At 34.8% G+C, this 63,488-nt stretch overlaps 3 protein-coding genes, 2 long non-coding RNA genes and 1 pseudogene across 12 annotated transcripts; 3 read left to right on the top strand and 3 right to left on the bottom strand.

The window, feature by feature from the left end:
* The first annotated feature begins 15 nt into the window (after positions 1-15).
* Positions 16-2,312, top strand: LOC145142549 (protein FAR1-RELATED SEQUENCE 5-like). The gene is made up of 5 exons (XM_079074773.1): positions 16-125; positions 823-968; positions 1,058-1,785; positions 1,877-2,146; positions 2,229-2,312. The coding sequence occupies exons 1-5, from the start codon at positions 16-18 to the stop codon at positions 2,310-2,312; spliced, it is 1,338 nt and encodes a 445-aa protein (XP_078930899.1).
* Positions 2,313-26,145: 23,833 nt separating this feature from the next.
* Positions 26,146-31,740, top strand: LOC145142574 (disease resistance protein RPV1-like). Of its 2 annotated transcripts, XM_079074787.1 has the most exons (6): positions 26,150-26,785; positions 26,990-28,097; positions 28,195-28,488; positions 28,599-30,287; positions 30,488-30,526; positions 31,299-31,740. In XM_079074787.1, exons 1-4 carry the CDS (start codon positions 26,307-26,309, stop codon positions 30,282-30,284), a joined length of 3,567 nt encoding a protein of 1,188 aa, XP_078930913.1. In that variant the 5' UTR covers positions 26,150-26,306; the 3' UTR covers positions 30,285-30,287; positions 30,488-30,526; positions 31,299-31,740. The 2 variants fall into 2 exon arrangements, with proteins under 2 accessions (XP_078930914.1, XP_078930913.1); XM_079074788.1 differs by lacking the exons at positions 30,488-30,526; positions 31,299-31,740 and having other exon boundaries at positions 26,146-26,785; positions 28,599-29,994; positions 30,076-30,287.
* A 2,801-nt stretch (positions 31,741-34,541) lies between these two features.
* On the bottom strand, positions 34,542-35,288 carry LOC145142550 (secreted RxLR effector protein 161 pseudogene; annotated as a pseudogene).
* A 5,487-nt stretch (positions 35,289-40,775) lies between these two features.
* Positions 40,776-44,716, bottom strand: LOC145142577 (uncharacterized). 7 transcript variants are annotated; one of them, XR_013723626.1, is made up of 7 exons: positions 44,340-44,716; positions 43,587-43,897; positions 43,059-43,116; positions 42,853-42,967; positions 42,552-42,621; positions 41,760-42,065; positions 40,776-41,052 (listed from the first exon to the last, which is right to left on the bottom strand). It is a non-coding gene; the product is annotated as an uncharacterized LOC145142577 (long non-coding RNA). The 7 variants fall into 7 exon arrangements; XR_013723623.1 differs by having other exon boundaries at positions 43,587-43,909; XR_013723625.1 differs by having other exon boundaries at positions 44,325-44,716.
* Positions 44,717-45,368: 652 nt separating this feature from the next.
* On the bottom strand, positions 45,369-46,515 carry LOC145142578 (uncharacterized). Its single transcript, XR_013723627.1, has 2 exons — positions 46,353-46,515; positions 45,369-45,645 (listed from the first exon to the last, which is right to left on the bottom strand). It is a non-coding gene; the product is annotated as an uncharacterized LOC145142578 (long non-coding RNA).
* Positions 46,516-53,199: 6,684 nt separating this feature from the next.
* LOC145142551 (protein FAR1-RELATED SEQUENCE 5-like) lies at positions 53,200-55,502 on the top strand. The gene is made up of 5 exons (XM_079074774.1): positions 53,200-53,309; positions 54,013-54,158; positions 54,248-54,975; positions 55,067-55,336; positions 55,419-55,502. Exons 1-5 carry the CDS (start codon positions 53,200-53,202, stop codon positions 55,500-55,502), a joined length of 1,338 nt encoding a protein of 445 aa, XP_078930900.1.
* Positions 55,503-63,488: the final 7,986 nt, after the last annotated feature.

Consider the following 63,488-nt stretch of genomic DNA (forward strand, 5'->3'; position numbering starts at 1 on the left):
GGTGTTTAAAGAGCGATGGTGAAGGTTCATTCGATTAAAGCGGTGGAGATGAGGATTAAAGATATTCAGTACGTAGTTGAGGTGGTGACCCCAGTTGAATTACATAACCTGATGAACAGTACGGGGTAAGGTACTGTTCATAAGGATTGTGAGTTAATTGTATATGTAATATAATATAATATAATAATTATATATATATATATATATATATATATATATATATATAGGGGAAGGTTATTGCAAAAATACAAAAAAGATGCAAAAATACAAGAACCAATCAGAAAATGACACATCATTAACCTTTATTATTATTATTAAATCATTAAATTAAATTATAAAGGGTATAAATGTCACTTACAAAATATTGTAATGCATGTTTTCTATGAATTCGTACTAATAACTACTTCATCATAAACTGCAAACATAATAACCGTTAATAAGGCTATTAACCAACATCTCCATGATTCGCGAATTCAATTTAACCAAATCTTAATGAATCGAAAAACTCTAAAAAAAATCTTAGTGAAAGAAAAAAGATGAATTTTCAAGAAGATATTCTTACATCGACAACAACTGATTATCAAAACTTAGCAATTGAAAACTCAGGAAGTGTATTCAATGATCAGAATGCAGGCAAGTTTTCAATCTGTTTTAACTTCAATTGATCTTCCGTGAATTAATATCAAACATTAATAAAGAGTTTTATTACAAAAAACTGCATACTTATTTTAATTCAATGTTCAATTAAAGAAGATATTGATGATTACATACAAACATTTACGATATTTATGTTCAATAACATTGCATAATTTTTTTTCACAGACTTTTTTATGGAGATGGAGTCGATATTTATGTTCCAACTGCTGGAAAAGAAATACAATCATCAATTGATTTCAGCATTGATGAATCAGAATCATACAATATTTGTTCAGGTGATCAATCAGAAACATTAATCACATATTATTCAGGCAAGCATTCAACCTTAATATTAAATTAATATATTTTTATTAGAATAACTGCAAATTTCATATATAAACAGAACCAATTTATCCTTAAGGAGACGATTTATATCATCCAAATGTTGAAAAAGAATTGATTCCTAAGGAAAAAGATTCTTTTCCATCATTGAATGAAGCAATTGAAATGTACCGTAAGTATGGGAAAGCTGCTGGCTTTGGAATTAGAATGGGAACTTCAACTTATTATGGAGATTATACTCTGCGAAAAAAACATATAAGGTGCAACAAGTATGGTCAACCAAGGAAAAAAAGTATTGACACATTGACATCAAGAGGTCTGAAAAAGAAAGAAAGAAAAAGTTATCATAAGGTAACAGGATGCATGGCAATGATAGGTTTTCACAGAGATCATAAAAGTGATACTTTTACAGTATACAAATTTCAAGCAGTACATAATCATCCACTTAATGATTTTGATCAACAAAGCATTTGTAGTAAAAGCCATAAGCTGACAATTTGTGATCAAGAACTTATTGTGAAAGCTTCTACTTTAAACATTGGAGCTACAAAAGCACACAAGTTACAAGCAAGTCTAAATGGAGGCTACGATAATGTAACTGCATCCAAGATTGATTACAAAAATTTCTGGAGAGATTATATGAATATAGTTGGACCTAATGATGCTCAATGTGTTGTGGACCAGTTGCAAATTCGAAGAGATAATTATCCAAATTTCCACTTTGAATATAAGCTAGATGATAAAGTACTAAATGCTATGTTTTGGGCAGATGAAACTGCTAAAGAAAATTACTCTAAGTTTTCTAATGTGATTTCAATGGATGCAACTTACAGAACCAACAGGTACATTTCAATATAATATTTATATTTATATTAAAAATTAAGTTATATGATATAAGATACTTTACAAGTATAATATGATTTTTGATCCTTTCACTGCCATTAACAACCATGACAAGACAATCAATGTTGGAGTTGGACTCTTATCGGATGAAACAATAGAGTCATATACATGGTTGTTAAGAGCTTTTCTTAAAGCACATGGAAAAATTCCTTCCATGATTTTGTCTGATATGGATCCGGCTTTATGTACGTCCATTTCAAAAGAGTTTCAGGGATGTAGACACATGTTATGTATGTGGCACATCATGAGCAAAATACCTGCCAAAGTAATTTACTTATTAACTATGTAGTTAATAGAATTTTCAAATTTAACATTATATACTAACAACTTAATAATTGGAATTGCAGATTTGTTCAGATATAGTTGAAAATACAGATTTCAAGAAACAATTACATAAAATTGTTTGGAATATACATCTTGAACCAACATAATTTGAGAGTAAGTGGAACTTAATGTTGGACAAATTCAAATTGAGAGAAAATAAATGGTTGGATGACATGTATAATAAGAGAGACAAATGGATTCCTTCTTACTTTAGAGATATTCCTATGTGTGGTCTTATGAAGACAACATCACGATCTGAAAGTTCAAATTCTTTCTTCAATGTTTTCTCTAGCCCATCCAATTTACTTGTGAATTTTATGTTTAACTTTGACACTGCTATTGCAAAGCAACGTCATGAACAAAAAAGATTGGATATAGCTTCAAGAGATGGTACTCCTCATATGATTTCTGCAAATTATCCATTGAAGATTGAAAACTGTCACACCCCCGAAACCAGACGGCGGAAACGTCTGAGGGCTTGCGTGACTTAAATTGATTATCATCACAATGAATATACATGAATCGTAACATAAACATCACCATGCATCAATACATTACAACTGATACTGTTCACATCCAGTACATTGTTTTAAATATTACACATCCATAACATAAATCGTTTAAGAGTTTTCAAAACATAACATCCTAACATACTTGATATTACCCTTCAGCCCCCTGAGAATACAAGTTATTTTGAAAAACGTCAACATATGAAATGTTGGTGAGTTCATAAGCAGGGTTGTGATAAAATGATTTGTGTAGTTTGTAAAAACCCAGAAAATCCGATATTTTCTGTAAAGACAATTGTTTACCAAAGTGTGAAGATCCATAAGTTGATGCATGAATGATTTCAAAACGTGTATAAAAGGGAGTTTTGTATTAAAGTTATAGAAAATACAAGCGAGTGGTGTTGATTTCCTCAAAAAACCCGATGTTTTCCGAATACATAAATATAATTGTTTTTCAAATTGCTATACTGCCACAGTGAATGATTTTGATTACTCTTCCTTGATTACTCGGATGGTATTGGATTAATTAATTTATGCGAGTCGTTATAACCATGCATAATAATGACTAGTTTGTCTGTCTTGGCATCCTAATGTACGCTGGGATTGATCTTAAGATTTTGTCACCCTAGACTGGCCGAGTCTAACTGTAGCGAACAGCTGAGGTGTGGGGGAGTCACCCCCGTATAGATCTATACACAAATTCTCGCTCTCCTTCCAAGAGACTTTGATTATAACTACAGACTACGAACGACCCTTAGAGGTGTTGCCCGTTATTACTCACCTAATCCAAACAACATTGATTACTATTGATTAACGACCTGAATTTGTTTACTTTGATTACACATAAGCCTAACAAACGAGGAGAGGAGGAATACAAGTCTTGCTACTTTCGTGATTTATTTTAGGTTGTTGGGTATACGAAGGACACGTTGGCCCATTTCGCATTTGATTCACTTGGACCTTACTAGCAATGCTAATGGGCCACTAAGGTCCAATAGCACTTAAAAGCCATTGAGGGTCCATTTAATATGAAATTGGGTCATAGAAGGCCCAATAACATTTATTATTATTAACCCTTGGGCCCAAAAATCATGTTAATGGATCACAAAGGCCCAACAAGCATGATTGGAACTTTCAAGCCCGAAGTTTTGAATGTTTACTTGTTTTAGGTATTGTATAATTGTTGGAAGGTTGGATTGAACGATTGTTGTTTTTGTATCGACTCGAGACCGATCGATTTGTTTGTAACGACATTTGGATTTCTACGTATATTCCTCTTTCAATTTTTGTAAGTCGTAGTTTAGTGTTTTTGACTCAATATTCTAAAAATAAAATAATTGACTTAAGAATATTGGTTTGACCTTTTCAGCCTTTCTTTAATAAAAATGACAATTTTAGTCCCTTATATAAAAAAAAGACATTTTTGCCCTTAAACCATTTTCTTGACACATTTGACCCATAGACTTGTTCAAGTGACATTTTTAGCTCAAAACTTATTCTTTGGCAGTTTCAGCCCTTCCAGAAAAGTGTTTGTCGGTTAAAGCCCAAACTTTTTGCAATTTTTACAATTTTGGCCCAAAATCCAAAAACTTTACATTTTTGATCCTTTTTGGAAAAGAAAAGCATTTTAACCCCTGAATTGGTTTTGTTCACACTTTTTACCTCCAGTCTTGTGAAATTTACCATTCAGTCCCTTGAAACTGTAGTTTTTCGCAAATTTTGACCCACTGGGCCGAAAAGCCCAAGATTTGGCCCATTAAGCCATAAATTTCATTTCTAACCTTTAAAAGAGTATGATATTCATAAAAACACTTATTTTTACTGTTTAAACTCTTTTAATCCTTGAGAAAACCGTGAGTGACAAGTTTTAACCCAACTTTTGTTTATTTGACAAAATAAGCCCAAAAATGGGTTTTATGTTGAAATGTGTTTATCAAAATCTTAGAGGGTAATGTTCTTGACTTGTTTTAGTGTAATATAACTTAGATCATGTTTGTTTTCCTTCTTAAGGCATAGATCTCGATATTTCTTCCCTTTTTGGTTACATATTTACCACAAAACACATAAAATCACACATACATGCATAAAATCATACATAGCATACACATACACATAGATCTACACATTTTACTTGTATTCTCCCCCATAAAACTTGTGAAAACCGAAAAGAGAGGGGTATGAACTCACCTTGAGTTTGTGGGTTCGGTTTTGAAGAAGAATGGAAGAAGTTTGATGCTATTCTCAGCCTAGGAAGCTTTCTTGGAGGATCTTTGGCTTAGATGTGTTCTTAGATGATGACTCTTAGGGAGAATCCTACTTGAAAGCTCTTAAATCTCGAAGTTTTTGGAAGAATAAGTGAGAGTGTTCTTTGAGAGTGTTTGAGTGAATTGTGTGTGTGTGTCTTTCCTTTTGTGTTCTCGACCGAAGAAGAAAAAAGAGAGGAGAAGAGAGATTGTGAAGTGATAGGTGCTTGGAAGTATGAGATAGTTGCATGGATATCCCATGTATAATTGTGAGGTGGCATGTAGAAAAGTCAACTCTTCTTTCCCATGTGTTGTGGTTAGGCCGAGAGATGGAGAAGAAAGAAAAGAAATTGGGCCTTTTTGTGCTTAAGCCCATATTATGGCCCAATTAGATGACTTTTGGTCCAATTGGTCTTTGGAGAGGGTTCTCGGCTCAAGATAAATCAAGGATGAGTTTTATGGCCCATTAGGGCTAATTAGATTTGTTATGGCCCAATAAGGCCCATTAAAGATAACCTAGTTCATTTTAGGCTTATAAGGCCCAAAATATTAAGTTTTCATTTATATGGGTCCAATTAGGGCCCATTTAAGAGTTCTAAGTCCAAAATAGTCAAATTGGAAGCTTATTGGTCCATTAGGCCCAATAAGAAAATCCTAGTCCAAAATGGACTTAAACCGGGATTTCTAGGGTTTCCAATTCTTTGACTATTTGCAGTGCTTGTATAAAGTGTTTGATGGAAGTTTTGTTGTTATTGGATAAGCATCATACATGCTTTCATATTTTTTTGTTCACAAATGTTATCATTGTTGTTGTTACAAGGTGTCAAAATTCCTAGTTGTGACATCATCCCCCCGTTAGAGGGAATTTCGTCCCGAAATTTTTTTGAAAGCTAGATTTGAGAATGCGAGAATAGCTGAGGGTACTTCTACTTCATTTGGTCTTCACGTTCCCATGTGAACTCTGGTCCGCGTCTTGCGTTCCATCGAACTTTCACAATCGGAATGCGACTTTGTTTAGTATGCTTCACCTCCCTATCCATGATTTCGACTGGTTCCTCGATGAACAGGAGATTATCGTTGATTTCAACTTCTTCAAGTGGAATGACGAGGGTTTCGTCGGATAAACACTTTTTCAAATTGGAAACATGGAACACGGGGTGTACACTGCTGAGCTCAGGGGGTAGCTGCAGTCTATAAGCCACTGGACCGATTCGGGCAAGAATCTCGAAGGGTCCAATGTATCGAGGGTTTAGTTTTCCCCGTTTCCCAAAACGAATCACCCCTTTCTAGGGAGAGACTTTTAATAACACCCTATCCCCGACTCTAAATTCCAAGGGCTTTCGCCGCTTATCGGCGTAGCTCTTTTGTCTGTCTCGTGATGATTGCAGTCGGGCCCTGATCTGAATTATCTTCTCGGTCATCTCGCGTATGATTTCTGGTCCCGTTAATGCATTATCTGGCCTTTGCCCTCTTTCTAGCTGGGTGTCTCCTACCTCAGCCCAACACAACGGTGATCTACATTTACGCCCGTACAATGCCTCGAAAGGAGCGACTTTGATGCTTGAATGATAACTATTATTGTACGAGAATTCGATCAAAGGCAAGTGGATATCCCACGACTTTCCAAAGTCTATCACACATGCGAGAAGCATATCTTCTAGCGTTTGAATGGTTCGCTCGCTTTGACCATCCGTTTGTGGGTGGTAGGCAGTGCTCATGTCAAGTTGTGTTCCCATAGCTTTTTGAAGCGATTGCCAAAAGCGTGAAGTAAACCTACTATCTCTATCTGAGATGATAGATATGGGCACTCCGTGGAGTCTCACGATTTCCTTGATATAAATCCTTGTCAGGCGCTCCATTTTGTATGATTCTTTTATTGGCAGGAAATGAGCGGATTTTGTTAATCTGTCAACTATTACCCATATGGTATCCAAACCATCAGTCGACTTGGGTAGTTTGGTCACAAAATCCAAGGTAATCCTTTCCCATTTCCACTCGGGAATTACTGGTTGCTGTAGTAATCCCGAGGGCTTTTGATATTCCACCTTTACTTAACATCCAAGTACATTTTATCTGAACCCGGATGGATGGAGTATCGCGTCTTGTGGGCTTCATTCACGACTACTTCTCTGAATCCCCCAAGTTTAGGGACCCAAATGTGGTTCATGAAATAATATGCTCCGTCTTCCTTCACTTCGAAATTCTTCTCCATTCCGCGTAACGCTTCGCTTGTTTTGTTTTCTGCCTTCATGGCATCCGACTGGGTTGCTCTGATTTGAGAGGTCAGGTGGGATTGGATGGTTATGGAGAGAGTCTTCAAACGACGATTCGAGTAATCCTTCCGACTCAAGGCATCAGCTACTACGTTAGCTTTACCTGGGTGGTACTTGATTTCGCACTCATAATCGTTCAGCAATTAACCCATCTTCGTTGCCTCATGTTCAACTCCTTTTGATTTAAAATGTGCTGGAGACTCTTGTGATCGGTGAAGATGGTGCACTTGGTACCATAAAGGTAGTGCCTCCAAATCTTCAGGGCGAAGACCACAGCTCCTAATTCCAGATCATGGGTGGTATAATTCACCTCATGTGTCTTTAGTTGTCGGGACGCATAAGCTATCACCTTTCCACGATGCATGAGCACACAGCCTAAACCCTGATTCGACGCATCACAGTAAACTACAAAGTCTTCTGTTCCTTCCGGTAGTGATAGTACCGGCGCACTGCAGAGTGCTTGCTTCAGAGTTCGGAATGCAGCTTCTTGCTTGTCTGTCCATTCGAATGGTACGCCCTTTTGTGTAATCAAGGTAAGTGGCTTGGCTATTTTAGAGAAGTTCTGAATGAATCTCCTGTAGTAGCCTGCGAGACCTAAGAGTTGACGAATTTCGGTGGGTGTTGTTGGGATCGCCCATCCTTCGATGGCTTTGACTTTGGAAGAATCCACATGTATCCCTTCCTGACTAACAACATGACCCAAAAAGTTCACACTACGGAGCCAAAACTCGCACTTAGAGAGTTTTGCGTATAACTTTTCGGTTCGCAGGGTTTCTAGGATTTGTCGGAGATGTCGGCCGTGTTCTTCTTCGCTTCGTGAATAGACGAGGATATCGTCGATGAAAACGATGACAAAGTTATCGAGGAATGGTCGGCAAATTCGATTCATTAGGTCCATGAATGCGGCAGGGGAATTCGTTAGACCGAAGGGCATTACGACAAATTCATAATGTCCATAACGAGTTCGGAAGGCGGTTTTGGGGATATCCTCCTCCCGGACTTTGAGTTGGTGGTATCCGGATCGCAGATCTATCTTAGAGAAGTAACTTGCTCCTTGGAGCTGGTCAAATAGATCATCGATTCGCGGAAGCGGATATCTGTTTTTGATAGTAAGCTTATTAAGTTCCCTATAGTCAATACACATCCTGAAGGTACCGTCTTTCTTCTTAACAAAGAGAATTGGAGCTCCCCAAGGTGAGAAACTGGGTCGGATGAATCCTTTGTCTAAAAGTTCGCTGAGTTGACTGGACAACTCTTGCATCTCCGCAGGAGCCAATCTGTAGGTTGATTTGGCGATGGGAGTAGCTCCTGGAACTAGATCAATTCGGAACTCGACTTGTCTTTCTAGGGGTATCCCCGGAAGATCCTCTGGAAAGACATCCGGTAAATCGCAAGCCACAGGGATGTTTCGAATATTGATCTCTTCTTTGGACTTATCTACTATATGAGCTAGAAACGTCAAGTCCTTCTTTCGTAGATACTTCTGTGCCTTAATGCACGAGATAAGACGAAGGTTCGTGCTGGGTTTGTCTCCGTATATAACTAGGGTTTCGTGATTTGGGAGATGAAGGCGAACGGCCTTCTCGTGACACATAATTTCAGCATGGTGGGGGCTTAACCAGTCCATGCCAATAATCACATCAAAACTCCTAATGGAAACAGGCATTAAGTTTATTTGAAAGACGTGATGATTTAAGGCCAGGGTACATTCGATGTAGATTTCCCCAGTGGATTCTGTTTTCCCATTAGCCATTTCCACCGTAAAGGTTTCATTAAGCTTCTGGGGTTGTTGTTTTAACAAACGCTTGAATTTATTACTCACAAAACTTCGTTCTGCTCCGGTATCAAATAGGATGCATGCATAAGTGTGGTTTAGGAGAAACGTACCGGTAACAACAGCGGGATCCTGAACCGCTTCTCCCTGACCCATAGCTAGCACCCTTCCTGTTCCTCCATTCCCAGGGTTGTTGATGTTGGGGCGGTTTCGATGGATATGCCCAGTCTTTCCACATTCATAGCAGGTGGGGCTTGATCCTGCATTATTGTCGTTGTTGTGGGTGTTGTTGTTGTTGTTGTTTCCTTGTTGTTGGTTATGGGGAGGATATGTCCTACAATACCTTGCCGTGTGACCCTTCCGATTGCAACTGGTGCAATGCATCTCCCTGCATTCACCATTATGATGGAGACTGCACTTGTTGCACTTTGGGAGATTCCCAGAATACTGCCTAGGGGCACTTGGGTTAGCTGAGACTGGAGCATGTGGTGTGGAGGGTACTTGGGTGGTTGCAGCGTTGACTGTCACTGTTTGTTGCTTCTTTGACGACTCTGAGCCTTGTCGCCCTTTTCTCTTGTTGTTCTTTCCCTTCTTGTTGTCACTCTCCTTCTTTCCTTCAGTTTCCGCTGGCTTCTCGCCCTTCTTGTTGTTGCGGTCGTATAGTTTCTTGGCCAAACTCTTGGCAGTGTCAAGGTTTCAGGATTTGCAGCAATTACATTTCCTTGAATTGGGGAGGTTAATCCCCAGATGAATCGTTCGATTTTCTTTCCCTCTAACGTAATCATGCCAGGGCACAACAATGATAGCTCGCTAAACCTTGATATGTATGCATATATATCAGCATTTCGGATGGTGAGATTCCACAGCTCTTGCTCCATTTTCTGAATTTCGCCTCGTGGGCAATACTCAGCCATCAGCATTTCTTTCAACTCCGTCCACGGCATAGCGTTGGCTACGGGGAGAGTCATGGCCTCTACATGTCCATTCCACCAGGTGAGAGCCTGGTCAACAAATGTGCATGCGGCAAACTTCACTTTCACCTCATCGGGGCATTCACATATCTCAAATACTGATTCCACCTTTTCCATCCATCTCTTTAGGGTTATCATTCCACCCGTGCCATTAAAGGTTCGTGGCTTGGCGTTGGTGAAGTCCTTGTAGGAGCATGTCTTGGTAGGTCCTTGATTTATTCCGTTGTTCGAGCTTCCAGCCCCTTGTCCATTGACTCCACCATTGTTCCCTTGGTGGATTTGCGCCATGGCCACAGTAACCGCAGCAGACATAGCTGCTTGGAATGCAGATGAGTTGACTTCGGGTGTGGTTGATCCAGGGTTTCCACGGGTTGGTCGTTGGGGCATCTTTCTGTCATTGAACGGAAAGATATTGAGTGCCTATGATTCTTGTGAGTTTGTGGTCCTATAAACTAGGTGTATTGCATGTACTTAAGTGGTTTCACTAATCAGCATACAATCATGGATACATAACACATAGCAGATCAGAACATCATAATAAAACACAATAAAATCTTTCATTAATAATATTCGTACTTTGATATATGAAAATTTGCTCGTAAGAGCATACATAAGTGGTGCAAGTTCGGCAGCGTAACGGCTCTATGAGTAGTGTAATCACTTAAACATAGAGTCGATGGTACATAGCATAGATCATGTAAGCATAATACTAAAGATAGGTATGACTAGTCCTAACATTCTAAGGAGCGCTCGCCAGCGGTAGTAAGGTCATATACCGAAGTGTTGTGCCAACAACTGGGCCATCTCAGTCATTTCTCCAATGACTTCATCTCTTTCCTGCCCAGCTTGCACCGCTCATGCTTCCATGTCGAATAGCTGTTGCCGCAGAGCAGCAATCTCAACTTTCGGAGTGCGATTTTCTCTCGCGGGATTCCTTGGTGGGGCGGGGTGGTCCTGCTGCATCTCGATGATGGGTGGTGTGGCAGAATCCTTGCCTGAGTCTTGTTCTTCATCCATGTCGTCGTCGGTACCATCAAACTCGTAATTTGTGTCCGTGTACTCGTCGGGTCCTACACCGTGTGCTCCTCCCTGATCTCCCTCAGGCTCATCCTCGATCATTCCGTGGGCTACTAGGACCTGATGAAACTGAATACCCTGGTGCTCTCCTTCCATGGTGACTGAGAGGAGGTATATGAATAAACTATTATTACTCCTAATATGTTTTAGTTATTAGGTAATTTGAGTTGATGTTCTTTTCTTGGTAACAAAGGGGTACGTTTTTAGGTTTACTGACCATCGAGGTTTTCCCGGAGCATGTGATAGTTGTACCTTGGAGAAAATGTAGTTGATCATGCTACATTCACCCCTTACTACAACCATGAACAGTCCCGACTTAACCGAGATGTCGGTGTTATCTTATTTGATTTGGTATTATGTTCTTTTTCCTATATCACACAAGTAAAGATATTTTATCGTTGTGTTTTATTTGTTTTGTTCAGAGTTGTTTTAGTCCCTTTTTGGTTTATAGTTGCATATCAATGTGTGGTTAGATATGCCAGTTCACTATAAACAGAGCTCTGATACCAACCTCTCACACCCCCGAAACCAAACGGCGGAAACGTCCGAGGGCTCGCGTGACTTAAATTGATTATCATCACAATGAATATACATGAATTGTAACATAAACATCACCATGCATCAATATATTACAACTGGTATTGTTCACATCCAGTACATTGTTTTAAATATTACACATCCATAACATAAATCGTTTAAGAGTTTTCAAAACATAACATCCTAACATACTTGATATTACCCTTCAGCTTACCTGTTACCTGAGAATACAAGTTATTTTGAAAAACGTCAACATATGAAATGTTGGTGAGTTCATAAGCAGGGTTGTGATAAAATGATTTGTGTAGTTTGTAAAACCCAGAAAATCCGATATTTTCTGTAAAGACAATTGTTTACCAAAGTGTGAAGATCCATAAGTTGATGCATGAATGATTTCAAAACGTGTATAAAAGGGAGTTTTGTATTATAGTTATAGAAAATACAAGCGAGTGGTGTTGATTTCCTCGAAAAACCCGATGTTTTCCGAATACATAAATATAATTGTTTTTCAAATTGCTATACCGCCACAGCGCATGATTTTGATTACTCTTCCTTGATTACTCGGATGGTATTGGATTAATTAATTTATGTGAGTCGTTATAACCATGCATAATAATGACTAGTTCGTCTGTCTTGGCATCCTAATGTACGCTGGGATTGATCTTAAGATTTTGTCACCCTAGACTGGCCGAGTCTAACTGTAGCGAACAGCTGAGGTGTGGGGGAGTCACCCCCGTATAGATCTATACACAAATTCCCGCTCTCCTTCCAGGAGACTTTGATTATAACTACAGACTACGAACGACCCTTAGAGGTGTTGCCTGTTATTACTCACCTAATCCAAACAACATTGATTACTATTGATTAACGACCTGAATTGTTTACTTTGATTACACATAAGCCTAACAAACGAGGAGAAGAGGAATACAAGTCCTGCTACTTTCGTGAGTTATTTTAGGCTGTTGGGTATACGAAGGACACGTTGGCCCATTTCGCATTTGATTCACTTGGACCTTACTAGCAATGCTAATGGGCCACTAAGGCCCAATAGCACTTAAAAGCCATTGAGAGTCCATTTAATATGAAATTGGGTCATAGAAGGCCCAATAACATTTATTATTATTAACCCTTGGGCCTAAAAATCATGTTAATGGATCACAAAGGCCCAACATGCATGATTGGAACTTTCAAGCCCGAAGTTTTGAATGTTTACTTGTTTTAGGTATTGTATAATTGTTGGAAGGTTCGAATTAACGATTGTTGTTTTTGTATCGACTCGAGACCGGTCGATTTGTTTGTAACGACATTTGGATTTATACGTATATTCCTCTTTCAATTTTTGTAAGTCGTAGTTTAGTGTTTTTGACTCAATATTCTAAAAATAAAATAATTGACTTAAGAATATTGGTTTGACCTTTTCAGCCTTTCTTTAATAAAAATGACAATTTTAGTCCCTTATATAAAAAAAAAGACATTTTTGCCCTTAAACCATTTTCTTGACACATTTGACCCATAGACTTGTTCAAGTGATATTTTTAGCCCAAAACTTATTCTTTGGCAGTTTCAGCCCTTCCAGAAAAGTGTTTGTCGGTTAAAGCCCAAACTTTTTGCAATTTTTACAATTTTGGCCCAAAATCCAAAAACTTTACATTTTTGATCCTTTTTGGAAAAGAAAAGCATTTTAACCCCTGAATTGGTTTTGTTTACACTTTTTACCTCCATTCTTGTGAAATTTACCATTCAGTCCCTTGAAAATGTGGTTTTTCGCAAATTTTGACCCATTGGGCCGAAAAGCCTAAGATTTGTCACATTAAGCCAAAAATTTCATTTCTAACCTTTAAAAGAGTATGATATTCATAAAAACACTTATTTTTACTGTTTAGACTCTTTTAATCCTTGAGAAAACCGTGAGTGACAAGTTTAACCCAACTTTTGTTTATTTGACAAAATAAGTCCAAAAATGGGTTTTATGTTGAAATGTGTTTATCAAAATCTTAGAGGGTAATGTTCTTGACTTTTTTTAGTGTAATATAACTTAGATCATGTTTATTTTCCTTCTTAAGGCATAGATCTCGAGATTTCTTCCCTTTTTGGTTACATATTTACCACAAAACACATAAAATCACACATACATGCATAAAATCATACATAACATACACATACACTTAGATCTACACATTTTACTTGTATTCTCCCCCATAAAACTTGTGAAAACCGAAAAGAGAGGGGTATGAACTCACCTTGAGTTTGTGGGTTCGGTTTTGAAGAAGAATGGAAGAAGTTTGATGCTATTCTCGGCCTAGGAAGCTTTCTTGGATGATCTTTGGCTTAGATGTGTTCTTAGATGATGACTCTTAGGGAGAATCCTACTTGAAAGCTCTTAAATCTCGAAATTTTTGGAAGAAGAATTGAGAGTGTTTGAGTGAATTGTGTGTGTGTGTGTCTTTCCCTTTGTGTTCTCGGTCGAAGAAGAAAAGAGAGAGAGGAGAAGAGAGAGTGTGAAGTAATAGGTGCTTGGAAGTATAGGATAGTTGCATGGATATCCCATGTATAATTGTGAGGTGGTATGTAGAAAAGTCAACTCTTTTTTCCCATGTGTTGTGGTTGGGCCGAGAGATGGAGAAGAAAGAAAAGAAATTGGGCTTTTTTGTGCTTAAGCCCATATTATGGCCCAATTAGATGACTTTTGGTCCAATTGGTCTTTGGAGAGGGTTCTCGGCTCAAGATAAATCAAGGATGAGTTTTATGGCCCATTAGGGCTAATTAGATTTGTTATGGCCCAATAAGGCCCATTAAAGATAACCTAGTTCATTTTAGGCTTATAAGGCCCAAAATATTAAGTTTTCATGTATATGGGTCCAATTAGGGCCCAATTTAAGAGTTCTAAGTCCAAAATAGTCAAATTGGAAGCTTATTGGTCCATTAGGCCCAATAAGAAAATCCTAGTCCAAAATGGACTTAAACCGGGATTTCTAGGGTTTCCAATTCTTTGTTGACTATTTGCAGTGCTTGTATAAAGTGTTTGATGGAAGTTTTGTTGTTATTGAATAAGCATCATACATGCTTTCATATTTTTTTGTTCACAAATGTTATCATTGTTGTTGTTACAAGGTGTCAAAATTCCTAGTTGTGACAAAAACCATGCATCCACTATTTATACTAGAGAGGCATTCATTAAAGTACAAAAGGAGATCAAAAAAGCATTCACTTTATGTTTCCAAAAGACATCCTTAATTGTGAATGAAACTCAAGAATGCACAATAGTTTACAAGAACCACAAAACTGGAGAAAGGCCCCATTTCAAGGTTTAAAATTATTTAACATTATATTTATTTTCTATTTCTATTTTTTAAAATTTTTATTATAAATGAAAATTGATAAAATAAGAATAATATTGCAGGTGTTTTTTAATGAAGGAGATATGACCATACAATGTTCATGTAAGCATTTTCAGTTTTATGGAATTCTTTGTTGTCATTGTTTTAGAGTTCTCTTAGACAATGACATTTTCAAAATACCGGAAAAATACATTCTTGATCGATGGAGAAAAAACATTGTGGATGTTTCTTATCAAAAGATATTGCATAGATGGGGAGTGGGCAACACTGAAACTTCAAATCTTTTGCATGAGGCGTCATATTTGTATGAGAAAGGTGTCGATTCGGTGGCTCATGATCTTGGGAAATTACAAGAACTGGTACAAAGTTTGAAGACATTAAGCATTGAGTGTGAAAAGAATGTTGTGACTAAACCAAATACAAATCCAATAAGAGAAATTGTTGAAAATGTTGTTGGACTCCACATTCCAAATGAAATTGACATTGAGGCACCTAACGGGATAAGAACTAGAGGTTCCGGAAAGAGAAAAAGAATGCAAAGCTCTGCAGAAAAAGCAATTGCAAAATCTCTTAAGGTTAAACGAAAATGCACAGGATGTAATGAATTTGTCAATCATGATAAAAGAAACTGCCCCATCAATCCATCCAAATTTCTTATGCCTTTGAAAAAACATCAGTATAAAACTTTATATTATGATTTTCTTATGTAAACTTATGGTAAATCTTTGCAGATATTTGTTTAATCATACAATTTTAGTTTCATATATTTGAATGTGTTACAATGTTTGATTATTATGCTATCAAAATGATGTTTCTGTTACAAAAGGACAATTATGCCCTTCAATGAAAATATATAATGTTTTCTTATCAAAAACAAAATCTGAAAAAAAAAGCTTTGTATAATAAAATAAAAGGTTTAACATGTGTGTTGTGATGTATAACCTATAGATAGATAAAATTTTGGAACTTCATTTTTAAGGATTTAATGTAGGAGCAATATGTCCAAACTTGAAATTTTTATACCTTTATGTTGTAAAAAAAGATCATTATCCAATATAAAAATACAATGCAGTTGCAAAATGGAACAAAATGCCCTTAATACAAGTATTGTACTCATTCACTATCAAACGGACAAAAAAAATATACAAAATAAACAAAAATGAATAAAAAAGTGATGCAGGGGCAAAATGGAGGAAATTACACTTTTTAAAGGTAATCTATTAATTTGATTTCAAAAGGACAAAAAAAAATACAAAATAAACAAAAATGAATAAAAATGGACCAAAATGACCTTAATACAAGTATTGTACTCATTCACTGTCAAACAGACAAAAAAAATATTACAAAATAAACAAAAATGAATAAAAAAGTGATGCAGGGGCAAAATGGAGGAAATTACACTTTTTAAAGGTAATCTATTAATTTGATATCAAAAGGACAAAAAAAATACAAAATAAAAAATGAATAAAAATAAATTGAAAAAAATTAAAAAACCTAAATATTCGAATATCATAAATTTCTGATTAAAAAAAAGGGCAAATTTTCTTAATTTCACTTATTTTATTAATTTTATATTAAATTGATGATTTGGTCCTTTTATAATACTACATTGCTTATTTCACTTTTAAAAGGATTTACGCAAAATATAAAAGATTAGTGCAGGAGAAAAATGGACAAAAAAGCCCTTCTTCCGAATAATAATATATTCATCAATACAAATAATTTTAAAATACTATATTTTAATAAATTAATTAATAAAATTATTAATAAGAAAAATATATATGGTTAGTTATAATATAAACATTGTCATTGTAATTAGAATATAATATAACAATTGAAGGATACCAAAATATATTTATTACTGATTATATTTCCAACATTATACATTGCATTGAATATATAGATAGTATGATGCAAATTGCAAAATATAACCGCCATTATTAGAGATAACATAAAAAGAGTCATTGAAAATAAGATAATATCTTCTATTTGAAAGATTCTAATGATTATCTAATATAAAGTAAAAGTATTATCTAAGCCTCCATAACCGCCAATATCAGAAACAATAAATGTGATTGACAACCCAAAACAATATTTAAAAACTACAATTATTTCTTTTGATTACAATTACTTCTTATATATCCAACAGCCCCACATCTTCTTCCGTTATAAAAAAAAACTAAAGAGTTATAAGATTTGCATTCGATGGATTTTAATGGTGAAAACTAGATTTCCGAGATTCATCAAAGTATATACTTCCAGAAGAGCTGTATGGTATGGTTCTTTTTCTTTATATCATATGATATTTATGTTTATCTAATTTTTATTCTTATTTAATCAGGAACTGAAAACAAATGTTACTTCTCAATGAAAATCTATCATGGAGGACATTTTTCCAACAATCCAAACATGTCTTACGAAGGAGGTATTATTGACTATGTTGACTTTTGCAACATAAACAATTTCTCTATTCAGATCTTCCAGAAAATAATCTCCTCTTTAGGTTACGAATTCCACAACACATTCTGCTACTCGTTGGTTACTTATGCTCCTTTAGATGTTGGGTTAAACAAACTTCAATATGTTCTTGATATTTCTGATTTTGTGGAAAAGGTGAAAAATGATGGGTTGTTTTGTGTTCAAGAAATTTATATTGAACATTTTGTTAAAACTGTTTCGATCTACTTCCCAAATACTTTGAACATGGCAACCAACAGTTATCTGTGTACTCTTCTGTACAAGTTGGTTGTTTAAAATCCAAATCTGAATGTATGGGAAGCTAGAATCAACATGTTTGACAACTTCAAGATATGGATCGATGTGCACAAACTTCATGAAGCTTTAGAGTACACAAAGCACCAAGTGAAGCTTTTCAAGAATTAGAAGGAAACAAGGAAGTCGATGACACAAACAGGGGAAAATGTGGGTTTTGGGTTTTTGAATCTAGATGGTAGTTGTATGCAGAAAAATGATGTGTTATGATTTTAGAATGTAAGAACTTTATGTAATTTGATTATGTTTGCTACTTTCTAAGATGTTTATAAACAAGGCATGTGTCATATGTTTATTTAATATATCTTTTTAGAAAATTAAGTATTACTTTGTTTATATATTAAATGTTTGAATAATCGAAATTTAACCAAATGTAATGCACCTTTTTAATAAAGAATGAAAACAAATTACCTGCATTAGGGTCAACATGGACAAAATTTTCCTTTATGTCAAAATGGACAAAATTGACTTTTATGCAAAATAGACAATGTACTTTTGAACCAGGAAAAAATCATCAATCTTAATTGATATATTAAGTGTTTGATTACTTGTATTTTAACCAAGAATAATACACCATTTCACTCGGTGGAATAAAATTTAAATAAAAACAATTTATATGTATTAGGGTCAAAATGGACCAAATTGCCCTTTATGTTAAAATCGACCAAATTGTCCTTTATGTCAAAATGCAAAAAAAAGAATTGTTATCCAAAGATGTTTTATTTTTAATTCTTTCTAACTTCAAAGTTGTGTAACTTGCATCTAATCATACTTTTTATGTTGATCCATTTTAAATGACCTAAAGGGCAATTTGGTCCATTTTTTCACATAGTTAATTTTCTTTTCCATTTTTTTCTAATACCAAGTGAAATGCACCTTTTTGGTCAAGAATGAAAAAAATTCACCAACATCAGGGTCAAAAGTGGACAAAAATGTCCTTTATGTCAAAATGTACAAAATTGACTCTAATGTGAAAATGCAAAATAGACAATGTACTTTTGAACCAGGAAGAAATCATCAATTTTGATTGATATATTAAGTGTTTGATTAATTGTATTTTAACCAAGGGTAATACACCATTCCAATCGTTGGAATAAGTTCTGAATGAAAACAATTTGGGATAATGTCATAAAAAGCCTTAAGTTTGGCAGAAAATGTCGGTTTTACCCTTCGGCAGATTTTTGGTTCGTTTATACCGCAAACTTGTCATTTTTTTGTCGGTTTTGCCTTTGTCACCTGCAATATCAGGTTTCCAGGTTACCATGAATTATTTTTTGCGAAAAAACCCTTAAGTTTACAAATATTTTGCAAAAAAACCCTTAAGATTATAAGCATATAAAATATAAATATATATTCAAAATTTGATAAAACTACATAGTTTTCTACTGAAACATATTTTTAGCTTTATGTACGGTAAATTTTATATTGGTTCGATATAAAGTTTTTATATTTAAGTTTTAAGAAGGTTACCTAGTTTTATCAAAATTTGAATATATTTCTTAATTAATACATCAACTTTTCAAAACAAAATTAAAAAACATCTGTTAGTTAATAATTAATTATGCTAAAATAGTTAAACATATGAATAATATGGCATCAAGTACATTCAATTAATTTTTTTAAAAGGTAAATAAAAATATTTTATATGTTTAAAAGGTTTGTATTTCATAAATAATAACGTATCATATTTTTTTTATATGTTTAAATACATAATAATATTATCATATTTTTATATTAAAATATCATAAACATTTTAAACATCAAAAATAAATATAAACCTTTTAAACATATAAAATATAAATATATTTGTCTAATTTATTATATAAATATATTTATCTTTATAAAAAAAATATGATAGTTTATTATTTCTGAAATACAAACCTTTTAAACATATAAGATATTTTTATTTTTCGTTTAAAAAAATTAATTGAATGGTACTAATGTCATATTATTCATATGTTTAATTATTTTAGCATAGTTCATTATTAGCTAACAGACGTTTTTTAATGTTGCTTTGAAAAGTTTAAGTATTAATTAATAAATATATTCAAATTTTGATAAAATTAGGTAACTTTTTAAAATTTAAATATAAAGACTTTATATCGAACCAATATAAAATTTACCATAAATAAAGCTAAAAATATGTTTCAGTAGGAAACTATGTAGTTTTATCAAATTTTGAATATATATTTATATTTTATATGTTTATAATCTTAAGGGTTTTTTTGCAAAATATTTGTAAACTTAAGGGTTTTTTCGCAAAAAATAATTCATGGTAACCTGGAAACCTGCTATTGCAGGTGACAAGGGCAAAACTGACAAAAAAAATGACAAGTTTGCGGTATAAACGAACCAAAAATCTGCCGAAGGGTAAAACCGGCATTTTCTACCAAACTTAAGGCTTTTTATGACATTATCCCAAACAATTTCTATGCATCATTGTCAAAATGGACCAAATTGCCCTTCATGTTACAATGGACCACAAAGTCCTTTATGTCAAAATGCCAAAAAAGAAATGTTATTCAAAAACACTTCACTAATTACAAAAACACTTCACTAATTAAAACATAGACTTCTATTCATGTCTTACATTTGATGACTAAAACAACTTACAAATTTAAAGGAAAACTAAATAAAAGTAAACAACAAAACATATTAATACTCTTGAAAACATAATATTGTTTCATGGACCAAAAGCTGCTAGACGAGATCCTATTTTAAATATACCATCTAGATATAATTTACGCCTATCATCATGAGACATCCTTTGATATTGACCAATTAGATTTTCTACTTCAGGCTTCATTATGTTCACCTCACTCAACAAAATTTTCAAACAATACCTCCTCCTCAGCTTCCTAATTTGATGTAATTGATCAGCACCTTCCTTTTTAAATCCACATTCCCATTGTGCTAACGGACCACCTTTATAAGTTTTCATGTGCCTCATAAAAAATATGCCACAATCATTCAAGTTACCCATTGTTTTCCATGTCATGTACCGATGGAAAAAATCAATTTCATATTGAACCGAAAACGCCATATTATGATTAATTTCAAGAAGATACCTCTCAAACATATACTTCTGCAACAATAAAAAAATAATATCAGAAATAAAATATTACTAAGATTATATCAAAGTCAAAATAACATACCAAATTATAAATAAGATGTGGATATGCTTCATCACAACTACTGTACAACAGGTTGTCCAAAATCACAGCTTTTCGGTTCTTAAAATCATAAACAAACACAAAATAGTGATTGTTTGAACATGCAGGAAAAAACACCTATATATAAAAAAAAATTCATTAAGATAATTTAAACTTTTATATAAAATAAACATATCGTATTAAAACCTTACCATATCAAATCCTTTTAAACATCTTCTATCTTCCGATACACCCAAACACTGAAGGACATTCTCTTTGAAATTTTTATACTCTTTCTTCACTTTTAGTTCCTTTGATGTGCATATATCCAGGATTCTACTTATACAAAAAAAATCAAACCCATATTGAAACAAATAATAAAATTAAAAAAACTAAAAATTTACCAAAACACATGTCTTGAAGAAGAAACATGACGGAGTATCTTTATTTCTAGCTCTCTCATCATAGTTTAGAACATCAACAAAACAATCAATTGTTCCATAAAATAGATGTTCATGCGGATATAAGCTCTCAAACATATGACGTTCTCCACGTTGACCAGATATGCTAAGAAATAAGTTATCCCTACAAAATTAAAATGATAATATTAATATATGTTAAATTAATAATTACCTATCTTCACAAAAAAACCCATTACATTGGATCTTCAACTAAACTGAATACCAGTTAGATATTATGTTCTCTTCCTTTGTCAAAGTAGTATCAATAGGAACCGCCCAAATCACATAAGGAGACCTCCTTACTGGAGGTAACATTTGATCTCTTTTTGGCCTTGATTTAGATTGCAATTGATTTTGATTTCTTTTACTCAAACAACTTGTAACATGCAAATTTTTACCCCTTACATTAACCGGAGAATCAACAAACCCTTTAAATATTGATCTCTCTTGCATTTTATGACCTGAACTTAAACAAGGCTTTTTTGGAGTATATAACTCAGACTCTATTCCTAAAACAAAGGATAGTATATCTTCATTCAACAATCTTTTTCCAATTTCATTACCTACAATACAAAAAATAAAAATAGATTTAGAATTTGATGTTCTTTTGCATTATCATAAAATGAAGACAAAACTGCATTTATGGTCCCTGTGGTTATCCAAAAAGTGTGGATAAGGTCCAAAATATTTTCAACTTGCACCATTAGTCCAAAAGCTGAAACTTTTTATGGTTTTAATCCCTGAATATTTTAAAATTAGTTAGAAAGACTATTTTGCCCTTCCATTTTTTATGTATTTCAGTAATTCAGTACTTGAAAAAAAAAGCAAAAAGAAATATTATCAGCACCCCTACCACCCCCACCTCTTACGTCGATAACCCTACCCCTCTCTTACTAATTTAATTCACAATCATACACTGATACACATACATAAACTATGAACACAATGGAGTTCTGGGAAAATATTATGCATATTCAACACATATAAGCACATATAATGAAGTTTTGGAAAAACTGATGCAGATTAAACACATATATGTGCACACACACCTCTCTCTCTCTCTTGCGTCTCTCGTTCTCTCTTCCTGATTCAACAAACACACACACGCACACATACTGATAAACCAGATTGAGAACATTGATAGGCCAACACCTCCCTCTATTACTCTCTTTCTTGAGTTTCTCATTCCAGCAAAGGATTTTCACAGTCGGAGCTACGTTTTCATTTGGTGAACCTCCAAGAGCGAAGTGACCATCAATGTATGTGTGTAGTTGTTCAGATCCGAGATTTTAGGGTTTTTAGATGTTCGGGTGGTGTCAATTTCCGTGTTAATCAGAGTATGTATGTGCCGAAGGTCTGATTTTCAAACACTTGTTCAACACCATTATTTCCATATCTCAATTTCTTGAAGGCCCAATCGTCAGATTCTGATTCAATTTCTTGAAGGTGCAACATGCTGATTCTGATTCTTTATAGTGACTCAAGTTCACCACCGGAAGGTGTTGTAGATATGGGTTTTAACTCATGGTTGTTCTTGTGTGTGATGAACCCAATAGAGAAAGGGAGGGGTGGGGTTTACGAATTGGGAGGGTGGGTTAGGATGATTTAGAAGATTGACCCCATTTTTCATGAGAATCGCTCTTTAGGGGAATTTCATTTGAGATGAAAAACCGCTCCAGTTCTAGGGAATCATTTCAATGATGGTGGTGGGTTAAGGTTTTTTAAGGTGGATCTAAAATTATGTTACCTGGTGTTTTTGTCATTGAAGGGATGAAGAAGACGATGAGAGAAAGAGGTTTTTGCAAGTGAAGAGAGAGAGAGAGAGAGATAGAGAGAGAGAGAGAGAGAGAGGTTACCGGTGGAGAGGGATGGATGGGGTAGGATTTATTTAATTATTTTTTTTAAACATTTAAATACTAAAATTAATAAAGAAAATAGAAAAAACAAATCAAAAGGGTAAAAGAGTCATTTCAAATTGTTCAGGGACCAAATCCACGAAAAGTTTGTGATTTTGGACCAGTGGTGCAAGTTGGAAACTTTTTGGACTCCATCTACAATTTTTTGCTAACCACAGGGACCAAATTTGCAGTTTAGTCTAAAATGAATAATTCATAAATATAGAAAACAATTACCCTGATGATTGAAAGAGTCATCCTCAAAACTAATTTTCCTTCTTATTGAGCCTGAACTTGAAACATTATCAACATCACTATGATGGAATTTAGAAAAAACTGAAACAATCTCTTGTAATTTCAATTTATACAATTGAAAATTTTTATGACTTCCATGCTTTTGCAATGCCATTTCAACTTTCTTATTCAAATCATAAACAACCCACTGAATATCCGACTCACAATCCTGAAAATTTTAAAAAAATAAATAAAATAAAAATTAATCCGAAATTTAAGAAAATATACAAATAAAAAATGAATCTTACATATATCGATCCACTTTCAAAATCTTCATTACAATTTGCAACAACACCATAACCGAAACCACCATTTTCCAATTCCTTGCTTTCTCTAAACTTAAGTTGATCTGATGTCCAGAAATTAATTACAGGAAATCTTCTGAAAAATGGCATTTGCTGACATTGAATCCTGTCAACATATAGCAACTACAAAAAACATCTTTAGTTAGAAAATATAATGATATGAATATTATTTATTATATAAAGAAATCAAAAAATTTAAAAGAATATACCGTTAGAAATTCACATGGTCCATTAAAAAATGTTTTAATTTCATTTCTGCTCCATACCACTTTCTCTTCCTTCAAACAATTCAAAACATATGCACACCAATCTATTTTATCCAACTTAGATGATTGAGACAAGTAAGGAAGAACTTTGAAATTACAAGCTCCTTGTTTGTTACATGATCCGAAACATGTACACACCAGAATTATGAAATTCACAATGAAAACCATATCTGCTTCACTTCGCTCTATTATCTTCATCAACAAATCAGAAGGAGCTACTAATGACAATGGCTTCTTAAATTGGTCTTTCCAAATTTCAAACTAATCATCATTGCCTCGAACACCTAAACAACTTATTTGCTCATAACCCAATGGCAAACCTAGAACCCTATTCACATCTTCTCTTGTTACCGGAATATTTCCACCTTCACTCTTAATAACCATCTCCTCATGATCAAAAGAATCCACAACAAAATAACATAATTTCGTTGGAATACTTTGAGTCTTCATATCAAGCAATGACCCAAAACCAATTCTTCTTACACAATCTTTGTGAATATCATTCATAGATTTCACAGCCCCATAAATAGAATTAACAGAAACACGAGCATACAAAGCTTTCACATTACCAGCTTTACCATCTTTTTTTTTCTTTTTTATCAGATTTTCCTACAAACTTCTTAAAACTTCTTATACTCGAATCTTCATAATCTGAATCACTAGAAAAAGAATTACAGCCTACAAAACATATCCAAATATTACATTAACAATTAGATTAACAATTAGATTAAAACTGCAAGAAGGTATTCAATCAGTTTGTATTTAATTTGAAATACCTTAGTTTCTTTAAATTTACTTCATAATAAAAATCAAACTTTAATAGGGTGTTTTAATGCAATAAAACAACATCCTTATATTAATTGAATGTGGAATTAAAGAATATATTGATGCATACATACCTTCATTAATTTTTTTGCCCTTGCCTACTTCATCATCAATTCTGCGTTCCTTAAGCTTCAAAGAATTGCTAGAATGAATCTCAATTGCCTTATTCTCATCTGATACAATAAAAACGATTGTATTATCTACTGAATTAACGACAACTCACAAAACAACTACCTTCATTGACTTTTTCCATGTTTCTAAGAACATCAACACTTGAAACACCGCCATTTTCGGGATCTTTCTTAATCTTCAATGATTTACCGGAATGTATCTCAATTGGATTCTTCAAATCTGGAACAAAATAACATGAACTACATGAATCGATAAAACTAATAATTAAAGTTCTGAATGCTTGATGAATATGGATAAACATATGAACCTCCATCAAATTTTTGTTTCTGTATGAAATCTTCAACCGCATAATCTTCATCATCTTCAATTTCAATCGGATTATCAGCACAGTTCAAATTCAAATTCATGTTTCGTTCTAATTCCTTTTGCAATCGGTTCTTTTTTTTTCCTTTTCGAATTAAACCTTTTTTTATTTGAACGAGCATCCAATATGGCTTTAAACGCAAACATCGAATAAAAACCGAAACTGCAATCGGTCAATTCTAATTTGAGTCAACCGAATGTCTATACATTAAAAACTAAATTGGTCCACTACGTACAGTAAGAAGTTACCAACTGAATTAAAATTTCAAATTTGATTATCCACAATAACTAATAAATACATTCAAAAAATATATATTTACAAGTATACCCTTTAAATATTAGAAAATAATATAAATTACAAAATACATGTGTCAAAAATTGAATGGTTCTCGCATTTTCGCATAATATATATATTTTCGCATATATATATATATATATATATATATATATATATATATATATAATTAAATTGTCTTTTTTAATAAGAACCCTAAAAATCAACCTGCGTCTTATTTTTTTAGTCGATATCCCCACTAAAAAAAAAGTAAGACGCCAAGGGGAAATACAGAGACGTGGAAACGGAAATAAGATTCTTGAAACTCATCTTCTTCTGCACTTCCTTTTCTCTTCCTGACAAAAATGGTAAACATGGTAAATATTTTTCACAACCGTCATGCCTTAACTAGAAATGCAGTAAATTTACAGTTCCTTGACTAAACAAGTGGTCTGGCTTTCTCCACAGAAGTCCAAAAGTCTTCCAGCAACACCCATCACCATCGATCACATTATCTTCTATCTTCTTAATCTGCTTATGATGATCATCCAGATTCATCTCATCAAAATTTCTTCGCAATCATTTTAACTTTTCTTAACAAAGATTTGATTTTTATCAGGATCCTTCAATCATACCTTTAATGGCGTCTTCTTCAACTTCATCCATTCACAAGATCTTTAAGTATGATGTATTTTTGAGTTTCAGGGGCGAAGACACTCGTACGAACTTCGTTGACCATCTTTATCATGCTCTTAAGCAAAAAAGCATTCATACTTACAAGGACGACGAAGAAATCAAAAAAGGGGAAAACATTAGTGATGAGCTCATCGGATCCATTGAAAACTCCAAATTCTACATCATTGTTTTCTCCAAAAGATATGCCTCTTCATCTTGGTGCTTGAATGAACTTGTTAAGATAATGGAGTGTCAGAAGTCGAACGAGCATACCGCTTACCCCGTTTTCTATGATGTGGAACCACGGGAAGTCCGCAAACAAGAGGGGGCAGTGGCAGACGCCTTTTACGACCTTCAAAATAAAGAGGCTGCTGGAATATGGAGAGAGGCTCTCAAAGAAGCAGCGGATCTGGCTGGGTGGGAGTTGAAGAACACTGCTGACGGGTAATTCCTTCATTAGATCTCTGCAATATTTTGAATATTTTAGATCTACTGCATAATCTGGAGTCCTGGATATAAATGGCTCGTATATGGCATCTTAGATTGTCAAATTTTAATACGTAATTTTTCATATGTTAATTATAGATCTGAAAGTGACTGGTGATATGGGATTTTGAGTAAGCTAACTGAATCTTCTTTAAAATGCAGGCATGAAGCTAAATTCATCCGAAAAATAGTTGAGGTGCTTTCACTAGAGTTACGTTCCATTAGTTTCAACATTGATGAAAAGCTAGTAGGAATGGAGACCCGGATCGAAAATCTTATACCATCTTTAGGAATTGGCTGTGACGATGTCCGTATGATCGGGATCAAGGGCATGGGAGGTGGTGGAAAGACAACTTTAGCAAGAGCTGCTTTTGATCACATATCCTTTCAGTTTGAAGGTACAAGCTTCGTTGAAAATGTGAGGGAAAAGGCTTCTTTCTCCGGTTTAAATTCTTTGCAAAAGCAAGTCCTTTCAGATGTCTTCAATGAAGACATGAGAGTAAGTAGTGTTTTTGATGGGAAACGCATGATGAAGAGGAGGATTCCTAATAGGAAGGTTCTTGTTGTTCTAGATGATGTTGATGATATAAATCAACTTGAGGCGTTAGCAGGCGAGCCTAACTGGTTTAAGGCGGGAAGTGTAATTATCATCACAACAAGAGATGAGCAAGTGCTGGTAGCGCATCGAGTGAAGTTCATTCATGATGTCAATCTGCTATCATATGAGGAGGCAATTTGCCTGTTCAGTAGGTTTGCATTTGGGATAGATATTCCAATTCAAGGGTATGAAGAGCTATCAAGACAAGTTGTACATTATGCGGCTGATCTTCCCTTGACGATTAAGGTTTTGGGTTCGTTTCTTTGTGGAAAAACTGATCTCGAATGGATAGATGCCCTAGAAAGACTAAAAACGATTCCGGAAACACAAACTTTGAAAAAATTGGAATTAAGCTATATATCTCTAGAGGAGGATTACAAGGAAATGTTTCTAGATGTTGCATGCATCATGAAAGATTGGCTGAAAGATGAGGCTATCAAAGCGCTTGAATATTGTGGGTTTCATGCTAGAAATGGTTTAAAAGTTCTTGAACAAAAATCTCTCATAACTATTTATAAGAACTTTTATTATGATGGTGATTGCCTAGGCATGCATGACCGTATTGTAGAAATGGGCAGGAATATTGTTCGTCGTGGGCACCTGGATGAGCCTCACAATCATAGCCGATTGTGGATTAAAGATGAAATTGAAGAGATATTAGCTAATGATTTGGTAAGGATAATGTTTACTTATATTTGGTAAAAGAAAAAACCAACACATCTATAGTTATTATGACACAAGTTTCATGGTGACTTATTTTGGATTGCAGGGTACTAAAGCAACAAGATGTATACGATTCCACTCAGTGAAATTCAATCCTCATATTTTTATAAAAGGTCTGAGAAAGATGAAGGAACTTAGATTTCTTTCTGTTTTTGGAGTTTCTTCCAGTGATTTGGAGTTTAGTATGGCTGGCTCAGACTTCCCAAATGCTCTACGATATGTGGATTGGACCTATTACCCTTTTAGTTCTTTACCCACAATGTTTCAAGCAAATAATCTTGTTGCACTTAAAATGGTTCGCAGCAGAATTGTACAACTTTGGGAAGGTGGAGAAAGTAAGGTAAAATTATGGTTGATCGATTGATCTGTATAATTCATTATATAATGTTATACATACATTGTTCTGTTATTACACCAATATTCATTTTGTTTCTTTTTTGCTTATTTTAGGTCTTTAACAAGCTCAGATTTCTTGACCTCAGTTTTTCAAGGTTGAGTACCATTGACCTTGGGCTTACTCCAAATCTCGAGACGTTGACTCTTCATTATTGCGATGATTTGCTAGAACTTCATATGACCGCTGGATGTTTAAAGCTCACCTCTGTCGACATTGAAGGTTCAAGGTTGAGGACCCTTGACCTTGGGATGACTCCAAATCTAGGGAAGTTAAATCTTCAAGAATCTTGTTGTTTGGAAGAACTTCACATGGCCAATAAATGTCAAAAGCTCACCAAACTCAAAATTAGTCATTCAAAATTGAGGACCCTTGACCTTGGGATGACTCCAAATCTAGAGAAGTTAAATCTTCAAGAATCTTGTTGTTTGGAAGAACTTCACATGGCCAATGAATGTCAAAAGCTCACCAAACTCAAAATTAGTCATTCAAAATTGAGGACCCTTGACCTTCGGATGACCCCAAATCTCAAGAAGTTATATCTCAAAGAGTGTCATAAATTGGTAGAACTTCACACCCCCATTGGATGTCTAAACAAGCTTGTCCATGTAGACTTAAGTGGTTGTTTGAGGTTTAGCTCTTTTTTGTTTGACAAAGATGATTATACTTCTTGTAGTGTGGATGAATCACTTGAGGTTGGTCCTTCAGCTGAATTACAGCTGATTGCGGAGGCCTTAGAAAGATGCCCGCTTCACCCCGACAATAACTTGCCTAAGTTTCGGTTTAAGTGCTTTTATGAAGAAGATCGAACCTCATTTACTAGAAATCTTGAGATGCTTCTTTCTGTAGGTATGTGTGCTTGCACAAACCTTGAGACGTTTTCACAAAGCATTTGTGGGTTAAGACATTTAAGAAATCTTGAACTCAAAGGCAGTTTTCTAGAGACGTTCAAGGATCTTGACCAGTTAGATTGTCCGGAGGAGCTAATTTTGTCATCTACAACAATTGAACATCTTCCACATAGCATTTGTATGTTGAAACATTTGAAATCTCTTGAACTTATAGATTGTCTGCTACTTGAGAGGTTACCTGAGGATCTTGACCAATTAGAATGTTTAGAGGAGCTAACTTTGTCATCTACAACAATTAAACATCTTCCGGATAGCATTTGTATGTTGAAACATCTGCAATCTCTCAGACTTATATTCTGTTGGCTTCTTGAAAAGTTACCCGAGGGTATTGGCGAATTAGAAAGTCTAAGGATGCTCGCTTTGTCATCCGCGAAGATTAAGCATCTACCAGGTAGCATTTGTATGTTGAAACGTTTAACTTTTCTCCAACTTGATCATTGTTTGTTGCTTGAAAAGTTACCTGAGGGTATTGGGGAATTGGAAAGTTTAAGGAAGCTCACTTTGTCATCTATGAAGATTAAGCATCTACCCGATAGCATTTGTATGTTGAAATTTTTAACTTCTCTCAAACTTGATCATTGTTTATTGCTTGAAAAGTTACCTGAGGAACTTGGATGTTTAGAACATTTAGGAGAGTTGTATGTACAAGGTACAAGCATAATTCATCTTCCACAGAGCATTCTTTTGGTAAAAGGTCTGTTTATCTTCGGGTCGTGGGAACTTCTTGAGTCGTGTGGGTTTACATCGGAGATACAAGGCCCACTATATGACTGCTTCGTACAGCTGCCAACAGCAGAAGTCTCCAGGGATGAACTTTTTGAAGCTTTGTAACAGGTACTTTCTGTGTTCTTCATTGATCTTGTCACACTGATTTAAATAATAAAATTGATACGACGGTAACTAAATTTCAGCCACAAATCAAAATTAATAATTAAAAGAAAATAAAGTACTATACATGCAGACAATGTTCATCTTAATTTGTTCTCTTCTCTTGATTTTTTCTCTTAAAAAGCTAAATTCAATGATTTTTGCAGAAAAGAGATGCTGAAAAAATGGATTAAGCCTACACTCGGGTAAATTGCTATCTGTCTCTCTTATCATAGCATCCTAATTCTAGTTCTTCCTATTACAAAATTATACTACAAAATATCTACCCAGTTTATCAATGACATTAAATTACAAAGCAATTTTACTGCCCTAACTGGGTAGATTTATTGAAGTATATGTTTAAATAAGAAAAAAAAAATGAAACTTGAAAGTACAATGCTATAACTGGCTAGACCATTCAAAGTATAATGTTCTAATAAGTAATAGTTGAAAGTATAATGCTCTTGTTATGTAGAATTTCAAAGTAAAAATTAAAAGTACAATCCCATGGCTGGGTAGATTATCTAAGTATAATGTTGTAATAAGAAAAAAAAAATTGAAAGTACAATGCTATAATTAGGTAGATTTTTCAAAGCATAATGTTTTAATAAGAAAAAAAATGTAAGTACATTGCTATATTTGGGTAGATCATTCAAAGTATAGTGTTCTAATAAGAAAAGGTTTTGAACGTACAATGCTACCTTGAGTAGATTTTTCAAAGTACATTGCTTTAATAAGAAAAACAAAGGAACATGTTGTAATCAAATGAAATGAATGTAGGATGCCATACTACATAAATAAATGAGAGTACGTTGCTATATCTAAGATTATTCTGATATTTATGTATGAATATACATGTGTATAAACGTATGTATGTATGTATCAACATTATTTTCCACATTATATTACAATTTAGAAACGGTTGATCTTTTATCATCCACAATATAATCATGTGTTCACCTTGAAATTTGAGTGCAGATACCGGTAGAAGAAGGGTTGATTCCACATTCAGTATCGTTGACTTTGTGTTGGGGATTCCTGTTGATTGAAGCATTGTTACTAGTTGAAATCAATGTGAGACTTCTTCAAAAGAAGAAACACATAGTGCACAATGAGAATGAGTTGGAAGTGATCTCCATTAGAACCATGGCTCAAGAGATGTTAGGTTGGGACTTTCCAAATGTCATTTGAACTGCAAGATTTTGATAATAAATTCGTTCCATTCTTCATTTAATGGAACAATCAAAAATTGATCGTAGTTCTTGTTTGTAAGTTTGTTTTTAGACTTAAAGCTTAATGCTTTATATTTTGAAATATAAATTTAGCTTACCACTCTGAATTTTCATGGATCAACCCAAACCGTATCCTGATTAACAATAAGATTGTAATTTTGAAAGTTACGAATCGTCTCATATGTGTATTGATTGCGACCTTAATTGTTTGTGAATAGAGTTTTGATAGGTTTCAGGTTAAAAGTTGCCATACAATCTGTAGAAAGTTGTTACAATAGGAAAAACGTTCTGCTATATATGTAGGGTGCACATAATGCACGCACCCACAACAGGATGATTTTGAGAAGCTCTAGAGGCCCATAAAAGTCATTTCTCAAAGAACTATTGTACTTTCTCTGTTTTCTAGTTGATCATCGTTCTCTGAATTGACATGGTGGTCTTTTTGGTCTTGTTGTAGATGATAATGATTATTTTTCAGCTAAAAACCCAAAAATTAAGTTAAGTGGTCAGTCTCTCGACTTTGGAAAAGGTTGATGTGATGGGTCTCTACTAATCCAGTAACTTATAATAGAAAAAAGAAATTTTCCACATGTAACTTTCTTCATGTTATTTTATAGAGGGACAAGTTTATTGTTGTGTGTATGCTGCTAATAGAACTGGACATGAAACATAACACACATTTCTTTATGAACTAATTTTTTTTTGGAACTAATCATGGGTAGTGATGGTATGTTAACTTTGTTTTTTTCCTTGATTTCATAGGGTTTATGTATATATTCCAAAAAGTTATTTCATCATATAATTGATTTCTACCAGGCAGCTGCCAAAGTAGTTTTATTGCACTGATCATGGAGGATGGAACATTAGATAGATTTCGCTCTTCAACAATCTTGGCAACTGAAGTGAATATTGTTAATTGACCTTCATTTGAACCCTAAATAGGCAATCTATTTTTTTTTCTGATCAAAAAATTGCACTGGAGATGGAAGTGTTATGGATTTTAATTGATACTTGTATATCTTAATTGTTTTGTTGGGTCATTACTGAAGTTGCAGTATTTTTCTACATTTTAGTGAGCAATAAATTGAAAAGACTCAGGTAACCTGGTTCATCTTAATTTCATATCTTCTCTTGATCTTTTCCCATGAAAAAGTTAAATTCAATGGTTTTGCAGAAATAAGATGATAAGAAATATGAGATATGTATGTTTGGGGTTAAATGTATGAATTAGAAACATACTTTCACTTGTTTTTTTATCGTACATCCTACTTTCATTTATTCTTGTTAAAACATTGTACTACAAAAATCTAGCCAACTATTGCAATGCAATTAAAAGACAAAGCAATTTCACTTCTCTGACTGGGTATATATCAATCAAAGCATAATGTTCTAATAAGAAAAAAATTGAATCTTGAAAGTACATTGCTACATTTGGTAGATTTTCAAAGTATTATGCTGTAATAAGAAAAAGTTAAAAGTACACTGCTATAACTGGTAGGAGTTTTACTTATTAGAACACTATAGTTTGAAAAGACACTTAAACATGTATTATTTCAATCCTTTTAATATCAAGAGTGGATTAAATTCTAAAATCTAGGCGTAAAAAAGAGCTTTTAAACATGTTTAATAAGAGGTCTAAACAACCATTGATGCTTGTTCCTTTTGATTTTGGTCCTGCATATACAATGTAAATGAAATCACAAAGAGCTGCAACAAGAAGTATAGAAAGTTTCAACTAAGAGCACCACTAAGTAAGTGATCATGAGATGAATCACTACCATTACAGCCGTAACGACTCCTTTTTGAAAATGAACAAGTGGAAATTGTATGTTAATTGACTATATTCTTGCCATGTCACCACCTAACATAATCATACAACTTGATGGTTTCTCATCCTAAAGAGGATAGAAAAAAATAAGCAAAAAAAAAAAAAAAAAAAAAAAAAAAAAATCTGACAATGAAGTATAACTCAAAGAGTACAAATTCAAGGGTATTTGATTAAAAGTATTGTTCAAGTAAGTGATTAAAAAATCAGGACCCGACTTTCATGAAGTTGAAGTGCAAGCCCAACCTCTCTTCTGTATCTTTTCCGCAATAACTTCATCTAAAAGCAACAAAAAGCAAATTATTAGATGTGAATTTTTATATAATTGAATGGAAAACATATTGCATAGTAACAAAAAAAAATAACTCGACAAATTTGTGGTGTGCTTGATATCATTTTCAAATCATTTCTTATTTTATTTTTTTTGTAATTTATGTAAAGAAAACCTTTGCATCTTTTCTGGAAATATTCCTCATAAAATTATTTCCAGAATTACAACTATTGCTCAAAAGTAATACTCCTATATATCACCATCACTTAATTGCACCTCTCACAAGTCTTCCTTGCAACAAAAAAAACTATGTGTTATGATTATGATTTTTCAATTTTTACCTATGATGTCATAAAAACTGCAGAATGTTCCCAAAATTCATCCCCATGTTTAACAAAAACAGATGGCAATTAGCGAAAAATATTTTTGTAATAAAATATCAAATCTCAAATTTAGAAAAACTCTTTACTTTTTTTCACCTTTTACTGAAAACCCATTATAAAATTTGTTTTTAAATAAAAATTATTGATTTTTTTTTTTTGTTTATTTACGCCATTAATTATATGTTAAAATAAGTTAATATTGTTAACACTATGTAAAGTGTTTGCAGGGAAATTAGACAACACAGGAACTTTACACAAAAGTTGTGTTACTTCATTATAGAAAAGTGACAAAGCTTGATGCCTAAGAAGGCTTACACGTGAAAGGAAAATGACAGAAACATAAAAAACTGCTCCACTAAGAGCCTAAAGATAATGGACAACCCACTACCTAAAAAGACAAAGTCAAGAATAACTTTTATGGGGAAAATAAATAAAGCAAACTAAACATATATTAAAAGATAGCTAGACATATGCACAACAAGTCATGCACGTGGTCTTAGGTGTTGGATTTTAATACTCCCTCTCAACGCCAACATTCACCATTCCCATTGTCTCACAGAAGTTGGTCAATTTCTTGCTTGAGAGGCCTTTAGTGAATGAGTCTGCAACTTGGTCTGAAGTTTTTATGTATTGAAGGTCTATGTCTCCATTTAAAACTTTCTCACGGATGAAGTGATAATGAACCTCCACGTGTTTGGTTCTTGCATGAAACGTTGGGTTCTTAGCCAACTGTATTGAAGAGAGATTGTCACAATAAAGCTTGATCTTGTGACCTTCCCATTCATGTAGATCTTTTAGAAGTTGAACCAACCAAACACTCTCTTGGGCTGCCATTGCAGCAGCTCTACACTCTGCTTCGGTTGTGGATAGAGACACTGTGGGCTGCCGTTTACTGCACCATGAGATTGCACTAGACCCCAACATGAACACATATCCTGTTGTAGAGCGTCGTGTGTTTAAGTCACCTGCATAGTCAGCATCGCAGAAACCAACTAGCTTGCACATTGACTCCCTCTTAAACATAATTCCTTGATCAAGTGTTGCTTTCACATACCTTAGAACTCGACGTATGGCAGCAAGATGAGATCTCCTAGGGTTTTGCATGAACCGACTCAAAACCCCTACAACAAAAGCTATGTCAGGCCGTGTCAAAGTGAGATAAATGAGGCTTCCCACAATCTTCATGTATATAGTCGTGTCTTCTAACTCTCTGCTGGTATCAACACAAAGTTTTGAGTTTGTGTCAATTGGTGTCATTGCTGGCTTACTGTCAATCAAAAAAAAAAAAAAAAAAATTCTTAGGCATCAAGCTTTGTCACTTTTCTATAATGAAGTAACACAACTTTTGTGTAAAGTTCCTGTGTTGTCTAATTTCCCTGCAAACACTTTACATAGTGTTAACAAATCTGGTATCAGAGCTAGACCCATGGCTGATCTTCAAGTAGTAGGTGGTGTCAAGAAACTCAACAACCAAAACTACAACACATGGTCCACTTGTATCACTTCGTACATGCAGGGGCAGGATTTGTGGGAGGTTGTAGATGGTACTGAGAAAGCGCAACCAGAAGCTGAAGATAACAATGGGGTTCTGCGAAAATGGAAGATCAAGGCGGGAAAGGCGATGTTTATTATGAAGACAACAGTTGAAGAAGACATTCTTTAACACATCCGGGATGTTGTGACTCCAGTCGAAGACTGGAAAACTCTTCAATCACTGTTCTCGAAAAAGAATGACACAAAGTTGCAACTTCTGGAAAATGAGTTGCTCTCTGTGTCTCAACGTGAGATGTCTATTCCTCAGTATTTCCATAAAGTGAAGTCAACTTGCAGGGAGATTTCAGAACTTGATCCACAGTCTTATATTCCTGAGACTCATATGAAGCGGATCATTATTCACGGCTTAAAGCCTGAGTTTAGAAGCTTTGTGGCTGCAATACAAGGTTGGTATGTCCAACCTTCTTTGGTAGAGTTTGAAAACCTCTTGGCAGGAGGCTCTCGCAAAACAGATGGTAAGCATCTCTGTTAAAGCCGAAGATGAAGCCCTTTATGTGGAGAGAAGTAAAGGGAAGTACAAGGCTAACTCAAACCAGGGACAGAAAAAGAATTATGATAAGCACAAACGGAACGAGAGGAGAAATCATGACAATGAGAAGGGAGAACAATCAGTGGAGAAGCAGAAAAGTTCTCGGTCTAACAAAAAGTTTCCTTTTAAATGTTATAATTGTGGTAAAAAAGGACGCATGGCAATAAATTGTCCACAACAACGTATGGAAGAAGGCAATGCAGCAACTGCTCAAGAAGAAGACGCATGGGATGCTGAAGCACATTTTGCACAAGATGAACATGTCATGGCCCTTGCAGCTACAACTGAAAAATCGAAGAACAAGTTAGATGAATGGGTAGTTGATTCCGGCTGCTCAAATCATATGACGGGAGATAAAAAGATTATTCAAAATGCAGTTGAATATGGTGGAATTAGAGTTGTTGTGATTGCTGATAACTCAAAACTTAAAATTGCCCACGTTGGTGATGTCCAGTTTCACCCGGAAGAAAACAAGAAGGAGATGATGTTAAAAAGTGTGTATCATGTTCCTGGAATGAAAAAGAACTTGCTCTCTGTTTCCCAATTAACCTCAGCTGGTCATTATGTGCTTTTTGGTCCCAATGATGTCAAAGTGTATAAGGAGTTTGAAACTCCATCTTACCCAATTGCCAAAGGAAGAAGATCGGAGTCTATCTATGTGATGTCTGCTGAAACTGCATATGTAGATAAATCAAAGAAAAATCAAAATGTGGATCTTTGGCATATGCGCTTGGGTCATGTAGCTTATGACAAACTCGACACTATGATGAAAAAGAAGCTTGTCAGCGGTCTTCCAGAACTAGAAGTGAGTAAAGGCCTAGTGTGTGCAGGTTGTCAATATGGAAAAGCTCACCAATTGCCCTTCAAAAAGTCCGCATATCAAGCAAAGGCACCTTTGGAGTTGATACACTCAGATGTGTTCGGACCTGTGAAACAACCATCAGTGAGAGGAATGAAGTATATGGTGACCTTTATCGATGACTTCTCAAGGTTTGTATGGGTATACTTCATGAAAGAAAAATCAGAAACCTTCAGTAAGTTTAAAGAGTTTAAAGCTGAAGCAAAAAGAGATGGAAAGCATCGTGTATTACGACTCAGATCAGACAATGGTGGAGAGTACTTGGCAAAAGAATTTGCTGATTACTTAAGGGAACACAAAATCGGAAGACAATTAACTTGTCCAAACACGCCACAACAGAACGGAGTTTCAGAGCGTAAAAACAGGCACCTAGCTGAAATATGTGGCAGCATGATCCATGACAAAAATGTCCCAGGTCGTTTCTGGGCAGAAGGTATGAACACTGCAGCTTATGTTATAAATCGAATCCCACAACAGAATTTGGGTTTTGTGTCGCCCTTTGAGAAGCTCTTTGGTATTAAACCAAATGTTAGCCATCTTCGAGTATTTGGCTGTATATGTTATGTGTTTATACCCAGTCACTTACGTCATAAGATGGAGAAGAAAGCTATCCGTTCCATATTTGTTGGGTATGATTCAGAGAGAAAAGGCTGGAGGTGCTGTGATCCTAACAGTGGCAAGTGTTACGTCTCAAGAAACATAGTTTTTGACGAGACATCCTCATGGTGGTCAACAAATCATGAAACACTTCCTGATTCCGACGTACTCAAGGAAGGTGTGGAGTCCTCTACCATCAATCTAAACATTGATGATGTAGATACTATTATAGAAGAAGATATTGTTCCAAGACAAGAACAACATCCATGGCAGACAGGGGTCTTCAATTCCTCTAACTCTGATGATGAGAGAGATGAGTCTTCAAGTCTTAGGCGATCATCAAGATTAAGGAAACCTAATCCAAGATACGCACATGCTGCTGTTATTGAAAACCAGATATGTGAGCCTGAATCTTTTAAACAGGCTTGTACAAAAAGAGAATGGATGGTTGCTATGGAGGAAGAGATGGAAGCCCTAGTTCAAAACCAAACGTGGGAGCTGGTACCTAAGCCAAAAGAAGTAAAGCCCATATCATGTAAATGGGTATACAAGATAAAACGGAAGGCAGATGGCTCTGTAGAGAGGTATAAAGCCCGGCTAGTGGCTCGCGGATTCTCTCAGCAATATGGGCTTGATTATGAGGATACTTTCAGCCCAGTGGAAAAGCTTACAACTATACGTGTCCTCCTAGCCCTAGCTGCCAGCAAAGGGTGGAAACTCAGACAGATGGATGTGTGCAACGCGTTCCTATACGGTGATCTGGATCATGTCATTCACATGGAGCAACCAACAGGGTTTGAGAGCAAAGATCATCCAAACTATGTATGTAAACTCAAGAAGGCATTGTATGGATTAAAACAATCCCCAAGAGCATGGTTTGGTAAAATTGCTGAGTTTTTAGATCACAATGGTTTTATGATGACAGCTGCTGATGCAAGTTTGTTTGTAAGAGCTGAAGAAGGTAAGGTTGCAATCGTGCTGGTTTATGTAGATGATCTGATAATCACAGGTGATTTGTATGAAGTGGTTGATCAAGTGAGAAAGAATCTATGTACTCGGTTTCACATGAAAGACCTTGGTGATTTGAAACACTTTCTAGGCCTAGAATTGAAGTATGAAGAGAATGGAGACATTGTTCTACACCAACATAAGTATTCTGTGGATCTCTTGAGTAGATTTGGAATGATTGACAGTAAGCCAGCAATGACACCAATTGACACAAACTCAAAACTTTGTGTTGATACCAGCAGAGAGTTAGAAGACACGACTATATACATGAAGATTGTGGGAAGCCTCATTTATCTCACTTTGACACGGCCTGACATAGCTTTTGTTGTAGGGGTTTTGAGTCGGTTCATGCAAAACCCTAGGAGATCTCATCTTGCTGCCATACGTCGAGTTCTAAGGTATGTGAAAGCAACACTTGATCAAGGAATTGTGTTTAAGAGGGAGTCAATGTGCAAGCTAGTTGGTTTCTGCGATGCTGACTATGCAGGTGACTTAAACACACGACGCTCTACAACAGGATATGTGTTCATGTTGGGGTCTAGTGCAATCTCATGGTGCAGTAAACGGCAGCCCACAGTGTCTCTATCCACAACCGAAGCAGAGTGTAGAGCTGCTGCAATGGCAGCCCAAGAGAGTGTTTGGTTGGTTCAACTTCTAAAAGATCTACATGAATGGGAAGGTCACAAGATCAAGCTTTATTGTGACAATCTCTCTTCAATACAGTTGGCTAAGAACCCAACGTTTCATGCAAGAACCAAACACGTGGAGGTTCATTATCACTTCATCCGTGAGAAAGTTTTAAATGGAGACATAGACCTTCAATACATAAAAACTTCAGACCAAGTTGCAGACTCATTCACTAAAGGCCTCTCAAGCAAGAAATTGACCAACTTCTGTGAGACAATGGGAATGGTGAATGTTGGTGTTGAGAGGGAGTATTAAAATCCAACACCTAAGACCACGTGCATGACTTGTTGTGCATATGTCTAGCTATCTTTTAATATATGTTTAGTTTGCTTTATTTATTTTCCCCATAAAAGTTATTCTTGACTTTGTCTTTTTAGGTAGTGGGTTGTCCATTATCTTTAGGCTCTTATGTTAGTGGAGCAGTTTTTTATGTTTCTGTCATTTTCCTTTCACGTGTAAGCCTTCTTAGGCATCAAGCTTTGTCACTTGATTTGTTAACACTATGTAAAGTGTGTGCAGGGAAATTAGACAACACAGGAACGTTACACAAAAGTTGTGTTACTTCATTATAGAAAAGTGACAAAGCTTGATGCCTAAGAAGGCTTACACGTAAAAGGAAAATGACAGAAACATAAAAAACTGCTCCACTAACATAAGAGCCTAAAGATAATGGACAACCTACTACCTAAAAAGACAAAGTCAAGAATAACTTTTCTGGAGAACATAAATAAAACAAACTAAACATATATTAAAAGATAGCTAGACACATGCACAACAAGTCATGCACGTGGTCTTAGGTGTTGGATTTTAATAAATATGTTACATATGTTTATTAGTAAACAAATTAGATGTGTTGAAAATAGTCTCTCAACAAAACATTCCAACCCAAAACATCCTAACACAGGCCAAAACAATTCGGTAGTAGTCATGATATATTACAACCATTCACCAAATATGATTATTTCAGCTACTATACTTAACATGAAAGTTCAAAATATTGACGTCCCTCACTCAAAATTTATAAACCACTAAAAATTTCAATGTAATAATTATGAGTACCTATATTTCAACAATAATGTCACAAAGATAAAGTAGAAAATGTTGAAAATATATAATGTCAAAGATGTTTGTTCTATTCCAACTCAGACAAATAAGTTTGATGGTAAAGACTTCATATGCCTACAAAAGTTATACCTTATTTTTTTTATCAATTATAAGTGAAAATGAACAGGTAAATGATACAACCCTACTGAAATTGAATTGCCATAATGTAGAGCAATGTTCCAATTTCTTTCAGAGTAATGATTTAACTTGTTTACAAATTAGCACTGCATAAATATGCAAAACCAACAAAAATCAATTCTATATATTGTTATATAGCAATATTAGATGATGGAAACTTAATTTTGACATGATATCATAACTATAATTTTTTGTTAAAAAATGCATAACTAAAATAATAGGTGTACAGTATGCTCTCAGAAACTCATAATCAACAAATTTAAGGCCATTAGAAAGGTAAACCTCAATGTTTATTGTGCCCACACGCATCCTTGATCCTTTGGTGTATGTATAGTTTTTACATGACCTTTATTTACACAAAATTATTTATACACAAAAAAATTATGTAATTAAATATGGATCATTATCGCCGTGATTTTTATAATAAGATACTAACTTTCAGAACTTGGTACTCCTTACCCCTAAGATCGAGCCAAATTATGCCTATATACCTGAATAGAACAAAACTGCTTTCACTTCCCCTCTCAGACGTCACGGTTTGATCTCTGTAGAAAATTAATTAAAACATATGTTAATGGTTATAGATAAGAAATTCCCAACATTTGACTTCTACACCAAAAGTTTCCATTTAACAAAATTTGCCATTTATTTTTAAATAGTTAGAAAGAAGAAAAAACCAACCAACTTTGACTAAATAAGTCCTCCACAGTCCACCCTAGCCTTTAAATCTATTCATGAATCAAGAAAATCACCGGTGGTCGAGTAATGATAAATCAAATGAAAGGAAGAAAATGTAATACTAACCATATCAAAGTTATGAATAAAACAAACATCTTTTTTCCAATAGAATGAACCATTCAACTCTTTCCCAAATTCATCATACAAAGCACTACATTAAAGTTCAATCATACATTTTATCTTAGTTTGAACAAAAGAATATCGTTGTGATGATCAATAAAAGTATCAAATCCTTATGATTACACATCAATTTACTCACAAAAGTAAACTGTACAGAAACTGTAACAGTAATTAATTCTAGGCTTATACTGAACAGACAGTGATGTATTACTTTCTACCTCTCCGATCTCTGATTTTTAAAAACTAAAATATTCATCACCAATCTCTATGTTTCTTTATCATCTAACCCTGCTCACTACCAAAAGTTTCACCTTGTTCACATAATGAAATAGTCGTGCTCAACAGCTAAATGCCAAAGAAATAGGCTAATTTTCCATATGAGAACTGAAATTACCTTTCTTTGATGTCATTGATCAGTGATGAGGTGGAGAATCTGATACCCTCTTGTTGTAGAAATTAAAGAAGCCTCAGAACAGTAAAACCCCTCGACAAAAACATGTTAAACCCTTATATTTGAATACCACACATATACCAGTAGTCAACAACATAAACTACAAACTTTCACATATCCAAAAGTATAGCTTCTTCTATGAGTCTTTATGCTTTTTAATTGTTCCACTTTTCCTGTCATCTTGTTTGCAACTGCATTTCTTTCATATCAGACCTCTTCAACTTCATGATATCTGCGAGCAACAATTAGCTGCAAGACAATAAACCAATCTTTTTGAGAAGTGAAAAATAAATATATGTAATAAGCATAACTTGACAATTTGTGATGTTTTCAAAGAAAATAATATTCAAATTTTAACTTTCATTGCTGAACTGATAGGCCCCCAACATTTTAAAGTTGCATTAACTTCTCGTAAAACTCAAAATTCCAACAAAGATTACTTAAATAAAGTAGTAATCCCACTTTTTTTTCTTTCATTCAAGATAACAATTTGAAAAATAATGAAATAATAATCCCATTTTTTCTTTTAATTTCAAAGGACGTGGTATAAGCTTAAACAACACTGTATAAAAGAATAATTAGGATATTGAAGTAATTTTTAAGGTTTTTAAGGATATGAACGAAATTTTCCCGAAATATTAACCTTTTTTTTTTGTGCATTTACCACTAAAACTTAATTAAATTAGGACTATTGCTTTCTCTTGAAGGAGTCAAAAATAAAATGAAGTGACATACCTCATAATCCACAAAGGCAACATGCATTCCACCTCTATTACATAGCTTGAGTGTGTTAAATCCAGGGTACCTATAATTAAAATGCATAATACAGGTCTTCACTATAAACTGCAAATGTACAAAAGTAAAAATCCCAATATTTGGGAAAGAATAGAACAGGTTTTAGATCACCCTCCATGAACTGTATTTATTACCTCTGTAACTCGCAATCAATCAATACATCAATCTAGTTGAAAATTTAAACAACACTAAAAGCTTAAATTTTATGCACCTACATTATTCATTGAAATTAACCACTAACCATTGGTTCACATGAAAGTCCTTTGCCTTTGACCATCGTATGAAGCCAATAATGCATGTACACTCTATGACTTTGCTGACATGGTTGGCCAATAATTCAAACCCAAATCAATCACCTATACAAATGTAAACCATGTATGCGACTAAATGGTTTTTCAAAATCATGAATAGGAAACTAATAAAAATAGGTACAGTGCTATATTTCACCATAAATTTCAAAGTATAATGAAGACAATGGTGTAACTACTCCACGAATGTTGATTTGCTGCATATTTTAAAGGGAAATTGTCAGAAAAGTCCTAATATTTTGGGAAAAGTTACGATTAAGTCCTTTTTTTTTAACAGAAAACTCCGGATTTTTTAATTTTACACGATAATAATTTTTAATTAAATTAGATTAGAAGTTTAAGAGAATTATGAAAATATTAAAAATTTTACATTATATATTCAAATTCTTATGAGAATGAAGAATTGAAGCTCGAATTTGGAAAGGCTTCATCAAAATTTGTATTCACTATTAAAAAAGCATTTAAATTCAATGGGATTATGTCTAATTAATAAACCAAAAAAATAATAATAATAAAAGTGAAAAAGGATGCAAGGATCAACAAATACCCAAAAGAAAAATTAATCGAGCAAACTTCAAACCTCACGATGAAGTTCCCAAAAGAAAAATTAACTAAAAAAATACCCAAAAATGAATGATTAAATGGTTAATGAAATGGATATACTCACCAAACCACCTACCATCCACCGCTTTCAACATATTTACTTGATTCAGACATTTTCAACATACACATATCGCAATCATCTGCTGCTCTTATTTACTAAATCAAAAATGAGATGACAAAGAAAATTTATATTCTTAAAACGAAAATGGTAAAGAATTGCTATCTGATACACTAATAACCTTATTCAAAGAGATTATCAGAAAAGAGAGCACATCAGGTAAATGGTTTCCACTATACTTGACTCAGCCTTACAGTCTTCGATCTCACCATACTTGCCAAACTCATTGGTTAGAATCTCAGCATGCGTATCTGAACCTAGACCAAAAACTTATATAAAAGTGTGTTAAGAAGCTTGTATAGTCAATGATGGAGTAGCTCTAATACCAGTTCTTTGAAGCATTTCATCAAGCAGTTGATGTGCCAATTATGAGCAAAAAACCAATCTAATAAGCCCCAAATTATTTCTTTTTTGACAGAGAAGTTTTGTCCAATATTATATATGAATTCATTATGTCAAAACAGAATGACTAACTTTAAGATGGAGTAGCTGAAGATGGACTTCCAAATCAGACCCAAACAGAAATTAATACAGTTAGAGTAGGAGAAGATGGAAATCAAAATGAAAAAAATACTATCCAAATCATACCCAAAACAAAGTTTAGCTACTTCCTTCAACACAGAGGACGAAATCAAACAACGCCATCAACAGAGAAGAAGTAGAAGAGGGTAAAAAGAGACAAACCTTAAATTGACATACCTGAACTCTGTTACTAAGGATAGGAAGCGTAACCAGGCATGAGATAAGCAGATAAGGGAAGCAGATAAGCAAAAAGAGAAGGTGGCGACCTCCAATCGTGGAAGGCTAGATCGATTTATAAAACGGAAAAGGTTCAAGATTTTCTCTGCTTTAATCTCAGCCTAACCATTTTTTTTACCATTTATCTTCTATAAACTAAAATCGTTCAACCCTAAAAGCACAATCCACTGGCGACTGAAGCGAAGTTTGATAGAAGGTAGAGACATGCGTAGCTGGGAAGTAAGCGGTGGAGGGAAACGGAGAAGGTGAGCAGTGGGGAAGGCGGTAACTGAGGCGGTGGAAGTGAACGATTAAAAAGAATAGATAAGTATTTGTGGCGGTGGGTCGGTGTAAGATTAATTAAGGTGCAGTTAAATAACCCTATGAACGGTTAGGTAATGTCATAAGGGAACAATTTTTTAATATATATATATATATATATATATATATATATATATAACATGAAAGTTCAAAATATTTACGTCCCTCACTCAAAATTTATAAACCACTAAAAATTTCAATGTAATAATTATGAGTACCTATATTTCAACAATAATGTCACAAAAATAAAGTAGAAAATGTTGAAAATATATCATGTCAAAGATGTTTGTTCTATTCCAACTCAGACAAATAAGTTTGATGGTAAAGACTTCATATGCCTACAAAAGTTATACCTTATTTTTTTTATCAATTATAAGTGAAAATGAACAGGTAAATGATACAACCCTACTGAAATTGAATTGCCATAATGTAGAGCAATGTTCCAATTTCTTTCAGAGTAATGATTTAACTTGTTTACAAATTAGCACTGCATAAATATGCAAAACCAACAAAAATCAATTCTATATATTGTTATATAGCAATATTAGATGATGGAAACTTAATTTTGACATGATATCATAACTATAATTTTTTGTTAAAAAATGCATAACTAAAATAATAGGTGTACAGTATGCTCTCAGAAACTCATAATCAACAAATTTAAGGCCATTAGAAAGGTAAACCTCAATGTTTATTGTGCCCACACGCATCCTTGATCCTTTGGTGTATGTATAGTTTTTACATGACCTTTATTTACACAAAATTATTTATACACAAAAAAATTATGTAATTAAATATAGATCATTATCGCCGTGATTTTTATAATAAGATACTAACTTTCAGAACTTGGTACTCCTTACCCCTAAGATCGAGCCAAATTATGCCTATATACCTGAATAGAACAAAACTGCTTTCACTTCCCCTCTCAGACGTCACGGTTTGATCTCTGTAGAAAATTAATTAAAACATATGTTAATGGTTATAGATAAGAAATTCCCAACATTTGACTTCTACACCAAAAGTTTCCATTTAACAAAATTTGCCATTTATTTTTAAATAGTTAGAAAGAAGAAAAAACCAACCAACTTTGACTAAATAAGTCCTCCACAGTCCACCCTAGCCTTTAAATCTATTCATGAATCAAGAAAATCACCGGTGGTCGAGTAATGATAAATCAAATGAAAGGAAGAAAATGTAATACTAACCATATCAAAGTTATGAATAAAACAAACATCTTTTTTCCAATAGAATGAACCATTCAACTCTTTCCCAAATTCATCATACAAAGCACTACATTAAAGTTCAATCATACATTTTATCTTAGTTTGAACAAAAGAATATCGTTGTGATGATCAATAAAAGTATCAAATCCTTATGATTACACATCAATTTACTCACAAAAGTAAACTGTACAGAAACTGTAACAGTAATTAATTCTAGGCTTATACTGAACAGACAGTGATGTATTACTTTCTACCTCTCCGATCTCTGATTTTTAAAAACTAAAATATTCATCACCAATCTCTATGTTTCTTTATCATCTAACCCTGCTCACTACCAAAAGTTTCACCTTGTTCACATAATGAAATAGTCGTGCTCAACAGCTAAATGCCAAAGAAATAGGCTAATTTTCCATATGAGAACTGAAATTACCTTTCTTTGATGTCATTGATCAGTGATGAGGTGGAGAATCTGATACCCTCTTGTTGTAGAAATTAAAGAAGCCTCAGAACAGTAAAACCCCTCGACAAAAACATGTTAAACCCTTATATTTGAATACCACACATATACCAGTAGTCAACAACATAAACTACAAACTTTCAATGTAATAATTATGAGTACCAAAGAGATCATTTGCTTAACAAAATAATAATAATAATAATTACAAAATGCTTTCGATAGAAGAATGCAGACCTTCGACCAGAGCAGAACCAGGTGGGATGCAATTTTGAGAAGAAGAGAGGAGCGACGTTTTAGAGTGAGCGAATGAGTGGACTTGTTCAATATATGAAACGGGTTTTAAATTTTATTATAAAACCGGTGAATAAAACAAAGGTAAAAAGAAGTCGACGTCAAAAAGTCAAAAAAAAAAAAAAAAAAAAAAAAGTCGAAGGCATACGCTTCTGAAAAACGCACCGCCTCAACCGATTCCTCTACGCTTCACTAGTACGAGGCATACGTATCAAATCCTACCACAGAGGCGACGCCTCTAGTTTGATCATCATCCGCTTCACCTCAAGGCGTGCATTTCTCATGATTTTTAAAATGATGGTCATATTTGCCAACTTTTACCTTGCCAAAATGTCTTCTTATTTATAAAATGGCTTTTTTACCTTGCTATAAGTAGCATTCCTTTTTTACCTTGCTATAAGTGGCCTGGAACAAAATGTTTTGTGATCATCAATTAAAACTATACTTTTAAGTTACAAAGGAATGTAATTTTAATAAATAAACATGAAAGAGTTAGAATAGAAGTTGCTTCTCACCTAGTTGATACAAAAATCCATGTTGGTCCTAAATGACCCTTTGCATTATTGATTATCTTTGGTGTCCTTGTTTGTCTGAATTTATATACAAAGTTAGAAAAAGGATATATATATATATATATATATATATATATATATATATATATATATATATATATATATACATAAAATATTGTAATCAGGTGAGCTTGAGCTTTTGACTCAAGAATTAAATGACAAATTTAAGCCAAAACTCAAGAGACACTTACCGAAACCCAGAAAAATCCTTATACAGCTTCACAAATAACTTCATATAGCCATTATTATCCTTTCTACAAATAACAGAAACAAAATAAAATAAGTCGATAAGGCAATACATGTAACACATGAAGAGATACCATCAACCAATGACCTTATTATGCAAAAATAAAACAAAAAATAATAAGGTCTACTTAATGGAATAACCAAAGCATATAGTGTGATTTGTTCTTCAAAATTTCATCAGCAAAAAAAATTCCAAGAGTACGGAGATTACTTTCCATACATATAAACACTTGTTTCTTATGATACAATCAACACAATTGGCACATAAGAAGGGCACATAAAAATGACAGAAATTAAGATTGGAGGATTAACCATTGATATGTTGATTCTTCATTTCTGGAAGGGTTTTAAGTCAATATATATTCAAGAAAGGCAAACCCTTGGGCCAAAATTTGATTTCTCCACTTAAAATTTCACATTTTTTGAGGGCATTGAAAAAGATTTTTCAGTCAAAGGTACACATAACACTTTGATGATTCCTCCATTAATTAATTACATCTGAAAAGACTTTGAAGGAGGAAGCAAAACACATACGTATTAACTGAAAATTTTAAAAAATTAAGTAAACACATATGTATTAACCCAAAAAAATCAAATAAGAAAAAATTAAAAACAAAAAATAGTAACCTGAGTTCATCCTAACAGTTTTCTGATGTACAATATGATACATTCCAACAACTCCATTAAGTGAAAGTGGTCCTACCTGAAAATCACGAATCGACGGTGGTATTGAAGTGTGAGATTGGGAATAACACCAAGAAACATATTAGGAGCAAATAGAGAAGGTGGAGCGTATGTATACACCAAGATCCAAGAACGAAAATTTAAGTACACAAAATTCCTAAATTGAAATAAATGAATTGAGTTGCAATAAAATGAGACATTCACGATGTCACACCCCCGGCCGAGGCGGCGGAACACGTTGGGTTGTGCGACTAAGTTCATGGATCACAAGTAAATTGAATATACAACACAAGTACAACAATAAACAAAATAGCATTCATGTTCCATCTTGATATTTGAATACAAGCTTTTTACAAATAATAATAATACATGAATTGTCTTAACAGATAGGCATTTAATACAACAGTAAGTAAACTAGGTCACCTGTAATCCAATCTGTCTTGAATGCTTGTTTAGTGTTTTCCTGAGAATACATGTAGTTTTGAAAGTCAACACAAGGTTGGTGGGTGTCATAGGTTTTCTGCTAATGCAGTAATACTTTTAATAAGTCTAAAAAGTATTATCTTTGTATATATAACGGTAGTTAAAAACAGTGTTTGCAATGAGTCTTTAAGAGCCCAAAATGTATTCATGTATAAGTAAATCCATATTATAACTGTGCTTGTAATAAATCCTTGAAAGCCACAATGTATCTTTTGTATAAGTAAATCCATACTGTAACTTTGATTGTAATAAACCTTGAAAGCCAAAATGTATCCTTTGTATAAGTAAATCCATATTTAAAATAGTTTTGAAGGCAACTGAAACCATGATTAAGTGAGGAAAAGAGAGGTATTCTAGTTAATGTTTATAGTGAGTCCTATAACCGAGCTACCTGACTGAAAGTAAACCCCCCCTACAACGCTTCATTGGACGTTGTAGTAACGATTGTAGACACTTATCACCTGCTTCGTTTGATCAATCAAGGGTTGTAGCTAGCAACCACAGGTGGGGATGTCAACCCCGTATAGATCTATACATATGTATCTCGCTCCGAAGATTAACAGTTATAGTAGTGTGGGGGTGCTAAGTGATTAAACTCAGCTATTGAATAATATCTCACTAAAAAGCCTTTAACTAAAAAGTTTGTAAGTTCGTGAATAACTCTCATCCCTAACTTAATTGTGATTAAGTTACTAGGCATAATGAATATCATTGTATAGGGTTTATAAAAGCCGAACATGTTTGACATATATGTAAAAATGTAATGTGCTCGCTTTTATATAAATGAATGTTTAAAATTAATGAACATATATACATGTATAAACGTTGTGTACTTAAACATATAAATGAACATGTATAGTAATAGCTCGAATCCTTGAAATAGTACAAAATTTTATAACATACTTGTTATAATATACAACGTCACATAAAAATCATAAAACTTTGTATAATATAATATTTGTTGTGTGAACCGGATATTTCACGATAAAATAATCATAACACGTATACAAAACGTTTTCACTAGTTTATCCATTTATAAAACGATAGTTAAAAACAGTGTTTGCAATGAGTTTTTAAGAGCCCAAAATGTATTTCTGTATAAATAAATCCATATTATAACTGTGCTTGTAATAAATCCTTGAAATCCAAAATGTATCTTTTGTATAAAGTAAATCCATACTATAACTGTGATTGTAATAAACCTTGAAAGCAAAAATGTATCCTTTGTATAAGTAGATTCATACTTAAAATAGTTTCTTTAGTTTGATCGGGTTAAAGGATATGAATGCTCCCAATAGGAAGTCACGAACGAACAGATGAACAAGGCAGTCGAATCGATGAACCAACACAGCGGGGATAGAGGAATCACTTTGCAGCAACCCTTCGTTCATCTCCCGTCGTCGGCAGCAAAGGAGACCAAGGGGAAGATTCTCCGGTGCTCGTCTTCGTCTGATTAAGGGGGAGAAGCACGGAGGTTCGTCGCCCGACTCGCAAACCGAGATGGTCTCCGGGGTTTTGACTAGACCAAAGAAGGAGGAGGTGTTCGGTGTTGTTAGGAGATTGCGATCGGAAAGAGGCCAGAAGCGAGGGTTCGGTGGTGCTGGTGGATCGCTAGCACATGCGATGGAGGGGAGGCCGGCAGCCCAGGGCTGTTCCGGCGGCTCCATTCTTCTTCTGGTCCGATCTTCTTGAAACACAAGGGTGGTTCGATGGTGGTTGCAAGTTGGGAGTTGTAAGGCGACAGTAAGTCGTATGGGGTGGTGGCAATCGGCAGGTGGGTGGAATCGGTGATGGAGGAAGCTGGGCAGCAACGATTCAATCAACACGTAAAGGCTCCTTCTTTTCTTTTTGTTCTTGTTTGATTTGGCAAAACTACATATGTGTTCGTTTGATTAAGAATCAATGGATGTTTGTCTTTTGATTTTCTATATAATGAGGGATATTTGATTTTGGTTCTTGACAGGAAATCGATGAAGGGAAGGGGTAAAGGAACAGAAATGGGAGAGAGTATTTGGCTTGCTATGCTCGATGTCCAACAGGGGTGAAAACGAGAGAGACATGAGGGACCTTTTGCTCCGATAATTCCTTCCTTCATATTCTTTCTGTTTTTTGATTTAGTAGGAACAAACTATAAAGAAAATAGTGATCCATTGAGTTGTTTGGTTTTGATGTTTGATAGGGAAAGGAAAAGAAACAAAACGTTTTGTAGTTCTTCTTATCCGCAGGTAGAAACGAGTTTAAGAACAAGAGTTTGATTCTTGGCTGATTGCGAATCAAAGTTTGAGTGTGGGATTCAGTTTTGTTTGTGTGTTGTGTTGGTTGAAAGTTTCATTACAAGGCTAAAGAAAGAGTGCAGGGGAGCTTCAAACCAAAATGAAGGTTTTTAGAGTACATTTGCAGTTAATGTCTCATTCGTGTGAACTATGAAATGTTTAAGTGTAGTACTGTCAATTGTATGTAAAAATAGATATGTTGATATCGGGAAGCAACTCATGCTTTTTGGCTGTGATTTTTATATAATTTGTTTGTTTTTATATATTTTGTGTTTTCTTTCGGTGTAAATGTATTTCTAATAGCTTTAATGTATTATTGATTGTTTTTTCTATTGTATATACATATATGTATGTGTATTTGTGTGAAATATGGAAATAATACATTTCTAAATGTATTTTGTGTATTGTATAAATTTAAACTCATATATATATATATATATATATATATATATATATATATATATATATATATATATATATATATATATTAGGAAATGTGAACTTTATTAATTTATTAGACCTTGGTTTCTTAAATTTAAAATACACACATATATAATGTATATTTATGGAAATTTAACCAACAACATATAATTGATTATGACACAAGTCCATACCTGAATATACATACATGTAGTTCACGAAATTATTGAGTGTTGGACTATCTATCGTCGTTAAAATCCACGTCAACCGGATTTGGATATATACTATTATTTCCAAAATGTATTGCTAATAATTAAAATTAGGTTGAAATCAATAGTTTAGGGTTTCGCGATTTATAAACTTGAAAACGTATCTTTCATTTTTTTTATTTTTTATTTTAAATATTTTTATTAAAAATATTTCAAATATGAAAATAAATATTAGGCTATAGCCTGAGTCCAAAAATGCTTTTGGAATTTCCATTTGAGGTGTGCAAGTCCCTCAACAGAGTTGACAGTTTTTTTTTTAAGAAAACAGTATTATATTGATTTTGAGAATCTAAACACGATCGTATCTTTTGCATAAGAACTCCGTTTTGGACGTTTTTTATATTCTCAAAATCAGGGAAGCAAGTGCTACGAAACTAGAGTGTTTGTATTGCTTAAAACTGATTAATACAAAATTTCAGTTTTTTAGGCGCGTTAACTAAAGTTGCACTTTGAGCTGTTTGATTTGTTTTTTAGTTTACATATTTGGAATTAAGATAGCATCTGATATCTTATAATAGTTGAAATAACTCATTTATTTTACATTAGAATCACTAAAACTCAATGAGTCAAATTATCGATAGACTTACTATGAACTTGACCGTTCACAGTCCTTGACCAAAATTTCGGGATGTCACACACGAACCTCATCCCACATAAAGTGTAAGGTAATCCGATTAAGGGACACCAACATCGATGTCCTGTCATCATCCATGATGAAGATGATGTTTAGGATTGCTTTAAAAACAACTTTTGGACTTTTCACTTTTCCAAAAAGTTGAAAAGATGTTTGTAAAATTAAAAAGATCTTTTTAAAACAACTTTTGGGCAAGGGAAAAGAGGTTGATTCTAAAAGTCATAAAATCATGACTTTTGTGACTTTTAAAAATCAACTTTTGTTTTTTTCCATCCAAACACATTTTAAACATCTACTTTTGAGAAAAAAAAAATTTTTACAAATTTTTTTTTATAAAAAGGACTTTAAGGCTAAAAAAGATATCCCAAACACCCCTGAAAATTAGAATAGAGTACGTGTGTGTTATAAAAATCAGACAATTGATCGACACTCGAATTAAAGCTAACCCTAATCCAAACCTATTAAAATTAACAGCAACATCCTCAAATTTTAAAATCAAATAAGAAACAAACGTTAGAAGAGCAACGAAAGGAGATTTGGTTGTAAGAAGCGGTGAGGATGTGAACGAAATACATCAGCGGTGAATAGAAGACAGTGGTGGTGATGGCTATCTTACAATCGTCAGTCAGATTTAAACTGGTGAAGCTTTTCAATGACATCAAGTTGGAACGTGGTGAGAGACGAAAAGATAAAACAAACTTGGTCAATTTCTTCTGTGAAGTAAGGTTTAGGGTTCCTTTGTGGGGAAAAGTGGTGGTCTCGTTGTCGGTCCGGGTATGGAACGAAGACAACGATGACTATTGTGATGGTGGTGAGTTGCTTCGATGGTGCTCAGTAGTAGTATAAAAACCCTAGAAAATAAGAAAAAACTTTGTGGAGCACATCTAAATATCGAGGAAGCATCAACGAACGACGAGGATTCATGTTTTGAGAGGTGTTTAAAGAGCGATGGTGAAGGTTCATTCGATTAAAGCGGTGGAGATGAGGATTAAAGATATTCAGTACGTAGTTGAGGTGGTGACCCCAGTTGAATTACATAACCTGATGAACAGTACGGGGTAAGGTACTGTTCATAAGGATTGTGAGTTAATTGTATATGTAATATAATATAATATAATAATTATATATATATATATATATATATATATATATATATATATATATAGGGGAAGGTTATTGCAAAAATACAAAAAAGATGCAAAAATACAAGAACCAATCAGAAAATGACACATCATTAACCTTTATTATTATTATTAAATCATTAAATTAAATTATAAAGGGTATAAATGTCACTTACAAAATATTGTAATGCATGTTTTCTATGAATTCGTACTAATAACTACTTCATCATAAACTGCAAACATAATAACCGTTAATAAGGCTATTAACCAACATCTCCATGATTCGCGAATTCAATTTAACCAAATCTTAATGAATCGAAAAACTCTAAAAAAAATCTTAGTGAAAGAAAAAAGATGAATTTTCAAGAAGATATTCTTACATCGACAACAACTGATTATCAAAACTTAGCAATTGAAAACTCAGGAAGTGTATTCAATGATCAGAATGCAGGCAAGTTTTCAATCTGTTTTAACTTCAATTGATCTTCCGTGAATTAATATCAAACATTAATAAAGAGTTTTATTACAAAAAACTGCATACTTATTTTAATTCAATGTTCAATTAAAGAAGATATTGATGATTACATACAAACATATACGATATTTATGTTCAATAACATTGCATAATTTTTTTTCACAGACTTTTTTATGGAGATGGAGTCGATATTTATGTTCCAACTGCTGGAAAAGAAATACAATCATCAATTGATTTCAGCATTGATGAATCAGAATCATACAATATTTGTTCAGGTGATCAATCAGAAACATTAATCACATATTATTCAGGCAAGCATTCAACCTTAATATTAAATTAATATATTTTTATTAGAATAACTGCAAATTTCATATATAAACAGAACCAATTTATCCTTAAGGAGACGATTTATATCATCCAAATGTTGAAAAAGAATTGATTCCTAAGGAAAAAGATTCTTTTCCATCATTGAATGAAGCAATTGAAATGTACCGTAAGTATGGGAAAGCTGCTGGCTTTGGAATTAGAATGGGAACTTCAACTTATTATGGAGATTATACTCTGCGAAAAAAACATATAAGGTGCAACAAGTATGGTCAACCAAGGAAAAAAAGTATTGACACATTGACATCAAGAGGTCTGAAAAAGAAAGAAAGAAAAAGTTATCATAAGGTAACAGGATGCATGGCAATGATAGGTTTTCACAGAGATCATAAAAGTGATACTTTTACAGTATACAAATTTCAAGCAGTACATAATCATCCACTTAATGATTTTGATCAACAAAGCATTTGTAGTAAAAGCCATAAGCTGACAATTTGTGATCAAGAACTTATTGTGAAAGCTTCTACTTTAAACATTGGAGCTACAAAAGCACACAAGTTACAAGCAAGTCTAAATGGAGGCTACGATAATGTAACTGCATCCAAGATTGATTACAAAAATTTCTGGAGAGATTATATGAATATAGTTGGACCTAATGATGCTCAATGTGTTGTGGACCAGTTGCAAATTCGAAGAGATAATTATCCAAATTTCCACTTTGAATATAAGCTAGATGATAAAGTACTAAATGCTATGTTTTGGGCAGATGAAACTGCTAAAGAAAATTACTCTAAGTTTTCTAATGTGATTTCAATGGATGCAACTTACAGAACCAACAGGTACATTTCAATATAATATTTATATTTATATTAAAAATTAAGTTATATGATATAAGATACTTTACAAGTATAATATGATTTTTGATCCTTTCACTGCCATTAACAACCATGACAAGACAATCAATGTTGGAGTTGGACTCTTATCGGATGAAACAATAGAGTCATATACATGGTTGTTAAGAGCTTTTCTTAAAGCACATGGAAAAATTCCTTCCATGATTTTGTCTGATATGGATCCGGCTTTATGTACGTCCATTTCAAAAGAGTTTCAGGGATGTAGACACATGTTATGTATGTGGCACATCATGAGCAAAATACCTGCCAAAGTAATTTACTTATTAACTATGTAGTTAATAGAATTTTCAAATTTAACATTATATACTAACAACTTAATAATTGGAATTGCAGATTTGTTCAGATATAGTTGAAAATACAGATTTCAAGAAACAATTACATAAAATTGTTTGGAATATACATCTTGAACCAACATAATTTGAGAGTAAGTGGAACTTAATGTTGGACAAATTCAAATTGAGAGAAAATAAATGGTTGGATGACATGTATAATAAGAGAGACAAATGGATTCCTTCTTACTTTAGAGATATTCCTATGTGTGGTCTTATGAAGACAACATCACGATCTGAAAGTTCAAATTCTTTCTTCAATGTTTTCTCTAGCCCATCCAATTTACTTGTGAATTTTATGTTTAACTTTGACACTGCTATTGCAAAGCAACGTCATGAACAAAAAAGATTGGATATAGCTTCAAGAGATGGTACTCCTCATATGATTTCTGCAAATTATCCATTGAAGATTGAAAACTGTCACACCCCCGAAACCAGACGGCGGAAACGTCTGAGGGCTTGCGTGACTTAAATTGATTATCATCACAATGAATATACATGAATCGTAACATAAACATCACCATGCATCAATACATTACAACTGATACTGTTCACATCCAGTACATTGTTTTAAATATTACACATCCATAACATAAATCGTTTAAGAGTTTTCAAAACATAACATCCTAACATACTTGATATTACCCTTCAGCCCCCTGAGAATACAAGTTATTTTGAAAAACGTCAACATATGAAATGTTGGTGAGTTCATAAGCAGGGTTGTGATAAAATGATTTGTGTAGTTTGTAAAAACCCAGAAAATCCGATATTTTCTGTAAAGACAATTGTTTACCAAAGTGTGAAGATCCATAAGTTGATGCATGAATGATTTCAAAACGTGTATAAAAGGGAGTTTTGTATTAAAGTTATAGAAAATACAAGCGAGTGGTGTTGATTTCCTCAAAAAACCCGATGTTTTCCGAATACATAAATATAATTGTTTTTCAAATTGCTATACTGCCACAGTGAATGATTTTGATTACTCTTCCTTGATTACTCGGATGGTATTGGATTAATTAATTTATGCGAGTCGTTATAACCATGCATAATAATGACTAGTTTGTCTGTCTTGGCATCCTAATGTACGCTGGGATTGATCTTAAGATTTTGTCACCCTAGACTGGCCGAGTCTAACTGTAGCGAACAGCTGAGGTGTGGGGGAGTCACCCCCGTATAGATCTATACACAAATTCTCGCTCTCCTTCCAAGAGACTTTGATTATAACTACAGACTACGAACGACCCTTAGAGGTGTTGCCCGTTATTACTCACCTAATCCAAACAACATTGATTACTATTGATTAACGACCTGAATTTGTTTACTTTGATTACACATAAGCCTAACAAACGAGGAGAGGAGGAATACAAGTCTTGCTACTTTCGTGATTTATTTTAGGTTGTTGGGTATACGAAGGACACGTTGGCCCATTTCGCATTTGATTCACTTGGACCTTACTAGCAATGCTAATGGGCCACTAAGGTCCAATAGCACTTAAAAGCCATTGAGGGTCCATTTAATATGAAATTGGGTCATAGAAGGCCCAATAACATTTATTATTATTAACCCTTGGGCCCAAAAATCATGTTAATGGATCACAAAGGCCCAACAAGCATGATTGGAACTTTCAAGCCCGAAGTTTTGAATGTTTACTTGTTTTAGGTATTGTATAATTGTTGGAAGGTTGGATTGAACGATTGTTGTTTTTGTATCGACTCGAGACCGATCGATTTGTTTGTAACGACATTTGGATTTCTACGTATATTCCTCTTTCAATTTTTGTAAGTCGTAGTTTAGTGTTTTTGACTCAATATTCTAAAAATAAAATAATTGACTTAAGAATATTGGTTTGACCTTTTCAGCCTTTCTTTAATAAAAATGACAATTTTAGTCCCTTATATAAAAAAAAGACATTTTTGCCCTTAAACCATTTTCTTGACACATTTGACCCATAGACTTGTTCAAGTGACATTTTTAGCTCAAAACTTATTCTTTGGCAGTTTCAGCCCTTCCAGAAAAGTGTTTGTCGGTTAAAGCCCAAACTTTTTGCAATTTTTACAATTTTGGCCCAAAATCCAAAAACTTTACATTTTTGATCCTTTTTGGAAAAGAAAAGCATTTTAACCCCTGAATTGGTTTTGTTCACACTTTTTACCTCCAGTCTTGTGAAATTTACCATTCAGTCCCTTGAAACTGTAGTTTTTCGCAAATTTTGACCCACTGGGCCGAAAAGCCCAAGATTTGGCCCATTAAGCCATAAATTTCATTTCTAACCTTTAAAAGAGTATGATATTCATAAAAACACTTATTTTTACTGTTTAAACTCTTTTAATCCTTGAGAAAACCGTGAGTGACAAGTTTTAACCCAACTTTTGTTTATTTGACAAAATAAGCCCAAAAATGGGTTTTATGTTGAAATGTGTTTATCAAAATCTTAGAGGGTAATGTTCTTGACTTGTTTTAGTGTAATATAACTTAGATCATGTTTGTTTTCCTTCTTAAGGCATAGATCTCGATATTTCTTCCCTTTTTGGTTACATATTTACCACAAAACACATAAAATCACACATACATGCATAAAATCATACATAGCATACACATACACATAGATCTACACATTTTACTTGTATTCTCCCCCATAAAACTTGTGAAAACCGAAAAGAGAGGGGTATGAACTCACCTTGAGTTTGTGGGTTCGGTTTTGAAGAAGAATGGAAGAAGTTTGATGCTATTCTCAGCCTAGGAAGCTTTCTTGGAGGATCTTTGGCTTAGATGTGTTCTTAGATGATGACTCTTAGGGAGAATCCTACTTGAAAGCTCTTAAATCTCGAAGTTTTTGGAAGAATAAGTGAGAGTGTTCTTTGAGAGTGTTTGAGTGAATTGTGTGTGTGTGTCTTTCCTTTTGTGTTCTCGACCGAAGAAGAAAAAAGAGAGGAGAAGAGAGATTGTGAAGTGATAGGTGCTTGGAAGTATGAGATAGTTGCATGGATATCCCATGTATAATTGTGAGGTGGCATGTAGAAAAGTCAACTCTTCTTTCCCATGTGTTGTGGTTAGGCCGAGAGATGGAGAAGAAAGAAAAGAAATTGGGCCTTTTTGTGCTTAAGCCCATATTATGGCCCAATTAGATGACTTTTGGTCCAATTGGTCTTTGGAGAGGGTTCTCGGCTCAAGATAAATCAAGGATGAGTTTTATGGCCCATTAGGGCTAATTAGATTTGTTATGGCCCAATAAGGCCCATTAAAGATAACCTAGTTCATTTTAGGCTTATAAGGCCCAAAATATTAAGTTTTCATTTATATGGGTCCAATTAGGGCCCATTTAAGAGTTCTAAGTCCAAAATAGTCAAATTGGAAGCTTATTGGTCCATTAGGCCCAATAAGAAAATCCTAGTCCAAAATGGACTTAAACCGGGATTTCTAGGGTTTCCAATTCTTTGACTATTTGCAGTGCTTGTATAAAGTGTTTGATGGAAGTTTTGTTGTTATTGGATAAGCATCATACATGCTTTCATATTTTTTTGTTCACAAATGTTATCATTGTTGTTGTTACAAGGTGTCAAAATTCCTAGTTGTGACATCATCCCCCCGTTAGAGGGAATTTCGTCCCGAAATTTTTTTGAAAGCTAGATTTGAGAATGCGAGAATAGCTGAGGGTACTTCTACTTCATTTGGTCTTCACGTTCCCATGTGAACTCTGGTCCGCGTCTTGCGTTCCATCGAACTTTCACAATCGGAATGCGACTTTGTTTAGTATGCTTCACCTCCCTATCCATGATTTCGACTGGTTCCTCGATGAACAGGAGATTATCGTTGATTTCAACTTCTTCAAGTGGAATGACGAGGGTTTCGTCGGATAAACACTTTTTCAAATTGGAAACATGGAACACGGGGTGTACACTGCTGAGCTCAGGGGGTAGCTGCAGTCTATAAGCCACTGGACCGATTCGGGCAAGAATCTCGAAGGGTCCAATGTATCGAGGGTTTAGTTTTCCCCGTTTCCCAAAACGAATCACCCCTTTCTAGGGAGAGACTTTTAATAACACCCTATCCCCGACTCTAAATTCCAAGGGCTTTCGCCGCTTATCGGCGTAGCTCTTTTGTCTGTCTCGTGATGATTGCAGTCGGGCCCTGATCTGAATTATCTTCTCGGTCATCTCGCGTATGATTTCTGGTCCCGTTAATGCATTATCTGGCCTTTGCCCTCTTTCTAGCTGGGTGTCTCCTACCTCAGCCCAACACAACGGTGATCTACATTTACGCCCGTACAATGCCTCGAAAGGAGCGACTTTGATGCTTGAATGATAACTATTATTGTACGAGAATTCGATCAAAGGCAAGTGGATATCCCACGACTTTCCAAAGTCTATCACACATGCGAGAAGCATATCTTCTAGCGTTTGAATGGTTCGCTCGCTTTGACCATCCGTTTGTGGGTGGTAGGCAGTGCTCATGTCAAGTTGTGTTCCCATAGCTTTTTGAAGCGATTGCCAAAAGCGTGAAGTAAACCTACTATCTCTATCTGAGATGATAGATATGGGCACTCCGTGGAGTCTCACGATTTCCTTGATATAAATCCTTGTCAGGCGCTCCATTTTGTATGATTCTTTTATTGGCAGGAAATGAGCGGATTTTGTTAATCTGTCAACTATTACCCATATGGTATCCAAACCATCAGTCGACTTGGGTAGTTTGGTCACAAAATCCAAGGTAATCCTTTCCCATTTCCACTCGGGAATTACTGGTTGCTGTAGTAATCCCGAGGGCTTTTGATATTCCACCTTTACTTTAGCACATGTGAGGCACTTGCTAACGTAAGTGGCAATCCCTGCCTTCATGTTAGGCCACCAATAATGTTGCTTAACATCCAAGTACATTTTATCTGAACCCGGATGGATGGAGTATCGCGTCTTGTGGGCTTCATTCACGACTACTTCTCTGAATCCCCCAAGTTTAGGGACCCAAATGTGGTTCATGAAATAATATGCTCCGTCTTCCTTCACTTCGAAATTCTTCTCCATTCCGCGTAACGCTTCGCTTGTTTTGTTTTCTGCCTTCATGGCATCCGACTGGGTTGCTCTGATTTGAGAGGTCAGGTGGGATTGGATGGTTATGGAGAGAGTCTTCAAACGACGATTCGAGTAATCCTTCCGACTCAAGGCATCAGCTACTACGTTAGCTTTACCTGGGTGGTACTTGATTTCGCACTCATAATCGTTCAGCAATTAACCCATCTTCGTTGCCTCATGTTCAACTCCTTTTGATTTAAAATGTGCTGGAGACTCTTGTGATCGGTGAAGATGGTGCACTTGGTACCATAAAGGTAGTGCCTCCAAATCTTCAGGGCGAAGACCACAGCTCCTAATTCCAGATCATGGGTGGTATAATTCACCTCATGTGTCTTTAGTTGTCGGGACGCATAAGCTATCACCTTTCCACGATGCATGAGCACACAGCCTAAACCCTGATTCGACGCATCACAGTAAACTACAAAGTCTTCTGTTCCTTCCGGTAGTGATAGTACCGGCGCACTGCAGAGTGCTTGCTTCAGAGTTCGGAATGCAGCTTCTTGCTTGTCTGTCCATTCGAATGGTACGCCCTTTTGTGTAATCAAGGTAAGTGGCTTGGCTATTTTAGAGAAGTTCTGAATGAATCTCCTGTAGTAGCCTGCGAGACCTAAGAGTTGACGAATTTCGGTGGGTGTTGTTGGGATCGCCCATCCTTCGATGGCTTTGACTTTGGAAGAATCCACATGTATCCCTTCCTGACTAACAACATGACCCAAAAAGTTCACACTACGGAGCCAAAACTCGCACTTAGAGAGTTTTGCGTATAACTTTTCGGTTCGCAGGGTTTCTAGGATTTGTCGGAGATGTCGGCCGTGTTCTTCTTCGCTTCGTGAATAGACGAGGATATCGTCGATGAAAACGATGACAAAGTTATCGAGGAATGGTCGGCAAATTCGATTCATTAGGTCCATGAATGCGGCAGGGGAATTCGTTAGACCGAAGGGCATTACGACAAATTCATAATGTCCATAACGAGTTCGGAAGGCGGTTTTGGGGATATCCTCCTCCCGGACTTTGAGTTGGTGGTATCCGGATCGCAGATCTATCTTAGAGAAGTAACTTGCTCCTTGGAGCTGGTCAAATAGATCATCGATTCGCGGAAGCGGATATCTGTTTTTGATAGTAAGCTTATTAAGTTCCCTATAGTCAATACACATCCTGAAGGTACCGTCTTTCTTCTTAACAAAGAGAATTGGAGCTCCCCAAGGTGAGAAACTGGGTCGGATGAATCCTTTGTCTAAAAGTTCGCTGAGTTGACTGGACAACTCTTGCATCTCCGCAGGAGCCAATCTGTAGGTTGATTTGGCGATGGGAGTAGCTCCTGGAACTAGATCAATTCGGAACTCGACTTGTCTTTCTAGGGGTATCCCCGGAAGATCCTCTGGAAAGACATCCGGTAAATCGCAAGCCACAGGGATGTTTCGAATATTGATCTCTTCTTTGGACTTATCTACTATATGAGCTAGAAACGTCAAGTCCTTCTTTCGTAGATACTTCTGTGCCTTAATGCACGAGATAAGACGAAGGTTCGTGCTGGGTTTGTCTCCGTATATAACTAGGGTTTCGTGATTTGGGAGATGAAGGCGAACGGCCTTCTCGTGACACATAATTTCAGCATGGTGGGGGCTTAACCAGTCCATGCCAATAATCACATCAAAACTCCTAATGGAAACAGGCATTAAGTTTATTTGAAAGACGTGATGATTTAAGGCCAGGGTACATTCGATGTAGATTTCCCCAGTGGATTCTGTTTTCCCATTAGCCATTTCCACCGTAAAGGTTTCATTAAGCTTCTGGGGTTGTTGTTTTAACAAACGCTTGAATTTATTACTCACAAAACTTCGTTCTGCTCCGGTATCAAATAGGATGCATGCATAAGTGTGGTTTAGGAGAAACGTACCGGTAACAACAGCGGGATCCTGAACCGCTTCTCCCTGACCCATAGCTAGCACCCTTCCTGTTCCTCCATTCCCAGGGTTGTTGATGTTGGGGCGGTTTCGATGGATATGCCCAGTCTTTCCACATTCATAGCAGGTGGGGCTTGATCCTGCATTATTGTCGTTGTTGTGGGTGTTGTTGTTGTTGTTGTTTCCTTGTTGTTGGTTATGGGGAGGATATGTCCTACAATACCTTGCCGTGTGACCCTTCCGATTGCAACTGGTGCAATGCATCTCCCTGCATTCACCATTATGATGGAGACTGCACTTGTTGCACTTTGGGAGATTCCCAGAATACTGCCTAGGGGCACTTGGGTTAGCTGAGACTGGAGCATGTGGTGTGGAGGGTACTTGGGTGGTTGCAGCGTTGACTGTCACTGTTTGTTGCTTCTTTGACGACTCTGAGCCTTGTCGCCCTTTTCTCTTGTTGTTCTTTCCCTTCTTGTTGTCACTCTCCTTCTTTCCTTCAGTTTCCGCTGGCTTCTCGCCCTTCTTGTTGTTGCGGTCGTATAGTTTCTTGGCCAAACTCTTGGCAGTGTCAAGGTTTCAGGATTTGCAGCAATTACATTTCCTTGAATTGGGGAGGTTAATCCCCAGATGAATCGTTCGATTTTCTTTCCCTCTAACGTAATCATGCCAGGGCACAACAATGATAGCTCGCTAAACCTTGATATGTATGCATATATATCAGCATTTCGGATGGTGAGATTCCACAGCTCTTGCTCCATTTTCTGAATTTCGCCTCGTGGGCAATACTCAGCCATCAGCATTTCTTTCAACTCCGTCCACGACATAGCGTTGGCTACGGGGAGAGTCATGGCCTCTACATGTCCATTCCACCAGGTGAGAGCCTGGTCAACAAATGTGCATGCAGCAAACTTCACTTTCACCTCATCGGGGCATTCACATATCTCAAATACTGATTCCACCTTTTCCATCCATCTCTTTAGGGTTATCATTCCACCCGTGCCATTAAAGGTTCGTGGCTTGGCGTTGGTGAAGTCCTTGTAGGAGCATGTCTTGGTAGGTCCTTGATTTATTCCGTTGTTCGAGCTTCCAGCCCCTTGTCCA

The sequence above is a fragment of the Lactuca virosa genome, unplaced genomic scaffold (genome assembly GCF_052849685.1).
Source record: "Lactuca virosa cultivar CGN04683 unplaced genomic scaffold, Lactuca_virosa_CGN04683_v6 scaffold_22, whole genome shotgun sequence".
Lineage (NCBI taxonomy): Eukaryota > Viridiplantae > Streptophyta > Magnoliopsida > Asterales > Asteraceae > Lactuca > Lactuca virosa.

Excerpts from the sequence above, each read along its gene's own strand:
- LOC145142549 (XM_079074773.1), top strand. The coding sequence starts at position 16 with ATGGTGAAGGTTCATTCGATTAAAGCGGTGGAGATGAGGATTAAAGAT. Across the intron at positions 126-822 it reads AACCTGATGAACAGTACGGG|ACTTTTTTATGGAGATGGAG; the intron begins GTAAGGTACTGT and ends TTTTTTTCACAG. Across the intron at positions 1,786-1,876 it reads ATTACTCTAAGTTTTCTAAT|ATACTTTACAAGTATAATAT; the intron begins GTGATTTCAATG and ends ATATGATATAAG.
- LOC145142574 (XM_079074787.1), top strand. The coding sequence starts at position 26,307 with ATGGCGTCTTCTTCAACTTCATCCATTCACAAGATCTTTAAGTATGAT. Across the intron at positions 28,098-28,194 it reads AGATATTAGCTAATGATTTG|GGTACTAAAGCAACAAGATG; the intron begins GTAAGGATAATG and ends TTTGGATTGCAG. Across the intron at positions 28,489-28,598 it reads GGGAAGGTGGAGAAAGTAAG|GTCTTTAACAAGCTCAGATT; the intron begins GTAAAATTATGG and ends TGCTTATTTTAG.
- LOC145142551 (XM_079074774.1), top strand. The coding sequence starts at position 53,200 with ATGGTGAAGGTTCATTCGATTAAAGCGGTGGAGATGAGGATTAAAGAT. Across the intron at positions 53,310-54,012 it reads AACCTGATGAACAGTACGGG|ACTTTTTTATGGAGATGGAG; the intron begins GTAAGGTACTGT and ends TTTTTTTCACAG. Across the intron at positions 54,159-54,247 it reads ATTAATCACATATTATTCAG|GAGACGATTTATATCATCCA; the intron begins GCAAGCATTCAA and ends TTTATCCTTAAG.